The following is a 72089-nucleotide window of genomic DNA, read 5'->3' on the forward strand; positions in this document are numbered from 1 at the left end:
AAATTGTGGTAGAAAATGAAACAGTAAAAGTAGTACATTATTTTTGCTATTTGGCAGCAGAACAACTGAATTTCTGAAGTAGAGGGGTTTTAAATACAGACTGACAATAGCAAGAAAAGCATTTCTGAAAAAGAATTTGTAAACATCTAATATCAATTTAACCACTGCGAAGTATTTTTTGAAGATATCTGTCTAAAGTGTGGCTTTGTATGAAAGTGAAATGTGGATGTTCATCAGTTCAGGCAAGACGACAATAGAAGATTTTTAAATGTGGTTCTATAGACAAACACTAAATATTATATGGGTACATCAAATAACAAATGTGGTGGTTCTGAAATGAACTGGGGAAAAGAAATGCAGTATGTGGCATAATTTTACTAAAAGAAACTATCACTTGATATGACAGCAGCAAGGAATGGAGGGAAGTATGGGGAAGGGGGATAAAAATTGTAGAGGGAGACATGGCACGAGTATGGTAAGTAGATTCAAACAGCTGTAAGTTCCAGTAGTTATACTGAGCTGAAGAGGCATGAATGGGATAGACTAGAGAGGGGAGCTGCAGCAATTAATCCTTCAGCCTGAAGACAAGAACACATTTAGTCATTGCATATGGTACCATTCTGGGGACCATACAAAAGGAGGGGGAAACAAAGGTACTGAAATTACAAAGTAAGGCAAAGAGGATAATTTGCAGCCTGGCACCAACAGGCCATTGTAGACATTGATTCAGAAAACTAAATATTATGTTCTACCATCATATCTTCTTGTGTGTAATGCACACCGCATTCATCAATCCCAAGGTTGTTTTGAACACCACAGAGCTTCAATAGACCTGGTCCTGTTGGAGGAGGTATGCTGCTGCCTTCCTATGGCCTTCGAACTGGCTAATGCAGCCAGTTATAAGAGTACCTACAGTTTAACACTGATTCTGAACCAATGTGCAACTTGGCATTTTTTGCATCAACTAACATTGCCAGAGATGAAAAAAGTGATAAGTGACAAAATCCTAGTTGTAGTCTGCCACTTTACCACATACCATACAGAATTTAAAAAATATATCAAAGTCTTTAATGACTCACCTCTGTATCGGTGAGCTACCTGATTTACTTTCATGAAACTGATGAATTTTTAATTAAGGCCTCGAATATGGCATGGGTGATTTGTTTATTACTGTATTTGAAGAATTAGCAGGTAACATCAGTGAGCAGTACTATAACACAAACTTTCCTTTAACAGTATAATGAAAAGGATAGTTGCTACTCACTGTGCAGAGGAGATGCTGAGTCGCAGAAAGGAACAACGAAAAGACTGTCACACAATTAGCTTTTGGCCAACAAGGCCTTTGTCGAATTTTGACACCACACACACACACACACACACACACACACACACACACACACACACACACACACGACCTGGACCCAGTGCTCCAGCTGCCAGACGCTGTCCTCGCGCGCTCTCTCTCTCTCTCTCTCTCTCTCTCTCTCTCTCTCTGTGTGTGTGTGTGTGTGTGTGTGTGTGTGTGTGTGTGTGTGTGTGTTGGCTAATTTTGACAAAGGCCTTGTTGACCAAAAGCTAACTGTGTGGCAGTCTTTTGGTTGTGCCTTCCCCATTGTATGGCTGCTGTATGTTTAGTAGCAACTAACCTTTTCGTTATATTGTAACATTCCCTCCTGCATTTTCCAATGTTTAAACTTTCCTTTAATGATGTGAATGGGTTATAACTATTGGTATTATTAAAATACTGACATGTAATGTCACAGCAACTAACAATTTGTTTCATATGTAACACTTAAAAATTGTAATGCCTCAGATGACTACAAAAATAAAATTAAATTTGTTACAAGGGGCTTTCTTCTTTTGCCCTTGGGATGGAAGAAACTTATGGTGATTTCTGTCAGCTTTCTTTGTTAATTACAGCATACTTTGAAGGCCATTTCATCATCTGATGAGTAGTCTTCTGGGTCATCAGTTATCCCCCAGTCAGGTGTGACGATGTTTTCTGTGTAGACTTTTCAGGCTTTTGGCTTCCTTGTACTATGTATTTACTTTTTAAGGGGGGGATTTTGGGGCAGTCACAAGACTTGGCTGAGTTTTTGTGTTTGCCTGTGTCTCCAGTTGAGGAGGGTGCTTACATGAACATCAGATTACTTCATTGTGGTGCTTTCTGGTTTTACCTTGGCTGATGTATTGCTGTAGGGGTGACTCACCTTTGCAACGACAGATGCAACTGTTGGAGCTGGCAGCAGTGGTGGCTCATGCAAAATTTTATCAATGTGCTACAATACTACAAAAATAAGCAGACTGTTTCACAGTGTCGTCATGATAGGCAAAACTTAATATGGTTGCGATATTGGTTTTACTTAATGCACTAAGGTAATGTATACTGGTGGTAATGTATACTGGTTATGTGTTTGATTTTTACCCTTTTTACTTATTAATGCTTAATATCTTTAGCTCTTTGACTGTCCCTGTACCCCACCCATAACTGATCCTGAATGATGAACTCTGAAAGCAAAAAAGTGCACTGCAACCATCACACCCACCGAGCCAATTCTCTTAATACACTGTAGAAAAAGACAGATTGCTACTTACCGTAAAGGAGACATGTCATGTTGCAGACAGGAACGATTGAAAGACACTTACATCCAGCCTTTGGCCACAGTCTTAGTCAGTAAAAACACACACACACACACACACACACACACACACACACACACACACACACGGAAGCACTCTTAATGCTGGCTTCATAGCCACTGATCACTGCTTAGCTGTAGCCAAGTGAGATATGGAACTGTCTTTATAATATGCCCTATATCCTCAGCTAGGAGACAGCCATACTGCAGTGTCTCAATTACAGTGATCCTGCAAACAATCTGATATTCTTGCAGAGCTCAGGTGTAATATGTTAGTTGCAGTTACGGTACTTACAAACAGAAACACCTACGCAACTAAAATATTTTGTCTGATTAAATGATTACCCTCCAGTATTATTTCTAAATGTTGTCGTCAGCCCTTGTGCAATACAGAGTTACTGTACTGTGTTTCATGCAAGTTCAGCAACAGTCCATTTGTATGGAACTAGTTATTAATTTTCAAGAAAATATAATTTACATTTCCAAGTGCTGATGTTTTCCACTGGGCTTGATAATACTTGAATTTTCAGCAAAAATATATTTTTTTCCTTTTTGGTTCTATGGAAGCAAATCACTTACATACAACAACAACCAAAGTGGACCCAATCTCTCTCCCTGTGGTACACTTGGGATTACTCCACATTCTTAAGATACTTTCCCTACTGCGAGCAGGATAAAATAGCACAAGGACTAGTAAGATATTTAAATGGAAGTTGGCTGGAAATATTATGGAAGTACAATGCAGGATTAATGTAACACACATTGGTTTCGTAAAACTGAGAACTGAACATGTTAAATACAGCACCTTGGCATAATTCTGCTCATCTGCTGAAGCAGCTCACAAAACACTGGTCATGATCCTTTTGCTACAACCACAGGGTGCTGCAGCTTCCTACAGTAATTACTGATGTCTTGCAAGAAGTGCACAAACTATTTTGAGCGAGCATCCTTGATGCCTTGTAGGTTTTACTTTTAAACAAAAATTGATCTTTTTCTTTTTTTCCCGTATTCAGTCTTCAGTAATCGTTTGAATTCTCTCCTCTCATAAAATTCTCTTTCACCTTTACCACATTATATGCTCCCATTCTTTATGTTGATTTCTCTATGTGATGACCACCTTAATTCTGTGTATATGAAGCCTACCAGCCTAAATCTTTATGAAGCAAAGTGACTCAGGATTATGTTGAATGTAATGATAAGGGGCATACCAAGCATTTGAATCTTGAGTCAGAGCCCCTCATAAATGATGTTTGCATAGTTCATATAATTCTGATAATCTCTTGATTTGCCACAGGTTTAATTTTTACCAATACACTTAGTGAAAACCCATAGTCTGCAATAGACTGATTTAAAAAACCACACACAAAAAAAAATACAGTGAAAGAACTTTCAATCTTCTTCCACAAATCACAATACACTATCTGTCACAAATGCACAAAAGTTGTCTAAATGTATAACAGGTCTCCTAATCTGTCTTAATTCTGAATTACTCAAATTTTGCAACTGCTTTTCAAGAATGTTTTACTTTTTCAGTAATTTCTGCTTATTTGTAGAGCAGAGCTATTGTTCACAAAAGTTTCTTGCCATCAACCTTTGTCTTCATATAGGGGGCTCAAGATGAACACTGTTTTCCATTTGGCAGTGGTGATGGTGGTTAGTGTTTAACGTCCCGTCAACAACGAGGTCATTAGAGACGGAGCGCAAGCTCGGGTTAGGGAAGGATTGGGAAGGAAATCGGCCGTGCCCTTTCAAAGGAACCATCTCGGCATTCGCCTGAAACGATTTAGGGAAATCACAGAAAACCTAAATCAGGATGGCCGGAGACAGGATTGAACCGTCGTCCTCCCGAATGCGAGTCCAGTGTGCTAACCACTGCGCCACCTCGCTCGGTGTTTCCATTTGGCAACAAATAATTGGACAGAGAAATGTTTTACGTCTTAGTGAGCTGCTTTTCGCAAAACAAATGCAGTTAACTGACATGCAGCCTTCATAACTAGAGAGATGAAAATTTTGCATTAGCAATAATGTGAAACCAAGAGTTTTTCCATTGTAACAAAAAATCAGCAGTTTTTTTATGAAATAATGTGAAATTTCCCAAGCTATACATTCTAGTGTAAGGGCGCTGTAAATTTGAAGGCAGCAGTTTTAGTAACTGATAGGTATTGACAGTTGACTGGTTTTTTATCATTTTCTCAAGGATGTGAGCTTACAGGTGATATTGAAATGACAGTTTACCACATAAAGAACTATGGCTCTAGATGTAATCTGAAGCAAAAATACCCTACTTATAATGAACACCATTCCCATATCAGTTTTGATTGATGTCACGTTTCCCAGACACTTATGCACAACAAATAATTCAAAAAATGAAGTGTTTTTCAGACATCTGCAATACAATCCATCAACTCCATATTTTCATGGTTCATAAGTATACATATAAAAGCAATCACCAACTATGACAAATCAGGTTTGGAAATAAATAACTGAACATTGTGTCTACTCCATTTGCTTCTGTCAACTACTCATATCACAGGACACATTCTGTATTTGGTGGTTTTTCTATTTATGTTTACATACTTTAAAATATAACTGATGCACCACATTATAAATCTTTCAAAAATGCATCTTCTTTCGCACAATTTATTCCAGAAAAATATTGGGAAATGTGACATCACCATACAAAACTATTACTTCTGTTCCATGTTAGTTTGTTTCATTATTGTTGAAACAGGAGTTGTTATGAAACCAAGTTTGAGGCATAGAGGGATGAATATGTCAGGCTGAGGTAAAGAAAAAAAATTGAAACCCACTAGGTTGCACCTTAAAAACTAGGCTAACAACCCTAATGATCAAAGCGCTAGGTTCTTGTTTCCATCACAGCACAATAATGATGAAGTGTCTTATGCTGAGACTGATGACCATAGCTGTTAAGTCTCACAGTGCTCAGAGCCATTTCTTATGCTGATAATGCAAAGTCTTGTGTGAAACTGGAATGGGACGTCTCAGCCACATATTCTAAACAAGTCTAAAGTCTTTCACAATTTAGTGGAAAAGCATGTCCATGTGGGCACTGTCAAGAGTGTTATGGCTGTTTTTCAAACTGTAATTAAGTATTGACAGATCAACAGCATAAAGTGTCAGAAGATAACTTTGGTGCTATGGCAATGCTATCTTTTGAAAAACTTTCAAGTGCACAGTTGCAGATTACTTTCTTCTTTAATTGATTAGATTTAGTCATCTTAATGAATTTACTTTCTTTTCAGTAATGTAATCATATGTGATACAGTGCAAATAATTATGAAGTAACTGATAGGTTTTTTATCATTTTCAGCATAACACTGTAAAACAATGAAATAAAACTAAATAAAAAGTATATGGTTCTTCAAAAATAAACCAGGAACTAATACCAAAATTCTGTGAAAATAACACAAAAATTGGCCATAAAATAAAGAGATTTTTTCCTCTCCGTATTCATAACTTATTACAATTTGTGGGTTGTAATATGGTATTCATGTTTGTATTTTAAAGAGCTCAACTCATTTTTAATTTTAAAAAAAATATGCAAGCAATCCATATTAATTGCCCTTATATAATAGGTTTCAACATATTCAACTAATGTTTATAGTACTCAGTACAAATGCAGTTTCTGCTAATTTTAAGTTACTTGTAACAACTTACACATACAGGGAAAGGTGCAATTGAAGTGCCTCTAAAGATAGTTATTTCATTTATTTCTATAACATCAGTTTTATTTAATAACTTAAAATTTGACACAAACACAACACATACACTAAGATTCTCTTTTACGATTCTTTTTGAACATTTAAAGGTCATTGTATATGCTCCTATGAAGAACAATTTATGACAACAGTTAAGACTGCTCATGTAACTCACTTTATGACAGACATATCCAGTCAGTCACAGACATTAACATCCATCCATATAATACCTGGCAGTTTACAAAGTTACGCATCTGAAAGAGCAGCTACACCAGGAAGAACTTTACCTGTAACGAGAAATGAAAGCCTCATAAATGCATAATTGAGGCTTAGCATATCAACAACAATTATAAATTTTTGAAAATATAATAGGAAAGACAAAAACATCTATTCACCAAATGGCAGCAGGAGAAAACACAAACACAAGTTAATGATATGTGCAACCTTTCGAAGTCAGTGGCTCCTCTTCCTGGTGGAAGGGTTGAAAAATAAGGAACAGCGATGAGGGAAAAGGATGGCGAGATTCAGGAAAAGGGAAAATTATGGAAAAGTCGCCCTGAAGCCCGAGATTTGAATACCTGAGAGCTTAAAGATTGAAGATGGAGTAATAAGTAAGACAGATACTACTGACAAAACACTGTGCAAGAGTTAATAAGAGCTTGAGTTTCTGAGAAAAAATGCTGAGACTGAAGTAATGAAGGTAAATTAAGCCCAGGTGAATGGTGAGAAACAAGAACATGTTTTAACACCAATTCCCATGTGCAGAGCTTTCAAAAACTAGTACTGGAAAGCGAGGTAGTGGACAAACCAAACGGCACACGCTGTGCAACAGCACACGCTCTGCAACGGGATATGGTGCTGCCTGTGTACACACCCTCTGCTTATGCCCATTAATCCTAATTGTGGTAGTCATACCAAAGTAGAAGGCCAAACGTGTTTACGTAACACAGCTGGTCCACCACATGTGTCGTTTCACAGGTTACTCTCCTTGTGATAGTGTATGTTTTGCCAGTTACATGGCTGGTATAAATGCCAGTAAGATGGTGCATAGGACAAGTCTTACAGCAGGGAAAGTCACAGGGGCAGGAACCATAACAGTGGGGAAATGGGTGCAGAAGCAGCACAGAGTCTTACCATGATACTGCAGAGACTGGGGACCACAAAAAGCTATTCTAAGTGGTGCACAAAGTCTCTGACAGAATGGATGTCATTTCAGGGTATGATTTTAGAAAATTATAGCCCTGTTGAAGAAGCTGATTAACACATTCAAGACCAGGATAGTACTGAGTGACAAGAGGTGTGTTTCTGAGTTGTATTTTAGAGGAATCAGCAGCACCAGTATTGCACATGATGGCCCGGCAAATCTGCTTATGATCTAGGCTTGTGGGGTAATTAAGCCCAGTGAAGGCTGAGGTGAGAATGGTGGTGTATTATTGTAAAACATCTGAATCTGAACAAATAATATGTTTGCTTTAAATGCTAAAGTTGTATTGGGGAGAGGAGACATTTGACATGGAAAGGATGGCAGCTCTCAAAATGTAAGTATGTTGTTTTTTAGAAAGTTTAATTTGAACAAAAGTGTGAGCTGACCCTCAGTGAGGAAGTGATCAACATCAAGGAAAGTGGAATGGGACCTGGAATAGGACCACATGAAATTTCATCAAGAGAATGTATTTAGAGATTCTAAACAATTTAACAGGTCAGCCTCACCTTGAGTCCATATGGCAATGATGTCATCAATGTATCTAACACAAACCAGGGAAAGCCCCCTCCAAGTGACCCATGGAAAGGGTGGCAATGGAAGAAAACATCCTGGTACCCATGGCAGCACTCCTGATTTGTTTGTGTGCCAGTCAAAGGTAAACTGTTAAGTATAAAGTTGGTTAAGGTGAGCAGGAAGGGTGTCATGTTTGGAATCCGGCTGGTGCAGGTTGAAGTAATGTTCAGCAGCAGGCAGAAACACCATGTACATGGGGATGTTGGTATAGAGGGAGGTGGCATCAATGATGAACAGCAAGGTGTGCGATGGGAGCAGGATGGGCACACATTTTAGATGATCTGGGAAATGGTTGGCGTCTTTAATGCACGAAGGAAGTCTTTGTACTATAGGTTGCATGTGTTGCTCAACTAAGGCAGATATACGTTCAGTGGGTGCTTTGAAGCCAGCAACTATGGTATTGCCAGGGCTTTGTTTTAGGGTGCAGAAACAACTAGTGTCATGCACAGGGATTGCTGGGGTGATTGAGTTTTTGGAGCTTAGGAACAAGGTAGAATGTGGGAGGTGGGAGTGTGTGGTTTGGGTGGTGTAATAAGTTCATGGATTGAGGTGTTAGTGTTTGTGAAATGCCTGAGGTTTTACTTCAACAAGGCTATGACTTCCTAAAATATGTTCTGAAATGATGTCCATTCTATGACACTTCCTACCACAGGGTGTATACATGGACAAGGAAAAAAAATTCCCCAATTTCTCCCGGATTTCCCGGTTGAAAATACACTTTCTCCCAGTTTAAAATACACTTTTTCCATGTTAAGTGACAGTATACTTTTCCTCGGCACTGTAAAACTTATCAATCCTTAGAATGTTTATGGTTTTCTACACAGACGTAGAATTTGCCGGCACTTTAGAAAATGAAACCCAGGGGGGAAATAAGCACGTTTTGGAAATATCTTTGATGTGCAGCAACATGTGTGCTGCATTTTTTCGTGTTACGGAGGTATAAATTCCAATTCCACGAAACACTGCATGTTACTTTCTGAAGCAATGAAATCGAGATTGCGATGCACTTTTGTGAGCCAGTCATAGCTCATGTCACGTGATCTCACCAGCTAATGACAGCATAGGACACGTGATGTAGTCAACCAATAGCAAGATCACTCTTAAGTAGCGCGAACACACAAAAAAGAAAAGTTAATGGTGGAAATTAATAGACAGTGTTGCTACAAGAGAAACAAAGCTTTCACATATAACATTCGTCTCTAAGATTACGAAGCTGCAAGAGAAGCTAAGCTTCCACATATAATGCTGATCTTTTTGCGCACGTTACACTTTAAGAAATATCACACAACGTGCCAGTAAAATTTTTAATAACGACGTAAATGTCTGATCTTCTGGCTCAAAATTCTTCTAGATGGTCGTCCTCAAAGAGTTGATTTTTGAATGAGAGTCAAACGCTCTGTAATTTAAGAAATTCATCGTACGTTCTCGCACATAGTTCATCTTGCGTAAAAGGAAATTTACTTTGAAAGTAACGCTTTTCAAACCATCATTTGCAAATTTTCCCGTGAGAGCGCCAGATAACAGGCGTCACTGCGCCTGCGCAGCTACGATGACGCAGGAAGCCCGCATGTTCGTACATGTAAAACATTAAAAGATCTTGCATTATGTCATAAAAGAAACAAGACATCAAAGGAGACTTCAGGAGCATCGGAATTTCACGAACCATACTAAAATGCATAATTCGGCTTAAAGTACACAATCGAACGTCCAGATTCGGATGTACATTTTCTTGACTACCAGTACTCTACTATCTCATGTTTGGTTCATTATTATGGCATAACGCCATACGAGCTAGAAGATGGAAAATGGGCACTTGGAATGCAGCGAACAGTTGAAACTAGCCAATAGTGTGAAATTAAACACTTCGTTTCAAATACATTGACTGCCTCAGCGCAAAAGATTAATAAAAGCCAAATCTCTTTAGCAAACAGACGTCATTGTTCTGCAAGGCGATTAATGCTTGACTGTCAGAAAGGTGGAAATAAAACCTGAAACTAACAACATATTTTAGCCTTATGTAATTATGCGAACGTATTTTAATTCATTTGATAGCTACCGGCCACAGAAATCCTTTTTGTTTTCACTTAAAGTGAGAGCAATAACCGAAGAGGAAACAGCAAAATCACTAAACGTAAATATAGGTCACATGGAGACTACCTACCTCCCCACTTCTATTCAGACTGCTCTGTGCATCAGCCCCGGATCTACGATTTCTGAACAGTAGCAATTTAGACAGTGACGCCAAGCCACACATCTGTAGCCAGAAGCGGGAGAAGGTACTAGTCACACGCGACTCAACTGCGCACGCGCAAGAGCCCGCCCGCAACTGCTCAAATGAATCTAATGTAAACAGCTGTCACGTCAAGCTCATAGGAGGCAATTTGTTGTTAGGAAGCACTGCATATTTTTCGTGATTATGCCAGCTAAATTTGATCAAATAATTTAGCAAGGGAGCTGCTACTTTGAAAAAAGCTGTTAACTCATTTATACTAAATAACTGCACTTTATCTCCTACTAGAAGCTGAATATTTACTTTATTACATTAATATTTTTCAAAGAACATAGTTACCCACTTATGTAAGTTGAGTACAGTTCACAGTACATTACTATTTGTAAAGCAGATTTACAATGAACAATGCTACTTGCCTTGTAGCTAACATAACTTTTCAATTTTTGAATCTACTTATTCATATAATTTGTAGGAAGAACAGCTTTAATTTTCTTCTGAACTGATTGGAAGTCCTAATATCTTGCTTTATGTTAGACTAGCAACCCACCCCAGGTTTTTAAGGGTAGCACAACGTGTGTACTGCCAGACAACTTGTCTGGCATAGAGGTAAGTTTGTTTACACACCACTGTGTGGAGTTGTTATTAAAATTCAGAGAACAATGGTAGGTAACTGAATATCATCACTCTCATGACAAATAATTAAAGCAGTGCACTGCAGGAAAGTTCTCAGGAAGCACAACTTAATTGACAATCATCATAGTTCAGCCCTTTTGCTTGAAATGTTTATATTTATATTTGAAAACCTTCCTCATTAAGCAGTCTATGTATTTGTGAGAACCATATAAAAATTCCTACAGTAGTTTCTGAGATTAGCCAGAACATACAGGCAAATTGTGTGTGTGTGTGTGTGTGTGTGTGTGTGTGTGTGTGTGTGTGTGTGTGTGTAGAAGAAAGAAAAATATGGAAAAAGGGAGCTTGTTGAATACCTTTGCACCATAGTACATAACTCCACTGTGAACCACAGACAGGGAGGCAAAACATACATGAAAATCATTTTTGTGCCTTATTTTAACCGTGCAAAAACTACAGTTCAACTGAAACTGATTATCATCAGCAACAAAAAAAATCAATAAGCAGTTAATTATGATGGAAAGTGACTAAGAATTCCAAGATAAAGAGACCCACAAGATGTTTGGTTATCTACGTTACACAATGTTATAACTGTTTCTGCTTCTGATAAATACTTCATTTAATTTGGTTGCACCGCTCCAGAAGACAATTCCACAATGCAATAAGGAGCGACAGTATGCAAAATTAAGCAGGCCCCTTCTCTTTAGACAACACAATGAGTGGTAGTTCTAAGAACAAACCAAGCTGAACTAAGCTTGTTGATCAGTTTAGCTACATGTTGACTCCATTTTAATTTTTCATCCAGCTGGACTGCAAGAAATTTTAGACTGTGTTAACTTAAGTGTTTGACCATTAATGTTTACAAATCATTATTGTTTGTTTGAAATTGTATACCCCTCACAACCACCATCCTCCCACCATCCCAATAACCAGCCACAAAAGAGTATCTCCATCACTCAGTACCATGCTGGATTGGAACAAGTGAACCACATCCTTGCCAGAGCTTTGATTACCAATCATCATGCCTTGAAATGAGGGACATCCTACTAGAGATACTTCCATCCCTCCTAAAGTCATCTTCTGTCGACCACCCAACCTCCACAACATCCTAGACCATCCCTATGCCACTCCCAATCCCAGCCCCTTACCACAAAGAACATATGCCAGTGGAATGCCCAGGTGCAAAACCTGCCCAATCCACCCACCCAGCATTTACTATTCCAATCCTGTCACAGGCTTATCCTAGTCCATCAGGGGCCAGGCCACTGTGAAAGCAGCCATGTAACTAGCTCTGCTTTTGAACACTACCTTGCCCAACACCTGAAGGATTCTAAACCTACAACCTCCTTCCTGGTTACCATGATCAACTACATCCTCACCCACATTTACTTCTCCTTCGAAAGCATCACCTACAAACAAACCTGGGGTACTGCAGCATGGGGCACCATCGTGATACCACCCAATGGCAACCTGTTCATGGGTGGTATAGAGGAATCCTTCCTACTCAGCCAGAATCCGGAATCCTTCACCTGGCTCACATTAACTGATGATATCTTCATGATCTGGATCACGGGTGAGGACACACTATCCACATTCCTCCAGAACCTTAACACCACCTTCCCCATTCAATTCAGCTGGTCCTCCTCAACACAACAAGCCCCCTTCCTAGATGTTTAGCTCTTCCTCAAATACAGCTATATCAGTATCTCTGCCCATATGAAACCTACCAATCCATATCAAACCTACAAACCACCAGCAAATTCTCTGTGTCAACAGTTGCCACCCATTGCACACCCATTCCATACAGCCTACTAGCCACACGTGGCCATCAAAATACACCTAGTGTCTCACTGAGGCCTTCACATACTGTAATTACCCTCCTAACTTTGTACAAAAACAGATCTCCTGTGCCTTGTCTCTCCAATCACTCACCACCTCCCAAATTTCCACCATCCAGTCATAGAGGAGCATTCCCCTCGTGAGTCAGTACCACCCAGGGCTAGAGCAACTGAATCACATTCACTGCCAGTGTTTCAGCTACCTCTCACTGTGCCGTGATATGAGGGATGTCCTACCCACTATCCTTCCCATCCCTCCTATAGGGGTATTCCACCACCCACTGAGCCTACACAATATCCTCATTCTTTCCAGCATACCCCTGCTCCCAACCTTTTGCTTCATGGCACATATTTCTGTAATAAACCTAGCTGCAAGACCTGTCCCATACATCCTCCCACCACTTATTCCAATCCAGTCACAAGTGTTGCCTATCCTTTCAAAGCCAGGACTACTCATGAAACCAATCACATGATCTACAAGCTAAGCTGCAACCACAGTGTTGCATTGCACATGGGCACAACAACCAACAAGCTGTCTGTCCACATGAATTGCCACCGGCAAACTGTGGCCCAGAAACAGCAGGACCACCCAGTTGCTGAGCATGCTGTCCAACACAATGTCCCAAAACAACATTACTCATTTCAATGACTGCTTCACAGCCTGTGCCATCTGAATAGTACAAGTGGGAACTCTCCCTGCAATATATCCAACATTTCTGTAACTCTCCTGCCCTCAACCTTCAATAGTCCCTGTTCTTCATCTACTATCCCCTTCCCTGTTCCCACTCTTAGCACTACACAGCCTTCTATTCCATCAATGCACCTACTGTCTTTCTATCCTCCCTCTCCCCCCCCCCCCCCCCCACCCCATCTTACCTCCTGGCTGTGCTTAGCTTCCCTACTCTCTCCCCACCTCGACCCCGCATGCTCCCACAGCCAGCACTTTACCATCCTCCACCCCTACCCTGCTTTCCCTCCCTACCCCAACCTCCTCCTTACCCTCACCAACCACACTGCAGCTTCTCCCATCAAGTATTGTTGCTTGCAGTCTGGCCTCATCAGACAGAGGCAGTGGTTGTGTGTGTGGGCGCACGCGCGTATGCGTGTGTGCAAGAGTGCGTTTTGTCTGAGTCAGAATAAGGTCTTTTGGCTGAAAGCTCACTTGTTTAGTATTCTTTTTGTTGCGCCCACCTGCGACTCAACATCTCCACTATATGGTGAGCAGCAGTCTATCCTTTTCAAAATACTGTCCTAGTTTGTTTTCTTATGCTACACGAAATTCTGGTACTGGTATCCCCAGATGACAACCTACTATCTCCAATCAACTGCTAAAACCCACACAGAGAGAATATATTAGAATAGAGTTAACTGTTGAAACATTCACAGTCAAGTCCTAAAACTCATCTGAGAAAGTAGTTCTCATCCTACACTAATAACAGAGTTGCAAAGAAACACTCTTCTGTAATGAATCTCTGTGCGAGAGTTGTATTAAATGCACTGAAATGCAATAAAGATTTTTGTACAAATGGGATCTGAAGATGCAATCATGAAACACGATAACAGTGCAAACCATTCACAATGATGAACCTACAATGAAGAAATTAAGACATGACAATTGAAGATTTCTGCCAGACTGACTAACTTAGGTTTCCTGTCACAGTGTCTCTTGTTCTTTGTCATCCTCCTCCTTGTTGGTCCAAAGATTGGTTTGAAACAGCCCTCCATGCCAATCTATCTTGTGAAAGCATCTTTACCTCTGCAGAACTACTTCAACCTCTATTGCTCACTACAATTATGTCTTTGTTTCTCTCTACAATTTACTTCCTCCCTTTCCCATCATCCCAACACTTTTCTCCATGGACAAACTGACCATTCCTTGATACCTCAGAATGTAAACTATCAACCAAATCTTTGTTGTAACTAACAGCTTCTGTAAATTCTTTTCTACACAAATCAATACAGAACCTCTGTCAGTTATTGGATCTACATCTTCAGTATTATTAAGTATCACATTTCAGAAGCTTCTATTCTTCTCCCCCCTGGCTGTGGCTAAGCAAAGTATCTGCAATTTCTTCCAGAAGTGCTTGTCCTGCAAGGTTTGCAGAACTTGAAACAGAAGTTTGGAAGGTAGGAGACGTGGTGCTGGCAGAAGTACAGATGTGAGGACATGTTGCGAGTCATGCTTGGGTAGCTCAGTCAGTGGAGCACTTGCCCATGAAAGGTAATGGTCCCCCGACTTCAAGTTTTGGCCCAGTACATAGTTTTAATCTGCCAGGACTTTTTTACTTCTGTTCTTGTATGAATTGTATCATGCATGTTTCACTTATACACCAGACATATACCACCAGAAAAGACTTCCTAACACAAATTTATATTCAATGCTAAATTTCTCTCTTTCAGAAATGCTTCTCTTGCTATTGCATCTGCATTTTGGTGAAAGTATAGCTCAGTGCCAGTGGCACACTCACATGTGTTTCAAGTAGTATTATCATCAGTACTCACTGTGAGGCATCATAGAAATGAAAGGGAGTTTGTCAACTGCTGGTTCTACACTTCCAATGAAAGAGCAGTGACAGAAGACATGTTTTGAAGTAAGAGATGATGAAACATTGTCACATTTTCAGGCCATTACACTACAACCTTGTAAGTCTTAATACAGTCAAAGAAACAGTCAAATATTTGTGACAACCAAGACTATAAATTTATAATGATGCTCTTTTCACTCACAGCAATTTCAATTTTGCTATTAGGTCTCAATCTAACTTACTCTCTTAAATCATGACATATTAGAAAAAAAATGTGTCAAATATTTCTTACAATATCAAACAAGAGAAGGAAATAAATTGCCTCTTCTCTCACCTGTGATTGGTTACATGAAAATACCAGCCCACTGGCTACACAAAACCAACGGTCCCAACCTATGAGCAGTAAAGAAACACCACTGATTGCCATGGTCCTGAATCTAAACCTTAGCCCTGCATTTTACATCCTCTCAACTTTAACTGTCATCATGTTAAATTGCTACACAAGTAGCTACACTCTTCTACTACTTTTGTCTTATTTAGTTCCTTAACTAAGTTGCTCAGCATCACCTGATTTAGATCTTCTATATTTCATCACCAGTTTCTGCTTTTGTTGACATCCAGCTTATAACCTCTTTTTATACCCTATACAATCCACTCAACTGACCTTACAGGTCCTTCACCATCTGCCAGTAATAGAATTTCAGCTACAAACACCTAAGTTATCATTTCTTCTACCCCAACTTTAATTCTATTTCTAAGTTTCTCTTTGGTTTCCTTTACTGCTTGCTCAATGTGCAGAGTAAATAACATGAGAGATAGGCTTCAATCCTTTCTCACTCACTTCTCAACCACTGCTACACATGTCCATGTCCATCTCTAGTAACAGCAGTCTGATTTCTGTATAAGTTTTGAACAACTCTGTTTTATGCCCAATACCTTCAGAAATTCAAAGAATATTCTTGTCAACATTGTTGACAGCAGTCTCCAATGAACAAATGTTCCGGTTTTCTCAGTCTGCTTTCTGTAATGTGTTTAAAATTAGTTGTTACTCGACTTTTGGCTCACTGGAGGGGACATGATTTCATTGGTGAGCTGGCTTTCCCTATCGCACAGCCAGCGATTTGGCTGGTAAAGCACTCATGCTGCTACACCATGGATAAACAGTATCGCTTTGTGTCACATATTAAATATATCAATGTTTGTCATGATCAATGTTTGTATTTTATGGCATTTTGTGTTCTGCGGTCATTAGATGTTGTGAACAAGTGTATTGTGTTGGCACTGCATTAATAACAGAGTAGCATGTCTGAGCACAAGCTTCACAAATGTCCAAGAACACATTCATTCACTGGCTGCGAAGATATCTAGTGTTGGAAGGGGAATTACAATCCCCAGCAAAGCTTAAAATTCGTATGCTCTATGCACAATTATTTTGAACTCTAGTGCAATACTGGTGGTCCAATTGTAGATGCTACAAGAGTGGTGGACAGAACAGTTGCCGTGCTTAATGTTCACTGACCCACGGTACTGCAAATAATGGAGCAACACCAGGCCATTCTTTACTTGAAACTTTGGGCAAGAAAAGAAGTTACAAAATGCGGGTAACCAAGATGGAAGCATTGAAAAGATCATCAGTGAATGGAAAACCCCACTTTAAGTAAAATTATTTTCAGCCTCAAACAAACAGAGCTGTTCAATGGGAGTAGGCAGTCCTTTGAAATTGTCTTTGGAAGGTTTGTTCTGGCACGAAAAGTTTTTGTCTCTGACATCTATCATTGACAAAAGTGAAATAATGGCATGGAGAGGACAATATCTGCATGCCATGAGGAGCTTTTTATTTTAACATTGTGTAGGTGGATAAGATGTTGGTTAATGTATACCATATGCTGAGGAAAGGGTGGACTGACTGCACAGCACAAGGAACGACTAAAGCACAGTCAGACAAGTGTTACAGGATAATCATCCTTCACACTGGCTCTGCTAGTGGCTTCACCGGAAATGTTTATTGCTGTTCGGTTCGAGGAAGCAAGGCAACTATCATGAGGAAATAAACACCAAAGTTTTCATGGAGTGGTTTTCTAATGTTCTGCTGGAAAACATTCCCCAAATTCAACAACAGTGATGGACAATGTGCCATATCACTCTGTAGTGATGGATAAAGTTATGACAATGCAATGGACGAAAGGAGATATTTTGTTCTAGGTTCAAACATATGTTCCACTGGATCAAATTTAACCTGGAATTAATAAGGCAGAGTTAATGGAATGTGTAGCACTGCTACCAGGTCGACAAACTGGCTAACGCTAAAGGGCACAGAGTAATCAGGCTCCTTCCAGATCACGCTCATTTAAATCAGGCAGAGGCGAGAGGTAGTGTGGCAAGAAACAAAACAAAGTTTGCACTCAGTGAGGTTGAAATGCAACAAAGCCATTGCAAATGTTACCTCACAGGACTGATCTGAAGTTGTCAGCTATACCAAAAAGGTAGTTGAGGAGACGTGGATTTGTGAAGGATTACTGGAAGGACAGATTGAAGAGATGGTCATTTCAGTCAGCTCTGGTACCAATTGCAGGTCTGGGGAAAGAGGACAGGGACAATTCTTCCCTTGGGATTGCTCCACTTACACTATAACTGTACAAAAGATTGATTTCACAGCTCTGTTCAGTACTGTTTCTTTACTGGCAAAGAATGTTTGCCTGGCGGACAGCTAACGGTTGTGACCTAAAGTAGGTGTGAAATTATCTCCACCTACTGACATGCTCAGCACACGCTGGCAACTACGATTCCCTGCACTCACTCTGTACTGAATTGTCAAAAGTTGCAACTTATTTTAAGTGCACTATAAGGTAAATAACAGGCTCAGTACTACCTCATGTGTTCGTAAATTTCTCAGGAACCTAGACTGATCTTCCCCAAGCTTGGTTCCTACAAACTTTTCCATTCTCCTACAAATAATCCAAGTCAGTATTTTGCAGCCATGCCTTATTAAGCTAATATTTTAGTAATATTCACACCTGCCACCAGCTGTCTTCTTTGGAGCTGTAATTATTGCATTCTTCTAGCATTCTCAGGTTATTTCACTTGTCTCAGATACCTTGCACACCAGATGGTGTAACCGCTATGACTGGCGCTCCCAAGGATCTCAATAATTCCGAGTAATTTCCTGCTCCATGTGCCTTGTTTCGGTTAATCTTTCAGTGCACTGGCAAATTCTTCTTGCAGTGTGATATCTCCCCCCATCCAACTTTCATCTACTTCCTTCTTGCCTTTCTGCAATATTGCCTTCTCCCTCCCATCTTTCAAGCTATCTCTCAACTGCCTAGTACTGGCTTGCCATCTGACCTCTTGATATTCATATAGCCATTTTCCTTCTCTCCAAATATATCTTTAATTTTCCTATGGGCAATATATAACACGTGAATCCCCAAAGTTTCAAGGCTGGGTTAACAGAAAACAGAGGAAAAGATAAGATGGTGATTTTAATGCTTCAGAAGCTTTGCATAGCCTCTCTCCATTGGAAAACAACCATGTGAAACTTCAGTAAAGTCCTCCTTTGGTATGAGGTTCAACTGACAAGTCACATTCACACTACCATCATCTTAGTGACCCATCAGAGATGTATTCTGAGCTTCATCATTTTGTATTAGGTTCGTATGGATAAGACAGTCTCGACATCTGTGATTTCCTTTTTCCAAAGAACTGTCCATGTTCTGCATTTTAATCAAGTCGTGGCCTGGAACACTTAATTTAGAGATTTTCTGTCCATTACTCCACTGCGATTTGCAGCAACGAAAACACTGACATACTACAACCATACGTATCCACTACGTAACACTGACAGCTCTCAACCGATTGGTCAAATGTATACCCATTTTTACATTTGTTTGCTCAAGCTGCAGCTGTAGTTACTGTGCTGACATTTTTATGCCAGAAAGAAAACCAGTCTCTGAACTCTTCGGATGAATGTTACCTTTCCCATAGTCATTGCTGCTTTTACAGTTCTGCATTTCTTCTCTAGCCATTTCAGCTTTGCCATTTTGCAGTTCTAGTTGATCTCATTTTTTTTATTCTCTCTGGCCTGTTTCATTTGCTGGAATTTTAAGTTCTCTCCCTTTATCAATTAAATTGCAAAGTGCATTTCCCAAGGATGTCTAGTGATCTTTGTATTTTCGCCCATTTGATCATCTGTTGTCTGCACTATTTCATTCCTTAAATATTCCCCATTCACTTTACAATGTATTACTCTACCCCATTTCATTCCACAGTTGGCAAACATTCCCTTTGAAACTTCGCTGAAGGTATTTGTCAGGCGTGTAACCTTTGTACGGAAGTGAAACATGGCTGATAAAAAGTGCACCAAAAAGAGAAAAGAATAATATGAAATGTGGTGTTGCAGAAGACTGCTGCAGATTAAATGTGTAGATCAGATAAATAATGATGTACTGAATCATATTGGGAAAAAAAAATTATGACTACTTGATTAGGAGAAATGATAACTTGTTACAAGGCATCAAAGAATCATGGATTTAGTGATGGAGGAAAGTGTGGGGAAAAACCCGGTAAGCAGGTTCAAATTGCAGTAGTTAGGCAAAGATGTATAGAGTGTTGCACAGGACAGACTAGTGTGGAGAGCTGCAGCAAAACCAGTCTTCTCATTGAAGACAACTATATTACACAGAAGCTTGTAGATTTTTATGTCTTATCCATGTCTGTTCTCGGAAAGCAGCAGAGCAATTACAGCACTGTTACCGTTTTGGGGATTTCACAGAAATTCTGTAAACAGTTTTGTATGTTCCTTTAGTACTTGCCTCCAGCTTTAACGACTTCTAGTGACATAGTGACTGGCATCATTTCTAGAAATGTCATTTTCCTCGTTAACAGTGTATATTTCACATTTATCTTGGTACTGCACAAACATTTATTGAATGTTTTCATTTTGTTTTTTTCATATTATTATTGTTTTCAATCAGTTTGCTACATAAATTAATCACCTCTTTCTTTAAGTATGTAACTGATATTTTCCAAGATACTTAACTTGTTGCTCAATTTAATCTGGTACACTTCTCTAACTTAAGTGACGAAGGTTTTCAGTTCTATCAACAGACAGGCAATTTGACAATGATGGGGAAGAATGGGACATGGAAACATCCTTGTGTTTTTCAAAGGTATTCTCTCGTAATTTATGTAAAGTGACTTATGAAATACATGAAAAATCTAAATGTGGATGGTTGTACAGGTACACTGCCCTTCTAAATGAGAATCTAATGTATAAAATCACTACACTACCTAATTCCGTTACTCGTAGGTCAGCATACCATATATTTCCGATTTTCTGGCTGAAAACTAATGAAAACTAACTCTAGCTTCGTATCTACTATTACTCTGTGCCTTACTAGTCTGACCCTTGCAACTTAAACATTATTTAGGACACTGTTGATGTTCGTTTTATGGGCATTAGGCTGCGGTCCAAAGAATCTGCCTAACGTTTCGTCTTCCAATGCTGGCGACATCATCACAGGCTTTAGTGACTCAAAGCAGGTAAAGAGTAATTAACTTAGAAAGCTGAACTATTTACAGCTATCAACGCAACACAATGTTTGGGTCATGACATCGTCAGAACACTGCCTAAGATCGCAGTCACACTGACATATGCCATGGACCTTGTAGTGGGAAAGAGTTGGCACTGAGTTTTATTTAGCATTAAGATACACAACTCATCTAATTTCAATTCGCCTTTTCTTTTGAAATTCTTTCTATGATCCTGTATTTCTATGGGCGCTCTGCACATTCTAGTGTGGTAACTATTAGATCTTGCTAAAACTACAGTGTCAGAGAAACGAATTTGGTGGTTTCCTGGTCCTCGTTTATTATCTGCTTACTGCTGATTTATCTGTCCTGTCCAGGTGACAACTGATCTCATGTACCTTAAAGGGGGTATTAATGCTTATTTTTGTAGTTCCTATGTACACTTGGCCGTGAGTGTAAAGGATTTTACATACTCCTGATGTGGCAAGTGGTGGGCCTTTGCAGAGTCCAAATATTCGTGCACCTTTCTCGCTGATTTAAACGCTGTATCAGTACAGTGTTTCCTGAGTACTTCACTGATTTGATCTGTGACAAGTAGAAGAACTGAAATTATAGAAGTTGTGCGCCTTAGTGTGACATAAAGAGTGCCAACTCTTCCCGCAATGAGTTCCTTAGCATTCATTAGTATGACTCCTTGTCTTAGGCAGCAGTCTGGTGAAATCACGAATTGACCGATGTGATGTGTTGATTCCTTTAAACAGTTTGGCTTGCTGAGCTTTTAAAAGTCTTAACTGTTTTCAGAGTCATTAAACCCTTTGACGTCCACAGCATTGAAAGACAAAATAAACATTCGGCAGAGAAATGTGTACTGGATTGTGGTCTAATGCCCATGAAACAAATATCAGTAATGACACAAATACCAGCTGTGAAAACTGTGCATTCTGATTATTTAGGACAGTCTCATTCTGAACAATTTCTTTGTTTGGTAAAATATAGTCAATGTCACTTCTAGGTTCATGTTATATTTGCTTTCTTCTAGAAGAAAGTGTCACCATGTTGTTCTCTGCAAATTCTACTAACATACGACCTCTGCCACTTCTGCCAGCATATGACAAGTCTCCCACAAATATTTTTTAATATTTATCCTATTTTTTACATTTTATTGCCTGAAACAATAATTGTAACCTTAGATGACATTATACACTTCATTTCCTTTCTGTTTGGGTTAAGAACAGAATATAACTTTTTTTAGAAAGTTAATTGAACTTCTTATTTCTTGTCCAAACCAGTCAACTTTGGCTGCAAGAAAATATCTTAGTATTTTGTTTTTTGTCGGACTGAGCGTACTGATGCAATTATTCAGAAGCGATACTTATTTAAGTACACTTTCACACTGTGGTTTATAACCATTTAAGTGATGATTTAAAGAAGAGACAAAAAGATTTTAAATTTTTAAAAGAATGAAACAGGTTACGTATGTGGCCATCTAAAACGCACAGAGATTATAAAGATGACTGAAAGTAAGCATGGTAATGAAAGGGTCACAACTTTTATTGTTCTTTCACACTTACCTTCCAGCAACTCAAGGCTAGCACCACCACCTGTGCTTACGTGGCTGACTTTGTCTTCAGTGTCCCATTTGGCACAACACGTGGCAGTGTCACCACCGCCAATGATTGTGATGCAGCCTCTTCCTGTAGCTTCCACAACAGCATCCATCATTGCTTTTGTTCCCTTAGAAAAGTTGTCAAATTCGAACACACCTGCTGGGCTGAAAAAGCATCACTACATCACTGCAATATTCAGTTACTTTTCATTAGCAAGATTTGAGTGCTTGTATAATGTAAATCAATGTTCTTATTATATGTCTACTTTCAATCCATGCCAAGATATTGTGTGATTCAGTATTTGCTGTGAGAGCAAAATGCCTGTAGGTAAGAGCAGCAAGAGGTCAGATTTTGTTTATTATAGTGGTCTGAAAGAAGAATTATAACTAGAAGGAGAATGGAATGATGTACTAAGCGTCTCAACAAATATGGAGAGAACGCTGTAGAGAATACTGAACACAGTTTAAAATCTCTTGTTTTAAGGTCATAGTTCTAGTTTTGTGTATTAAAGTTATGGGAAAATGTTATATGGATTAGCTTTAATATTTTTATTCCTGTATACAGGATCTACAGAACCATTCCTTAACTGCTTTTTCACCCTCCAAATCTCCACTATATCATGTTCATCTGCCCCATAAATTACACCTGACCCTTCACCCCACATCAAAATCTCACCAATGTCAGTTTCACTACTGAACATGTACCTGCTGGTAGCACTGACTACTAGAAGTACCAGACGTGAAAATAGTATAGTACAGATGCATGTGTAAACAAAAAACTTTAGTGACAGTTTCATCAAGAAAATAGTTCTCACCCATTCCACACTATAACTTTAGCCCTTCCTATAGGCTGTTTGAAGAGAACAATACTTTTTGGACCAACATCTAGTCCCATCCAACCATCAGGAATGCCTTCTTCCAGTGTAGCAGCTCCAACTTGCGCATCTTCAGCAAACTTATCTGCAGTTACAAAGTCTACTGGCAGGTGTATTAATACTTTGTTCTTCTCAGCCTTGGCTACAAGATCTTTTACAATGTTTGCACCATCTTCATCATACAATGAGTTCCCAATCTGTGAAACAGAAAGTAACAGGTAAGTACTAGGTTTGGTAAGAGAAGAAATGGTGCAGAAAATGACAGAAAAGGAAAAGTGAGAGTAAGCATACAGGAGTGGGAGGCAACAAGCAGAGGTTCAGACCAGGGGAACTGCAGGGACACAGGATCTGCAGCAATGGAGATGGTTTCCACCCATGTAGTTCTTCTCGTGTACATCTTTCCTAAAGTTTCCAAATACTTTGCACACTGTATATAAATTATTATTATTATGAACACATTAAACATGTTCAGATTGGTGCAAGCTGTAGTAGTCGTTCAGAGGTGAAGAAGCTGCATTAAACCAATCTTCAGACTGAAGACAACAACAGAAAAAATTAAGCAGATTACCCTACAATGGCTTAAATCATACTTATCAAACATAAAGCAAAGAGTTAGCAACTCTTTAAACGGGGCAAATTATAATTCTGACTGGAAAAAAATAGCTCAGGATGTACCAAAAGGCCACAAATTAGGCCTAGTCCTATCTCTCTTATATGTTAATGACTTATTAAAAAGTCTCCCATCAGTTCTATTTGCAGATGCTACTTCTGTCTTAGATGAAAATCTGGATTCAGAAGAAATTCTCAGATCTGTCATCAGTACCCTCAGAACCTTAGAAACTTGGTTTCAGTTAAATGGTTGGATCTAAACATATCTAAGATTCACATGATGCAAATCATATGGACCTCAATACAAGAAAAGTATATGAGGCACTGACCTTGAAATGTTATTACTCAGTGGATGAACTCAAGCAAAAACTGCAAATTTAAGCTGGATACAATGTGTTACATACCCCAAGAAATATCATTATAGTGTCATTATTTATTAGTGCAAAAATCATTGTAACTGTATTATAATTTTTGACATGTTCCCGTATGCAAACCAAATGGATAGCAAATGTACATCACAATTCCACAACACCATCTCCGCTCCCAATCAGGTACCACTTAGAACATGTAGGACATTCAAAGAATGGACACACTGTGCTGCCAGGTAGGATGTATGGGAAGACCAAGATTTCTATCGAGTGTTAACCCAAGAATATTGTGTTTTGATGACTGGAAGAGCAGTAGGACTGAGATACAAGAGTGTGAAATAAACTACTTTCACTGTAAAAAATTCATATAAACTTTTTTGGGTGGAAATGTGGAAGCCTTATCTATTCTGCATGAATAGAGGTGGTCAAAACTGTGCTGAAGTTGCTGCCTGAGCAAACAAGTCCATCAAGAGCTGCAATAGATTGCATAACTGTCAAAGAGAGCATACAGTTGATAATGGTGTTGACTGCTACAGCAAGTAAGATTACACTCAGAGTGGAGCCCAGAGGTACACAGTTCTCCTAGTAAGTGTCCGAACGAAACAATTTGTCGCATACATTAAACACACGGTCTTTGAAAAACTTCAGTATAAAATCAAGCACACACTCTCAGATGGCCCATCTTCACATTGTACAGAGGATTCCCATCCAACAGTATGTCTCTCGGACTGTTTACAAATAAAAGAAATACAGTCACAAACTGGCAATTCTGCAAAAAGTCATCCATGCTGTAGGTTGACAAGGTGATAGGATGGTTAACTAGAGATATACCTATAAAAGTCACACTGGATGTTTGCTTGCAATTTCTGAGACTCAAGTCACCATACCAGCTGCCCTTTCATCACTTGGTCCATTATCTGGTAGAAATTACCAGTAAGGAAGGCAGGATGGTAACTCAAAATTTCTGAAGTACTGACTCAAGGTGTTTAGATATATCAACAGCATCGATATCATTTGCAGTGGCTGGGCAGGCTATTGGAAGATGGCCTCCTTGCCAGCAACACAACTATGTTTATCTCCAACAACAGCCAAGGGTGTAAAATGGTTAAAAGAATTTACAAAAGAGATACAAGATACTTTTTTGCTAACTACCTATGATTATTTGACATCCTTTGCATGCATTTGTTTATAACCGATACAGTTTTCTATCATGGTATGTCATTCAAAGACAAGGAGAACATGTCCCCATGTGCAAACAGCATCTTGATGCTCCTTGATCCATCAGGACATTGGGGATCATCGCTGGTGGAAGACATTCGGGATAAGGAATGTTCAGTGGCAGAGACGGTGACATTCACAAGGCACTTTACTTGATCCTCACTGGTGCTGAATTATTGTTCGCCAGCCCCTAGTCTGCTTTGGAAAGTGCCAAATGGTCTTACATGTAAATTAACTACAAGCTGCAGTATCTTCGCCATGGTTCCATGAATGGAAATCTGACACAAACAGCTTGTAACTGGGTGTTAAAAGGAATGATCTGAGTATGGACACTGTATTGAATGAGCATCACAGCCACATGAGCTGGAGCTTCCTCCTCAGTAAGGAGGGTATAATGTATCAGGTTGCACTGTAAAAGATCAACGTGGCCTCGAATGCATATTTTCGTTTCTTGCATGTGTAAATCTAGGGATTGTGATGTAATGGCAGCTGCCATTCCACCTTCCACAATTTGATGCATGCATTCCGACTGAGGACACATATATTTAAGGAGTAGAGATGCCTATTTTGTTAGTGATGGTAGCTTCAGAGAACCTGGTTTCACATGTGTTGGACTGCTGGATTCAGAGCAGGAGTATCCTGCACTATTATTTCTTCACAGATCAGTAGAAGTTTGCCAAGGCAATGTTTCATTGCAGTGTTGCGTCGAGAAGGATCTCAAGTTGGGGGAAGGGAAAGACAATCTCTGTCTCCTGATGTCCTCTGCATTTGCCAGACAAGAAAATGATCTTGTGCTGGTGAGAGACGAGCAAAAAAACTGTCTCTGGAGCACTTCTTATTAAGTTTCCATTATTTTGTATGGATCATGAGAGTGAAGGTTTCGTAGCACGTTTTGCAGGTACAGTAGTGGTAGACAAAGATGCCACTTTAAGTACTCCAAGACTTTACAACTGCAGCACTAAAATGGAGGCATTAGGTCCGTGTGGCCATCCCCTTTTTAGCCATAACATAGCAACAATAGAGCTTTAACTGTACGATGATGGTACAGAAGGCTTTCTGACAGCAAATATTTTCTGGGCGGCAGAATGGGAGACCTTTTTCCTCACCCAGCCCACTCATCAAGGTACACAGGCCATTCGCGGAACAAAGTGGCACGGTCTCCTGTAAAGTTATTGCAGAGATTGTACACCTCTCAGGTCACACTCCCTAGACACCAAGTAGAGTCATCAATTGGCAACTGAGAAGGTACAAACTCAGGCAGTCATCCCTCTCTGGTCCTGGCCTTTACCAGAAGGTCACAATGCCCATATAGTACTAGGGATAGAAAGTTGGCTGAAACCAGATGTAAACAGTAATGAAATCCTAAACTCAGATTGGAATGTATACTGCAGAGACAGGCTGAACAGTGAAGGGGGAGGCGTGTTTATAGCAATAAGAAGTGCTATAGTATCGAAGGAAATTGACGGAGATCAGAAATGTGAAACAATTTGGATGAAGGTCACGGTTAAGGCAGGCTTGGACATGGTAATTGGATGTCTCTATAGGTCCCCTGGCTCAGCAGCTGTTGTGGCTGAGCACCTGAAGGATAACTTGGAAAATATTTTGAGTAGATTTCCCCACCATGTTATAGTTCTGGGTGGAGATTTTAATTTGCCGGATATAGACTGGGAGAATCAAACGTTCATAATGGGTGGCAGGGACAAAGAATCCAGTGAAATTTTTTTAAGTGCTTTATCTGAAAACTATCTTGAGAAGTTAAACAGAGAACCAACTCGGAGCATAACATATTAGACCTCCTGGTGACAAACAGACCCGAACTATTTGAAACAGTTAATGCAGAACAGGGAATCAGCGATCATAAAGCGGTTACTGCATTGATGATTTCAGCTGTAAATACAGATACCAAGAAAGGTAGGAAGATTTTTCTATTTAGCAAAAGTGACAAAAAGCAGATTTCAGAGTACCTGATGGCTCAACACAAAAGTTTTGTCTCAAGTACAGATAGTGTTGAGGATCAGTGGACAAAGTTCAAAAGCATCGTACAATATGCGTTAGATGAGTATGTGCCAAGCAAGATCGTAAGAGATGGATAAGAGCCGTGTTGTACCGTGGCCGTGATGGTTGTTGTACCGTGGTACAACAACAGAGTTAGAAAACTGCTGCAGAAGCAAAGGGAACTTCACAGCAAACATAAACATAGCCAAAGCCTTGCAGAAAAACAAAAATTACGCGAAGCGAAATGTAGTGTGAGCAGGGCTATGCGAGAGGCGTTCAATGAATTCTAAAGTAAAGTTCTATGTACTGACTTGGCAGAAAATCCTACAAAATTTTGGTCTTATGTCAAAGCGGTAGGTGGATCAAAAAAAAATGTCCAGACACTCTGTGACCAAATTGGTACTGAAACAGAGGATGACAGACCAAAGGCCAAAATACTAAATGTCTTTTTCCAAAGCTGTTTCACAGAGGAAGACTGCACTTTAGTTCCTTCTCTAGATTGTCACACAGACGACAAAATGGTAGATATCAAAATAGACGACAGAGGGATAGAGAAACAATTAAAATCGCTCAAAAGAGGAAAGGCCGCTGGACCTGATGGGATACCAGTTCGATTTTACACAGAGTATGCGAAGGAACTTGCCCCCTTCTTGCAGCGGTGTACCGTAGGTCTCTAGAAGAGCGTAGCGTTCCAAAGGATTGGAAAAGGGCACAGGTCATCCCCGTTTTCAAGAAGGGACGTCGAACATATGTGCAGAACTATATCTCTAACGTCTATCAGTTGTAGAATTTTGGAACACGTATTATGTTCGAGTATAATGACTTTTCTGGACACTAGAAATCTACTCTGTAGGAATCAGCATGGGTTTCGAAAAAGACGATCGTGTGAAACCCAACTCGCGCTATTCGTCCGCGAGTCTCAGAGGGTCATAGACACGGGTTCCCAGGTAGATGCAGTGTTTCTTGACTTCCGCAAGGCGTTCGATACACTTCCCCACAGTCGTTTAATGAACAAAGTAACAGCATATGGACTATCAGACCAATTGTGTGATTGGATTGAAGAGTTCCTAGATAACAGAACGCAGCATGTCATTCTCAATGGAGAGAAGTTCTCCGAAGTAAGAGTGATTTCAGGTGTGCCGCAGGGGAGTGTTGTAGGACCGTTGCTATTCACAATATACATAAATGACCTTGTGGATAACATCGGAAGTTCACTGAGGCTTTTTGCGGATGATGCTGTGGTATATCGAGAGGTTTTAACAATGGAAAATTGTACTGAAATGCAGGAGGATCTGCAGCGAATTGACGCATGGTGCAGGGAATGGCAATTGAATCTCAATGTAGACAAATGTAATGTGCTGTGAATACATAGAAAGATAGATCCCTTATCATTTAGCTACAAAATAGCAGGTCAGCAACTGGAAGCAGTTAATTCCATAAATTATCTGGGAGTACGCATTAGGAGTGATTTAAAATGGAATGATCATATAAAGTTAATCGTTGGTAAAGCAGATGCTAGACAGATTCATTGGAAGAATCCTAAGGAAATGCAATCCGAAAACAAAGGAAGTAGGATACAGTACGCTTGTTCGCCCACTGCTTGAATACTGCTAAGCAGTGTGGGATCCGTACCAGATAGGGTTGATAGAAGAGATAGAGAAGATCCAACGGAGAACAGCGCGCTTCGTTACAGGATCATTTAGTAATTGCGAAAGCGTTACGGAGATGATAGATAAACTCCAGTGGAAGACTCTGCAGGAGAGATGCTCAGTAGCTCGGTACGGGCTTTTGTTGAAGTTTCGAGAACATACCTTCACCGAAGAGTCAAGCAGTATATTGCTCCCTCCTACATATATCTCGCGAAGAGACCATGAGGATAAAATCAGAGATATTAGAGCCCACACAGAAGCATGCCGACAATTCTCCTTTCCACGAACAATACGAGACTGGAATAGAAGGGAGAACCGATAGAGGTACTCAAGGTACCCTCCGCCACACACCGTCAGGTGGCTTGCCGAGTATGGATGTAATAGATGTAGTAGGTACATGCAGGTGTCAGAAGCAACCATAAAGGAGGAGATGAAGACTAAGGACAGAAGCTGGCATGTGGAAGGGGGAGCAATGCCAGTACTAGCTGGGAACCCAGTGGGTGCCAACAACCGCTTTTTCATTGGGCATGAGTTTCACAGAGATTGGTGGTGGAGCAGAGTGAAGAAGAGGAAGACATATTTGCAGCATGTAAAATGAATTAATATTGCAGGGGCCAGTGAAGTGTCAGTAAGTGCACAAAGTAATCACGTCGTTTATATTAGAGATCTGTAGACACCGAATATCTTATTATGGCTCCTTCAATGACCACACACAATTGGATTTCATTCGCTCTACTTTTGCGAGTGGCATGACAACAATGCAGTGTAACATCAAAACTAGTACCTTCAAAATTTACAGTGAAGGTGTACTGCTCTTTAATTCATTCTTGATAGTTTCACTGATCAAATTACGTTTTCTTGACAATTTTTTATTTTTGTTTTACTATGTAACTGTAATATACAAACCCAAATCACCCATCCCATGTATGTAAAGAACAAATTATAGCTCGAAATATAAATGAAGGCATAACTGTTAGATTAAGGAACAGATAATTTACAGTGTATGATGAAATATTTTTTATAAACACTATCACTTAACTTTTTGAGAGGCAGGTAAACACTACAAAAATTTATCCTAAAGGGGCATGAACAATGATTTACTGGATCCATTTGTAAAGTTTTAGTTTTATTATTGTGGTATGTTTTCCACAGTAGGTTTGTAAAAATCAACCTCAACAACAATAAAATATTAGCATTATATGTAGTCATTGCAGCTAACCATCACCCCATTACAGTATACAAGTTCAATAGTTGGTGGTTCAACTTTGGTATAACTTTCTTTTAATTCGTGTGGTGTCTCTTGAAGCAGTTCTCAGCTGCTCTCAGGCAGGAAGGTACTTTGCACACTGAACATATCCACACAGAATGAGATTTTCACTTTGCAGCGGAGTGTGCACTGATATGAAACTTCCTGGCAGATTAAAACTGTGTGCCCGACCGAGACTCGAACTCGGGACCTTTGCCTTTTGCGGGCAAGTGCTCTACCATCTGAGCTACCGAAGCACGACTCAGGCCCGGTGCCTCACAGCTTTACTTCTGCCAGTATCTCGTCTCCTACCTTCCAAACTTTACAGAAGCTCTCCTGCGAAACTTGCAGAACTTTCTTTCAGGAGTGCTAGTTCTGCAAGTTTCGCAGGAGAGCTTCTGTAAAGTTTGGAATGTAGGAGACGAGATACTGGCAGAAGTAAAGGTGTGAGGACCAGGCGTGAGTCGTGCTTCGGTAGCTCAGATGGTAGAGCACTTGCCCGCGAAACGCAAAGGTCCCGAGTTCGAGTCTCGGTCGGGCACACAGTTTTAATCTGCCAGGAAGTTTCATATCCACACAGTTTGGACCAGGTTTTTTCTTGAACTGCAAACTTTTTAGACAACTGAATAAGCTCATGTTTACTGCTTTCATGGCAAATACTTTCTTCTATGAATGGAAGGATGAAGCAGCAGCCACTGAAATTACTACTGGAGCCAACTGTTTTTACATCTCTCAACAAAAGTGAATGTTGGGTCATTATCATTTTCATCACTGTCAACACTGTTGTCCCCTCCCAGGGGACACTGTCTTGTAGTAGGCACCTTCAGTGCCGGGCGGGAGGGCTTGTGTGCTTCCGTAAAGTTGAGAGCCGTGCTAGCATTAGCATAGCTACTGGCAGGGTCACCCAAGCTGGATTGGTCTCTACTGAGGAGCCAGACGAAGTGTTTCTCGCAACATAGGGCAGGGAGGGCTCTTGAAGTGTAGTGAAGCCAGCTTCCCTAGGGAAGTAAATCTAATACAAATCCTGGTCCTCCAGGTTGTGAGTTGGGCGTGGGGCTAACAACCCTGCCTTGTAAAAATTTTATAACATTACTGAAACATTTAAGAGAGCAAACCAGATGGACACCTTGTTGATGACCTTTGGTTTGAAAACAAGAACAAGAATGGGGTTTTGGAATGTATGAATGATGTTTGAGTAAGGGAATCTTGAACAAGTATCTAGGGAGATGGAACGATACGAATTGGTGATACTTGGACTGAGCGAAATGTGATGGAATGGTTTTGGGGAATTCGGGTTGAGAGATGGGAAGACACCTCTGTATTCAGGGAAAGAGGTAAGAGAAGACCATGAAAATGAAGTGGGTATACTACTGAGAAGAGAAGCAGGGAGAAGATTATTAGAGTGAAAGCTAATCTCAGATCATATTATTACAGTACAATTCAAGACCTGAGTAAGACATATATATCTTGTGCAGTGTTATGCACCCACAGAACATGCAGACACCAAAGAAAAGGACAACTTCTATGGACAATTGGGAGAGGTTCTAGCCAGGATCAAAAAGAGACGTAAAAATTGAGATGGGAGACCTCAATGCCAACACTGATTGTGAAAATGAAGGGTTAGAGAAAGTTATGGGAAAACACGGTGCTGGAGTCCAAAATGACAACAGGGTGTTTTATTGATATGTGCCTAAACAACAGGCTGGTTATTGGAGGATCCGTGTTCCCACACAAATGCTGCCATAAAACAACATGGCTCTCACAAGATGGCACGACACAAAATCAGATCGATCATTTTGCAATCAGCCAGATGTGGAGGCATTCTTGATGTCCGAAACAGAAGAGGTGCTGACTGCAGAAGTGACCATCTTGTAATAACTGAAGTGGTTAAAGATTGCTGCTATTGGTCATCAAGATGCAAATTGCAGGCAGAAAAGACTCAATATTAGAAAACTTCAAAACATTAACATTAGAAAGAGAGTTTGTGCTCAAGTTGAAAAAAACGATATAGTCAGTTGGAGGTGGAGGATCAAAGTGAGCAAGAGGCTAGTACACAAGTGGAGAGGAAGTGGAATAAAATCACAAAAACCTTCCTAAATTCCAGTGAGAAGGTATTAGGATTCCAGAACACCAGAAGGAAGCCATGGATATTTGATCATCCCAGTGTAGGGACAATTAAGAAAAACAACACCTGAGGGCAAGGTACAATGAAGTTCATCAGCAAGTGAGGATAAGCACAAGAACTGATAGAAGAAATTGGGTAGAACAGCTTGCAGAAAGCTCCAGAGGCAGCAGAAACGGGCATTTCTTAAGAGCTAAATATCATCACCAAACAGCTGTCCCAGAAAAGCTTTAACAAAAGTAAGCCAGTGAAGTCTAAAGAGGATGAACTTTTGAACAACGGTGAGGAGGAGCTAAAGCAATGGAAGAAATGTTTCAGTGAAGTATTCAATATGACCCTGACCCATCAAGAAGAACAAGAGCAGGAGGAACTAGACCAACAGGAAACACCTGCACTGCAAATCAATACTCATCCTCTCAGCAAGAGCAAAATTATCAAGGCTCTTTAAAGCTGCAAGAATAACAAAGAACCTGGTGTAGACAGTGTTGTGGCAGAAATCCTGAAGGCAGACTATGAAGTAACAGCAGATATGTTACTGCCCCTCTTCCAAGAAATTCTAGAATACAGAAACCATCCCAAAAGATTGGAGGAAGGGAATCCTGATCAAGCTGCCCAAGAAAGAGATCTGATGAAGTGCAACAACTGGTGTGGCCTCACTCTTGGCAATACCCAGTAAAGTATTTTCAAGGATTTTGTTTTCAACTGTCTCAGAGCGCCCATGGATAGTAAGCTCAGGAAATAACAGGCTGGTTTCAGAGAAAGCAGATCATGCACAGACCAAATCAACACCTTGAGGATCATTATTGAGCACTCCATGGAATACTGGTCTCCTTTGTATCTGGCTTTTGTTGACTTTGAAAAAGCCTTTGACAGGGTACAGCATGAAGTCATCTGGAAAACAATGCACAGTTATGGAGTACCTCCAAAGATCATCTTCACGATAGTGATGATGTACAGAGAATATACTTGCCAGGTGAAACATGATGGAAATCTCTCAGCACCAGTCAGTTTAAATTCTGGAGTAGGGCAGGGTTTTTGCTTTCACCACTGCTGTTTTTTCTGACATTAGATGGTGTCATGAAGAAGGTAACCGGAGAGAAAAGGGTAAGTATACAGTGGACTCTATATGATCGCCTGGAGGACCTGGACTTTGCGGACGACATCTGCCTTCTGTCCCAAACTTTCACTTTCACTTTCAAGGATATGAGTGAGAAGTTTAAGGAACTGGAAACAGAAGCTCAGAGAGTTGGATTAAAAATAAACACGGCTAAGGCTAAAGAGCTTAGGACGAACAGTAAGAACAAGAATGCACTAGCTGTGAAAGAAAAGGAGATTGAGCAAGTGGAGAGCTTTTGTTAGCTGGGAAATATTGTTTCCAGAAATGGAGGTGCGACAAGACGACGTAAATAGGATCAAAAAGGTAAAAGCTGCGACCAGTTTGGACACCTTGTGAAATACTGTTGAAAGTAAAGCTTAAAATCTTTGACTCACATGTAAAATCTGTTCTCTTTCACTGGTGTGAGACGTGGAAGGTGACAGCACAAATTAAAACAGGAGTGCAAACCTTCATAAACAAATGTTTGAGGACTATACTGGAAGTACACTGGCCAAATATTATCTCAAACCAGGAATTATGGCAACACACCCAACTATGGAAAGCCGAGATACCCATAAAAGAAAGGAAATGGAGATGGACTGGACACACCCTGAGAAGAGGCCAGCAACGTATTCCAAAGTAGGCTTTAGAATGGAACCCACAAGGAGCAAGGAGGAGAGGCAGACCATGGTCGATCTGGCGTAGGACTGTTGAAGCTGGGGTGGCAGCCGTTGGCCACTCCTGGAGTAACATCAAGAAGATGGCAACAAACAGAGTCAGATGGAGAGCTCTAAAATGTGCATCATCAGAGTAGAAAGAACTAAGTCAAGTAAGTCAACACTGTTGTCACTAGAAAGAATTTCATCAAGAAATATTTGGTAACAGTCTTCCTCTGTTTTTCTTTTTTGGTGAAACATACTGAACGGAGAAAAAGAAGAGAGATTAGCACACTAACCACACAGGACTCTATGTGGAGAATAGAAAATTCTATTTGAACAAAAAGTAATATGAGGTGCTATCCAAAATTTTTGGACTGGTGCTGCAATCTGTTGAAAACCTTACCTTTGGACTAATGGTCACCATCAACCTCTAAGTATTTCCCATCAACACGTACACACCGGTCCCAGCACTTCTGCCACTGGTCAAAAGTTTTCTGGTGGTCCTGTTCTTTGAGAGTGTTTATACCACCGGTGATGCTTCTTGAATCCTCTCTAGAGTGTTGAACCAATGGCCTTTCAAATTGAGTTTCAGTTTTAAGAATAGCGCAAAGTCGCCAGGTGCCAAATTTGGCGAGTAGGGTGGGTGGGGTACAACCACCACGTTTTTTGCCAAAAAGGTCCTGGTGAGCAAGGATGTGTGACAGGGCATGTTGTGATGGAGCAGCCAGTTCCCTTGTCGCCAAAGTTCGGGCTGTCATCGCCGCACGTTTTCACGGAGCCATCACAAAACATCACAGTAGTACACAGAATTCACTGTTTGGTTGGGTGGGACGAATTCTTTGTGCACAATTCCCTTGGTATCAAAGACAACGATCATGCTCTTCACTTTGCTCTTCACCTGTCTCACTTTTTTGGGTCTTTGAGGGCCCGGGCTCTTCCACTGGGATGACTGTTGCTTTGTCTCTGGGTCGTAACCGTAAATCCAGCTCTTATCATATGCGGTCTGACGAAGGACCGTGCACACTTCAACCCGCTGTGTCTTCTGATCAGCAGTCAAGATCCTTGGCACAAGTTTTGCGGCAAGACGATGCATGCCCAATTCATCAGTGAACATTCATTGACATGTCCCATAACCAATACTCACTTCATCCGCAAGGCCTTGAATTGTTCGATGTTGATCCGTACGAACCAATTTTTAAAGTTTGGCAACAATGTCTGGCGTTGTGCGGCCAACGGGCCTTCCAGTGTGAGCATCATCTTCGACATCTATACGGCTGGCCCTGAACCAACCATGTCACTCAGACGTGTACGGTTCATGCTCTGTCCCCCAAACACTTGCTGAATCATTGCAAGGGTCTCAGTAGCACTTTTCCCAAGATGCACACAGAATTTGATACACAAGCGCTATTCTGTTCACGGATCCATTGTAAAATCGCCACACACCAAACACAGAGTATATCTACATCTACATGGATACGCTGCAAATCACATTTAAGTGACTGGCAGAGGGTTCATCGAAATAGCCTATGAAGGTCAAAACTGGTCGTGTACTTAATAAAGTACTATTTAAATAACTGGACTGGCTTTTCATTAATGGAACAACAGTTGCAGAATCGGCATCATCAAAACATGGACAAACTAATGAAACAAAGTGTGACATTGTGTGTACTGTAATAATCAGCATTTTAGAACTCATGGTAACACAGCTCTTTTAGACCAAACGTAATTTGGATAATATTCACTGAACTGTGTAGATGAAGTTTAATTTTCATACATAAAGGTTTGACTCCAGCAAAAAATGTGCCTCAAAGTTACTTTTTGGAATACTAACGATCAGAGGATCCATCTCAACACTGTATAAGAGAATCCAGAAATAAATTAGAATGGAATTTGAACAACATATCTGTCACGTGACAGAAAAACATAAGTAATTTTTCTATTGCACTCTCACTTTGCTCATTTGATTTCATTTACTTAATATGCTATATATTCATTACTGTCTTGGGTACATCACTGACTTTGAATACTGAGTTGCTGATGGCAAAATTAGGAATTTACTTTCTTCTAGAAACTTCAGGTTGAAGTAGTTTTTCTGCTCATAATATTTTAGGACATTTTAGTCTACCACACTATTGCAGATCGTTTACTATATTGTATTACAAAGAACAGACACTACAATATAATGAGCCAAAGTGCTCTGAGCAAAGATTCTGTTGTAACTAAGATAGAAAACTGCACAAACACAAAGTAAGAGTAGTATTTTACATTTTGGCCATACTGTGACAATCAAGATGATCAACATTATTACCTGCATTCCCTTCAAGACTTTCAGGAATGTGTAAGCCATACCTCCTCCAATTATCATCTCATTTACTTTATCAAGCAAATTTTCTATTAGTTGGATTTTGTCTGCTACCTTTGCACCTCCCAGAATTGCTAAGAAGGGGCTGAAATTGAAAAACTATGTAGAAGCACACTCGTCAATTTCAACTATGAGTAAATATTTAAAAACCATTTGTGAATCACAGATTTCAGTTACCGTTCTGGGTTATCGAGGGCTTTAGCAAAGTACGCCAGCTCTTTCTTCAACAGAAAGCCAGATGCTCTCTGGTCGAACCCCTCTCCCATCATAGAGCTGTGCGCTCTGTGTGCTGTTCCAAATGCATCATTTACATAAACATCACCCAGTTTCCTCAAAGATTCTCTGAACTTTGCAACATCTTCTGGGGAGGCTTTGATCTGCAAACAAACAGTTACATCATTATAACTCCAATCAAAAGATTTATTCATGAAACAAGTCTTAACCTACTAACACAATAATAAAATAAACCTCCAGTCAGGGCACTGTCACTAAAACGCAGTAGCATAGTTTTCTTATCTCAAGATATTGTTTCACAAAATACGCTGCAATTAGTAGCATTTCTAAATGTTGTAACAGAATGCAATGGCACCAATGACACACTATTTTCAATTACAAAGGGCAGGTAAACTACAATCATATGCTGTACTGCATAGAGTGGAGTTACAGAGGTCTTAGCTGCTCAGTTTATGTCACAGCAAATGCCATTTTCTGCAGGTATTTTCTAAGTTAAATTAGTGCATAATGGACATTACATCATGTTTATGTCACCAGGTAATGAAATGTGAGACCGGACAAAACAACATAGAATCAGACAACATTCTTATTACATTGTGATCAATATCTTATTCAGTGAAACAGTGGTCAGCTCAGCTCTGTTTTTCAAGATGAAAATATTCATTTCAAATGTGTGTCTACATTCACTAAATAGACTTCCATGTAAAATACATTAAGAGCAATGACAAAATAATTTCGGGTTGACAGCTGAGTCAATGGGTCATTCTCCAGCAATGTTTCAGCATGTTTCTTACTTACCTTCAGGTGAAGTGTGGGGTTCGTGGGGTTCACGTCTCATCCGGGTTTTTACAGCTGCCAGACAATGGGCTTCTCTGCGTCCTTGGCACCAGTCAGGTCAATCAGGAGCGAGTGGAATCTGTGCAGTGGCACGTGGGAGCTACGATCGCTGGGTCCTGGCATCTCGTCTTGGGGCAGCCTGTTTGTTCCATCAGCCACCACCATCCTGCCTCCATCAGCAGGCTCTTGTCGTATTGTTGGTAATGTTGTGTCTCACTTGGTGCTGAGTTGGAAGCCACTATCCCAGTTGACCAGGTTATTAACACACATCTCCACTGCCTCTTTAATAACAGAGTCCCAGAAATCTTTCACTCTACACAGCATCTTTGTTTAAATTGTAACTTATGTTATTCAGTGTGGTTGTGCTTCACTACCATGGATTTTTCTTTTTGTCTGAGGATAATGCTGCTCACATATGCAGAAATGCGTTGTATAATGCAATGCTGCATGTGTCCAATATATTGTTTTCCACATTTACAGGAGATGCAGTAGACACACACTGTTCTTAGATTCACGCTGCCCTTCATTGAGCCCAGCATATTCCTGGTTTTTGCTGGAGGATGGAAGATGGTTTTGATCTTGTTCTTCAGTATCCTGGTAATCTGTGGCATTGTGGCCCTGCATGCTGGAGGAATGCCAGGCCCTTGTAGTCCTTTTCTTCCTGAAGGTCCTTCTTGCACATCTTGAGAGTGCATCTAATCTGAGTTTCAGTGTAGCCATTCCTCTGGAAGGTTGCTTCAGGTACTGCATCTCAGTAGGTAGACTGTCCTTGTAACATATGTCATGAGCTCTGTGGACAAGTGTATTGAGCACAGATTTCCACTGTGCTGGGTGATAGCAGTTGGTGTTGAGGTACAAGTCCATGTGTGTAGATTAAGTGTCCCTGAGTGCCGTCCGTTTTCTTCTTTATTAGGACATCGAGGAAAGGTAAGCACAAATTTTCTTCTAATTCCATTGCGAACTTAACGCTCTAATGTATGCTATTCAGATGGTTGAGAAGCTCTTTTAGGTGTCCTAGCCAAGCAGCCAAACTTTGAAAGTATCATCCATGTACCAATAAAAGATCTCGGGTTTAAGATGTGCTGTTTCCAAGGCGATATCCTCGAAGTATTCCATATACAGATTGGCGATACATGGTGCCAGAGGGGATTCCACAGCAACTCCATCCACATGTTGGTAAAACTTGCCCCCACATTGGAAATATGTGGTTGTGAGCACGTGGCGAAATAATTCCACTGTGTCTTCATCAAAATAATTCTCAAGTAGTTTCAACAAGTCCTCTAGCGGTACCCCTGTGGAGAGAGATGTGACGTCAAAACTGCATTTTTGTCAAGAAGCCACTCCTTGAGTGCCTTAACAAACTCCGTGGAATTCTGGAGGGCTGGAGGGCTTGAGTAGTTGTGTCAATTGTTTGGCTGTACCATAGGTAAGAGAATTTATAGTGTGTACTATCAGGGGTAGTGGTACCTCCCTCTTGTGTATCTGGGAAGCTCTGGGGTCAAGCCTTTTTACCAGGTCCTGGTTCAGACCTGAGTTGTTGAGAAGACCGATGGTCTTTCTAGTCACAGCTGTTGTAGGGTCCTTCTCCACTTGTCTGTAGGCCTGGCCCTGCAACAGCGACTTCATCTTTTCCCAGTTGTCAGCCGCTCTTAGGAGCAGCATCACTTTATCTTTCTCTGCTGGTAGAATCCCAGTATCCTCATCATCTCTGAGGCGGCGTACCATCCTACTTTCCGCCGCCAAGAATGCCCAAAACCAACATCTCGGCAGCAGAATGCAGGGTGAAACAAAACCTCACAGGAGATAAGGATATTGGTATTCTACCAGCACACAAAGGGAACACAACACTGCTGCTAAGATTGGCTGACTACAGGGACAAGATTAATTCCCTGTTGCAGGACCAGGCCTACAAACAAGTGAAGAAGGACCCTACAACAGCTGTGATTGGAAAGACCATCGGTCTTCTCAAGATCTCAGGTCTGGATCAGGGCCTGGTAAAAAGGCTTCACCCCAGAGTTCCGATTCCAAAACAGTTATATGGGCTTCCCAAGATACACGAGAGGAAGGTACCACTACACCTATGGTATAGCCAAACACCTGGCACGACTATTCAAGCCTCTCGTGGGTAAATGTCCCCACCACATCCAGAACTCCACGGGGCTAGTTAAGACACTCAAGGAGTCGTGTTTTTACAAAAATGATATTACGGTCACCTTTCACGTCACATCCTTCTTCACGAGGGTGCTGTTAGAGGACTCCTTGAAACTGCTTGAGAATCATTTTGATGAAGACAGAGTGGAATTATTCAGCCACATGCTCACAACCAAGTATTTCCAATCTGAGGGCAAGTTTTACCAATAGGTGGATAGAGTCACTATGGGATCCCCACTGGCACAAGGGCTCAATACGGGCAAGGAGGAGGACCTCCAGGAAGAAGATGACAAGGGCCTGGAGTTCCTCCAGTGTGCAGGGCCGCCCACGGCAAAGATTACCAGGATACTGGAAAAGAACAAGATAAAAAGTCAGGAATATGCTGGACTCAATGAAGGACAACTTGGGTCTAGGACAACTTGGGTCTAAGAACACTGGATGTTTACACCATCTCCTGTGAATGTGGAAAACAATATATCGGACAGATACAATGTTGCATCACACAACGCATCTCCGAACATGTGAGAAGCGCTATCCTCAGACAAAAGGAAAAATCTGCGATAGCGGAGCACAGCCTCCGAGAAGAAGGCACATTTCAATTTCAAAAAACAAAGATGCTATGTAGAGAGAAAGGTTTCTGGGACTATAAAGAGGTGGTGGAGATATGAGTCAACGATAACCTGGTCAACCGGGATAGTGGCTTCCAACTCGGTACCGCATGGGACACAACATTAGCAAGAATACGAGGAGTGTGCACTGATGGAGGCAGGACAGTGGCAACTGATGGAATAAACAGGCCAAACCAAGACTAGCCACTGGGACCCACCACCCGCAGTCTCCCCACCCCAACCATATGCTGCAGTGCCGATTCCGCATCCATTTGATTGCCCAATCAGCACTGAGGATGCAGAGAAGCCCGTGGTCCAGCGACTATGAAGATGCAGATGAGACATGAACCCAATACCTTGCCTGAAGATGAGAAGTAAGAAACTTGCTGAAATGTTGCCGGAGAGTGACATATTGACTCGGCTGTCAAATCGATATTTTAGCACCAAGATTCACTGAGAAAGCCTGCAGTCTCATAATATTAAGAGCAGTTTACAACTCTCAAAAGAGAGAAAAGGCAGACAGAAACGAACAGAAAACATAATAAACATGATGTTTTGGAATTTTCAGGACAGTTATTCCAGTAGAAGGAAAGACAAATAAGAAATAACTGCCAAAGAAAAGAATACGCCATAGGCCAAGTGGCTGTGGAATCATTCTGTACCCCATCCAGCATAGCTAAAGTGTTTTTGTGATGGCTCAGAACTATTAATAATATGTAACAGCAGAAACACTAATTTCAATGCACGAACTGAAAATTTGTAGATCAAACATCATGGCAGGTACTGGAAAAAAATTAGACTGCAAACATTAACTCAATGCCATAGAAAGGAAAGATTTGAAACCAAGCCAAAACTAAAAAGATAAAAATATATACTGTATCAAACCGGTGACAAAGTCTGAAAACTGAAGCATGAAACGGAAGAGCACCATGGCAGGAAAAGCAAGAACCTAGTTTGTAAAAAAACTTTTACACTGGGAATAGGTGGATGCCAAAAGCCAAGCAAGTGCTTTTGGTTCAATCTCTCCTCTCCAAAATTCAGATGCATTACTGACAACCAACTCATCTAAATGACATCACAATGAAGCATCTGCTACTATGCTCCAGAATCTTTTCAACGACATAATTAAGCACTTTCATTATACAAATTTCTCTGTGGCCTTTCATTTACATAGTGCCAACAGTATTTGTCAATTAGTTGATAAATAACTTGCCTACTCCCTCAGATGTCACTCTTCATTTCACTGATTGTACTTAATCACTGATGGGTCAGCAGTACATGGTACTGAGCAGATTTTACAATAGGATGACTATTGAGCAGTATCATAGTGGGCACATTTGATATCCAACATTAAGGTCTGTTGCACCCTGGCTATTAAATCAAAGGTGCATTTAGATGAACTATATTTTATGGCAGTATTTCGCAGTAATAGTGATCCTGTCAACAATGCTGCAATGTGGCTCCAATAGACAGCACTTCTGCAGGATTGCTGGACAATATTGCTGATGTTCAAAGCAGTTGCCAACATATTGCCCATGGGTTGTCAGTGTTTTCCAGTGAGGGTGGAGATTATTTCATGTTGCAGGGCAATATCTATATGTACTTGCCTGTAAATGCTTCCCTCTCACATTCACCTGTGTAGCCTATTTCTCTCACTGAAAACAATGAAGTCACATGCCTGAGCAAAAACGGAATCATTTTGCTTTTGTTCGAATGTTTTCACTTGTACAAATAGGCATGTGTTGTTTATTGTTCACAATAATATGGTAGCAGACAAACATGCTTAAGTGTGATTCTTTTCCGACCAGCTACTGGACATCACAATGTAGCCTTTACACAGATTGCAATCTGAAAAACCACAGTTCGCAAGCTGTTGCCGAAGCTCTCTTGAATCATCTTTATGAAGCGCACAAAAATTTCTGAAGCCTTTGAACCTATGCCACATGCGAAGCAAAAAAGTTGCATAAGAAGAATGGATGTGCAGGTGGCAGTGTGATGGTTTGCATTTGGCATCAGGAGTTTGTAGTGCTCTCCAATGGATACATGGGAGAAGGCCAGGACTTTAAACCGAGAGATCAACGGCCGAACATGTGCCATGTGCCATGCTGTAATGTTTGGGGGCATCTGTATTTAAGAGGCAGATGTCGAGTTGTGACAGTAAATTTTCGACATCTCTGCTTTGGCCATTAAGCACAGTGCCACCCCACAAGGAGTTATGGGCATTCAAATCTCCCAAAAGTAGGAAAGGTTTAGAGAGTTGATCAATCAGTGCAGCCAATGTGTTCCCCCAGATTCAAGAGAGGTTTGAAAGGGCACAGGGTCACTGCATATTGAGTTCAGGACATAGATGCAAACTCCACCTTACACTCGATTGTAGTCACTACGGTTCCTGTAGTATCCCTTAGAGCCATGAAGGGCAGGGGTCCACATTGCCGTGAAATAGGTTTCCTGGAGGGCAATGCAGAAAGCAGGTGTAAAGCTTAAGAGTTGCCGTAGCTCAGCCAGGTGGTGGATAAAAACGCCGCAATTCCACTAGAGGATGGCGTTATCGTGAGGCTGGGAAGGCAAGAAGCACCCAAGGAGGCATGTTATGCCTTAGGGTCACCTGCTGCCACCGATTGAGTATTTGTAGCCATTTCTAAGGTGGATGAGGCATCAGTGAGATCCAGGTCCACAGGGGACACTAAGATCTCCACTGCATCCTCAGATGCAGAATTGATAGAGAGTGGTGGCGTTGGGGCCACCAGAGGGTCCTGTTTCTTAGCAGACTACTACTTAGTTTGCTTGTTTGCTTACTTGCTCGCTTCTCTTTAGAGGCTTGCTGGGAAGATTTGTCTGAAGCAGTTTCAGGCATGGAGGAAGACCGTGAAGCTCTTCATCCAGCAGCTTTTGGCTCCTTGAGCGACTGACGATTGTCCACTGAGGCATTAGTGGAGACCTTGGGAGAGATGGCTCCAAAGGACCCCTCCCGCATGAAAGGATACTGTGTCTTCTCCTCCCCTGCTTTGAGGGGGGGGGGGGGGGGGCCTTGCTCCCAAAGTAGTTGCTTTGGGAGCAACAGAGGAAGCTTTGTCTTCTACCAACAAGGGGGTGGATATATTCCGGTGACCTGGAGGGCTCACTGTTCGTGGCACCGAGTGAGGAACCACTGGCACTTGGGACAGCAATGGTGACATAGCTACAACATACGTCGACATCAACCGAATGGGGTGTAATCTTTCAAATTTACGTTTAGCCTCTGTATAAGTCAACCGGTCCAGGGTCTTGTACTCCATGATTTTCCACTCCTTTGGAGTACTGGGCAGTCTGGCAAGCAGGGTGAGTGGTGCTCTCCACAGTTGATTCAAGTGGGAGGTGGCGCACATGGAGTACCTAGGTGCAGTGGATGTCCGCTGTCTTGACATGTGGTGCTGGAAGTGTAGCGGGAAGACATGTGTCCAAACTTCCAGCACTTAAAGCACTGCACAGGGGGAGGGACGAAGTGTTTAACATTACAGAGGTAAACCATCACCTTGACCTTTTCAGGCAATGAATCACCTTCAAAGGCATAGATGAAGGCACCGGGTCCCCTGTAAATGCACCGTATGAAATGAAGACCCGCCATTCTATATTGGCGTGGAGCTCGTCATCAGACTGAAAGAGGAGATTGCGATGGAAAATGTCGTAACTGCCATCTGCTTCACATCTGCTGTGCAGCAAGCTACGTAAATTTAAGTATTAACTGTGTTTTTCTTACTTGTCACTTCTTTTTCCGTGTGTTTTTGCTTTTAGGAAGCTTTAATTTTTGAGTACTAGTAATATTATTCCATAGATTTCGTGTGTTTTGAATACAGTCCAGAGACAGTTAGTGCTTATTTTCATTGTTTCCAACAAGAAATGTCTAGTAACCACAGTTTAGTCAGCTATCAGTTGCCTTTAGTGAATTAGCAGTCTAGTTAAAAGTTGATTACTTAACTCTCTACAGTAATTTGTTGATTTCTTAGGATGGATACGATGTGTGACTGCTGTGTACAGACACAGGAGGAGCTGGACACTGTTCGCGAACAGTGGAACGTCCTGATGGCCACGGTCAGCCGTCTTCAGGCTGCTGCCTCTGAGTGTAGCGGCAGTGGGGAGTCTGGTGCGTCGTATGGTACACCCCCGGTGTTACATGCTTCACCCACGGTCCCTGCCGTCAAGACATCTTCGTGGGTACCGGGTGCGGTTGGGCCACCCTCTCCCCAAGGGAAGTGGCGGGTTCAATGGCGTTCACGCCGCATGAGGCGGAGGGTCAATGTGTAGGCTGGTCGTGTGGCATCGCCCACTCTGCCTGTGAGTGGACATGTCGCCACTCTTTCAGCAATATCCGAGCAGGCACATGGGGGAGGGGTTTATTAGTGATTGGGACCTCCAATGTTAGCGGGTGATGGAGCCCATTAGGGAAATAGCGGAAAGGTTGGGGAAAAAGGCCAGTGTTCACTCTGTCTGCTTGCCGGAGGTCTCATCCAAGATGTGGAGGAGGCCCTGCCGGCAGCGATAGAGATCACTGGGTGCACCCGACTGCAAATTCTTGCTCATGTCAGCACTAATGACTCCTGCCGTTTGGGTTCAGAGATCACCCTCAGTTCATACAGGCGGTTGGTGGAATTGGTGAAGGCGGAAAGCCTCGCTCGCGGGATGAAATCTGAGCTAATTATTTGTAGTGTCGTTCCCAGAACGAATCACGGTCCTCTGGTTTGGAGCCAAGTGGAAGGATTAAACCAGAGGCTCAGACAATTCTGCGGAGATCTGGGGTGCAAATTTCTCAACCACTGCTACCGGATGGAGAAATGTATGGTCCCCCTCAATAGGTCAGGTATGCACCACATGCAGGAAGCAGCTACAAGGGTAGCAGAGTACGTGTGGAGTGCACATGTGGGTTTTTTAGATTACAGAATTCCCTCCCTAGGCCCGACACGATGCCTCCTGAGATGCGACAAGGTAGCAGTAGGCAAAACGCAACAGGGAATGACAATATCAATGTGGTAATAGTAAACTGCAGGAGCATTTATAGAAAGGTCCCAGAACTGCTCTCATTAATAAACGGTCACAATGCCCACATAGTACTAGGGATGGAAAGTTGGCTGAAACCAGATGTAAACAGTAATGAAATCCTAAACTCAGATTGGAATGTATACCGCAGAGACAGGCTGGACTGTGAAGGGAGAGGCATTTTTATAGTGATAAAAAGAGTATCGAAGTAAATAGACGGAGATCCGAAATGTGAAATAATTTGGGTGAAGGTCACGGTTAAAGCTGGCTCAAACATAGTAATTGGATGTCTCTATAGTCCCCCTGGCTCAGCAGCTGTTGTGCCAGAACACCTCAAGGAAAATTTGGAAAATATTTCGAGTAGATTTCTCGACCATGTTACAGTTCTGGGTGGAGATTTTAATTTACCAGATATAGACTGGGAGACTCAAACACTTATAACAGGTGGCAGAGACAAAGAATCCAGTGAAATTTTTTTAAGTGCATTATCTGAAAACTACCTTGAGCAGTTAAACAGAAAACCGAGGCGATAACATTAGACTTCCTGGGGACAAACAGACCCAAATTATTTGAAACAGTTAATGTAGAACAGGGAATCAGCGATCATAAAGCAGTTACAGCATTGATGATTTCAGCCGTAAATAGAAATATTAAAAAAGGTAGGACGATTTTTCTGTTTAGCAAAAGCGACAAAAAGCAGATTTCAGAGCACTTGACAGCTCAACACAAAAGTTTTATCTCAAGTACAGATAGTGTTGAGGATCAGTGGACAAAGTTCAAAACCATCGTACAACATGCGTTAGGTGAGTATGTGCCAAGCAAGATCATAAGAGATGGAGAAGAGCCACTGTGGTACAACAACAGAGTTAGAAAACTGCTACAGAAGCAAAGGGAACTTCACAGCAAACATAAACATAGCCAAAACCTTGCAGACAAACAAAAATTACACGAAGCGAAATGTAGTGTGAGGAGAGCGGCTATGCGAGAGGCGTTCAATGAATTAAAAAGTACTGTTCTATGTTCTGATTTGGCAGAAAATCCTAAGAAATTTTGGTCTTATGTCAAAGCAGTAAGTGGATCAAAACAAAATATCCAGACACTCTGTGACCAAAATGTTACTGAAACAGAGGATGACAGATTAAAGGCCAAAATACTAAATGTCTTTTTCCAAAGCTGTTTCACAGAGGAAGACTGCGCTGTAGTTCCTTCTCTAGATTGTCACACAGATGACAAAATGGTAGATATCGAAATAGACGACAGAGGGATAGAGAAACAATTAAAATCATTCAAAAGAGGAAAGGCCGCTGGACCTGATAGGATACCAGTTCGATTTTACACAGAGTATGCGAAGGAACTTGCCCCCTTCTTGCAGCGGTGTACCGTAGGTCTCTAGAAGAGCGTAGCGTTCCAAAGGATTGGAAAAGGGCACAGGTCATCCCCGTTTTCAAGAAGGGACGTCGAACAGATGTGCAGAACTATAGACCTATATCTCTAACGTCGATCAGTTGTAGAATTTTGGAACACGTATTATGTTCGAGTATAATGACTTTTCTGGAGACTAGAAATCTACTCCGTAGGTATCAGCATTGAATTCGAGAAACACGATCGTGTGAAACCCAGCCCGCACTATTCGTCCCAGAGACTCAGAGGGCCATAGACACGGGTTCCCAGGTAGATACCGTGTTTCTTGACTTCCGCAAGGCATTTGATACAGTTCCCCACAGTCATTTAAGGAACAAAGTAAGAGCATATGGACTATCAGACCAATTGTGTGATTGGATTGAAGAGTTCCTAGATAACAGAACGCAGCTTGTCATTCTCTATGGAGAGAAGTCTTTCTGAAGTAAGAGTGATTTCAGGTGTGCCGCAGCGGAGTGTCGTAGGACCGTTGCTATTCACAATATACATAAATGACCTTGTGGATAACATCGGAAATTCACTGAGGCTTTTTGCGGATGATGCTGTAGTATATCTAGAGGTTGCAACAATGGAAAATTGTACTGAAATGCAGGAGGATCTGCAGCGAATTGACGCAAGGTGCAGGGAATGGCAATTGAATCTTAATATAGACAAGTGCAATGTGCTGCAAATACACAGAAAGAAAGATCCTTTATCATTTAGCTACAATATAGCAGGTTAGCAACTGGAAGCAGTTAATTCCATAAATTATCTGGGAGTAGGCATTAGGAGTGATCTAAATGGAACGACCAATTAAAGCAGATTCCAGACAGATTCATTGGAAGAATCCTAAGGAAACGCAGTCCGAAAACAAAGGTAGTAGGTTACAGTACACTTATTCGCCCACTGCTTGAATATTGTTCACCGGCGTGGGATCTGTACCAGTTAGGGTTGATAGAGGAGATAGAAGAGAGAGAGAAGATCCAACGGGGAGCAGCGCACTTCATTACAGGATCATTTAGTAATCATGAAAGCGTTACGGAGGTGATACATAAACTCCAGTGGAAGATTCGCCAAGAGAGACGCTCAGTAGTTCGGTACGGGCTTTTGTTGAAGTTTCGAGAACATACCTTCACCGACGAGTCAAGCAGTATATTCCTCCCTCCTACGTGTATATCACGAAGAGACCACGAGGATAAAATTAGAGAGATTAGAGCCCACACAAAGGCATACCAACAATCTTTCTTTGCACGAACAATATGAGACTGGAATAGAAGGGAGAACCGATAGAGGTACTCAAGGTACCCTCTGACACACACAGTCAGGTGGCTTGCGGAGTGCAGATGTAGACGTAGGTGATAATGATCCCCTGGACCATGTTCAGGCTTTTATGGAATATCACCCAGCTTTCACAGGCGAGTAACGCTCAGGATTGGGCTGGCGTGCTGTCTGAATCAAGACTGCACCATTTCGCATCATGGACAGCGCTGTCAGTTCTCGAAACTTATCCTCAAGGTGCTCAACGAAAAATTGAGGCTTTGTAGGTAGAAAGGAGTCCCCATCAGTTCTGCTACAGACTAAAAACCAAGGCGAATATGGCTCTCTCCGTGCTGTAGCCCTACGTTCCTCCCATGGTGTAGCGAGGGAGGGAAACAATTTAGGGCCATACCTGTTGGCATTGTATCCAATTTTGCCCTTCTTCGAGACTGCTGGTGCCATACGGTCACAAGCAAGAAATGACTTCGTCCACTTCATTGCGGGTCATCCGCCCTGGTGACACCCACTCTGATCAGGGGTTCTCCCCATGGGTGCCACCCAGCCACAGCAAAGGGCAACTGGCATTATGACCGTTGCTGGGAGTCCTGATGCCCCAGGAAGACCAGCATCTTCTCCTTGGCATATGTGAGGAGTTTACAGCTCAGGCATCAACAGTGCGATCCCTGTGTTGTCAGGGGGCTACCACCAAATGGGTACATGATGGCCCCACCACAACGGACTGGCTACCGTGCTGGATATTGGGTGCAGAGAAAGGCAATATTGTCACAGGGGCAAAAGGACGGGAGACAACAGAAGAAGATGACATACCCCGGAAAGTGTCCTAACCCAAATAGTTGAATCGCAGGTGGAGATGCAAAGCCATGACAAGAGGTTCAGGAGATCGTATCTAAGGGCACTATGGATAACTCGTGCACCACATAAGGCATCCTTCCCCATATGGGCCGCACTTCTGTAGAATTTGGGAAGTCAAACCATAGAATGGGACCAGAACTCATAGGGCCAAAAAGTGAGAGACCCCTTTTAGTAGCCTCTTACAACAGGCAGGAATACCTCGGGCCTATCTAACCCCAGGACCTGCAGAGGGTTCTCCCACTAGGGTCATCACTACTAAACATTAACTGGGTTACACGGAACACAATCCACACTTCTCTCACAGGAAGTAATGAGCCTCTTTGTTAATAAGGCTTTCTTTGGTATTGTGTAAGTGTTCTCTGTTCCAACGAACTGTTGCCCCTGGACTCTAAGACTGTCATCTGGTTTCTGTACAAACTGTAAATTGCCTTGCACTGTTTTTAGTGATGCTACCTTCAGAATTTCAAAGAGTGTTTCCCAATCAACATTGTCAAAAACTTTCCGTAAGTGTACAAAAGCTATAAATGTACACTTTAACCCATCTTCTAAGGTAAGTCATAGGGTAGTATTGCCTTGCGTGTTCCGACATTTCTAAGGAATTCAAACTGATACCACCTGTGGTCAGCTCCTACCAGTATTTCTGCTCTTCTGTAAAGAATTTGTATTACTACTTTGTAATCACGACTTATTAAAGTGACATTCTTCTTGAAGTCCAAAGGTATTTTGCCCATCTCTAACATCTTGCACACCAGATGGAACAGTTTGGTCATGGCTGGCTTTGCCAAGGCAATCAGCAGCACTGACAGAATGTTGTCTACTTCCACAGCCTTGACGTGAATGAGGTATTTCAGTACTCTGTCAAATTATTCTCACAGTATCATATCTCCCATGTCATCTTCCTCTTCCCTTTCCACAATATTGCCTTCAAGTCAATTTCCCTTGTATAGCACCTCCCTATACAACTTCCACAATTCCCTTCTCTGTTTAGTACAGGTTTTCCATCTGAGCTCTTGATATTCATACAGCTGCCTCTTTTTTCTCCAATGTGTCTAATTCTCCTGTAGGTGGCATCTACTACCTTTTGCCTAGTGATAAATGCTTCCAAATCCTTACATTCTGCCTCTAGCCATTCCTTTTTAGCCATTTTGTACTTGCTACACATTTATATTCTTTCACTTGCTTCATTTGCTGATTTTTGCATTCTCACCTTTCATCCATTACACTGAATATCTCTTGTGATATCAAAGGATTCCTACTAGGCCTTGTATTTTAGCCTGTTTCATACTCTGCTACTTTCACTATTTCATCTTTCAAATCAATTAATTCATCTTCTACTGTATCTCTCCTCCCCCCCCCCCCCCCCCCCCGTTTCAGTCAACTGTTGCATAAGGATAATGATCCCTCTGAAATATCAACAACATTTGGTTCTTTCAACTGATCCAGGACCTGTTTCCTCAATTTCCTACCTTTTAGCAGTTTCTTCAGTTTTAATCTACCGTTTATAACCAATAAATTTGATCCAAGTCCAAATCTGCCCCAGTAATGTCTTGCAATTAAAAATCTGGTTCTGAAACCTGTTATCATTATATAATCACCATGGGACCTTCCGGTGTCTCCTCCAGGCATACAATCTTCACTCATGATCCTTAAATCAGGTCACACTCCTGAAGAACACATTAGCAATCTTCGCACTGTTTCAAGTGTTATCTGCAGCTGGTCTCAAATGGAACAGAGACAAATGCTAGCTTTTTTCAGACTGAACTTGGGAACTTATGACATATCTTTAACGGCCAGGGTGTTCACCCATTTCAATCACAGCTGCTTGCTATCTGACCTCCTAGCCCCACACAATGTGCAGTAATTGCAGTTTGTGTTATGTAAACTTGTTTATTATATCCGATTTATACCTAACGCCACTCATATCGCAATTTCCTTGCACTGCTTGTGCAGGAACAATGTTCCTTTTGTTTGGATGCAAGACTGTCAGTCTGCTTTCTAGAAGTTGAAAGATGCTTTGCTTAGTGATCGATGCCTTGTTTTTCTGATCCAGCCAAACCTGTGGTCTTGGCTGTGGATGCTTCCTCTTGCACTATTGCTGTAGTCTTGTCGTATAAATTTGGTGCTATTGACAGGCTGACTGCCTCTGCTTCAAAATTGTTGAAAAGAGCTCAATGTAATTATTCACAAATTCAAAAGGATGTGTCCACCATTGTCTACAGCGTCACTAAGTTTCACCTGAGTCTTTTTGGCAGGAACTTTTGATTTATGACAAGAGTATAACCCCCTACCCTTTTGTTTTAGCCCTTCTCAGTCAGTCCCAACTCTAATAGCACAGAAGCTGCAGTGATGGACTCCTCTTTGGCCAAATTAGCAATACGAGATTGGGTGACGGTCCACTTTGAAGCATGGATGAAGATGCTCTCTCTTGCCTCCTTGTTGGTCCAGACTCAACACTCAACAAGTCCTCTGCTTATTGTTTCTACACTGGTGCAGAAGACAGACACTTTAAATAGTTTTTCACTGATCTCTGGAAAGTTGCCCATGCCACAACAGATTCTGCTGCACTACATCCACACAGGTTGGCCATGTTCAGCCAGACAGATTTGTAGCTCTGATTTGTCAATATTTTGCCTTTCAGCACGTATAATAAGGTGTCTTTTTGCTTCACACCGATAAGGACCCATCATGTGTTGTGGTCCCCCGTGTCTCCAGCCTGAAGTGCTTTGATTGCTACAACATGTTCTGGATGCACAAACTAAACAGTTGACTGAACATCAGTCAGCCCCACCTCAGCAGTTCTCTGAACAGCCCAAACCGCAAGCAGATTTGCAACAATTGCATCTGAGTTTCACGGGTCCTTACTGGAATACACATTGGCTTGTTGTCATTGATACTTTCAGCAATTTTCCCTCAGTGGTTCCTATGCACTCTACTATAGCCCATTCCATAATCCAGGTCTTCTCATTGGTCTTTTGGTTCAAGGCACTGCCTGAAATGATTGTGACTGAACTGACCTCAATCTGTTGCTGCCAAGTTTGAACGGTTTTGCACTGCCTCCAGCCTGAAGCACATCAAGAGTGGACCATTCCATCTGCAATCCAATGGTGAAGCTGAATCCTTTGAACAAACATTTAAGCAACAGATGGACAATCTTTGTGCCACACACACATATGAGCTCAAGCTCTGTTGATGATCTTATCTTACATGCCTCTCTGCCACAAAGGACCATTACCAGTGGAGTTGTTAGATGGATGGCACCACTGCACCTTGCTTCAGTTGCTGCACCCGCCACAGTGGGTGGCACCCACTCTGCCCAGAAAGGCAAAGCATCAGACTAATGACAGTCTTTTACAGATTGTATGGCAGATGGAGGAGAAGGGAGTGAGACACCATTGTACGTTTGTTTGGATAGTCTCTTTTTACTGTGAGGACCGAGAGGATTGCTGAGACACCACCAGAATCAAATTCATCTACGTAATTGTATGAACTTGCTACAGACTTTGTGCTTCCACATTCCATGCCTGCCTGGACCCAGCAACCCCCCCCCCCTCCTCCCCCTGTATTGTCAGTGCTGGTTCCGGAGCCAGTGGAAGTCCGACATCCTTTCACTTTTGTTGCTACCTCGACAGCCGCCATCATCTGGGGATGGGGCTCTCTTCTCAGCAGTTGCCCCTCATGCTGCCTCGAGTCCCTTTGCAGTCATGGTGATGCATCTGTCTTTGTTTGCTGCTCCAGTTCTGGATGTGGGTGTGCACCCTGTGCCTGTGTTTTCAACTAATGTTCCAAGGTGGGCCCAGGGTGTAAGCTGGAGTGCCAGCAGGGGCTGGAGTGCCAGTGGAGTGGGTGAAGGATATGGCACCATATACTAATACCCCACCACAGGCGTCACAGCAACGGAGCTACAAGTTTCCCTTCTGATGCCAACAGAGGTCGGGCGGAATCTGGCACACCTTTTGTAAGTACCCACTGAGTCACGTCTCCTGTACTCTGTACAAGTGGCCTCTGCCGCTGCGATACACGACAGCCAGTAGCAGCCACTCAGTCACCTGCGATTGGGGTCTCTCTGCTACAGCACCCCCATATGGGGTAATTTTAATGAGTCTTCCTCATTGACACTGTTATAGCTGGACTAATTCTTGCTGCATTATTTGCAATGAGTCTTCGCACACTTGGAGAAATACTAGTTAAGTAAATACTCTGTCTTCTGTGATTCTTGTTCGCTAATCTACACCTATCCAGCATTCCAACAATGAATGTTGCCACATCACTCTGTAGCCAACCCCTCCTTGTCATTGTGTACAAAGTCTCACGCAGTATATACCAGTGAATTAGAGTTTTTCTGACCACAAAAGCTATCTTAACATACTGATTACATCCAGAAAAAAGGCTACACTACACAGTATGGTCAATGAGGAAATTTGAAGGATTAATATAATGACATGTAGTCAGTTATTGGGATTTCATTAGAAAACCAACAAACAATACATACAATATTTCCAAGTAGAATTTTGGTGTTCTGCAATACAGTAATTATGATGTTAAGAAGTTGGCAATACTGTAACTGCTTTGACCAGGGACATTATTGTTGGCAATTTTCTTGAAATGAAGGGTATGATGACAGACTAAACTATAACATGGCCTGACATCTAAATTAGTTTTGAAAGCAATAGTTTGGTTGAAAGTCAGAGAAGCTAACGAATGGATTACGAGAATCTATCCACTGCACATCCCACCAATATCAAGGTTGCCACAAGTTTGGCCAAGTGAAACACTCTGAAATTTCCCTGAATTCCAGACAAGTTTTAGCATTTTTCCGTGATAAATTTTGAGATATCAAGGGTAAGCAATGACATAAGTTGACAAAAAATGTAGCACTTCTGTATTTCTCTCCAATGTCAGCAAAAATCTTAAGTACTAACATCAACATATTTTGTAACTAACTGTTTTTAGATGGTGAAAGCAACCCAATTGGTATGAGTGTTTCATTAAGACCACCTGTTATTTCAATAAAACAAAACACGTTTGGTGACAAAAATATATGTTTCCTTGGAGTTGCAAGACGGGTTTAAAATACCTTCACTGATTTCAGAAAAAAGTAGGCCTCTTGAAAGAAGTGTATAACGCAGTGAAGAGTTGCGTAAACCAAAACTAAATTTGATCACCAATAAAATGTTGGTTCTATGTTCATTATTGTTGGCTGTTACCCACTGTGTTGTATTTATTATTTTACAAGTATTGTGTGAATTTTCTTTCGAGAAGTATGTGAGTACATAGCACACAAATCGCCAATGATGGCCACAATTTTCTTCTTGTTATCATCCACACTTAATATACAAATATATTGAAGTGCCAAAATGTACTAGAATAAACAAAATGATTGTAAAACACTGCACTGTACAATGTATTTGCGATGACTGTGTCACAATTCCTAAAAACAATCGCCTGTGGCCTCTGGCCTGCTGAGGAGCAGAGCGGTCATGAGTCCTTAGATAAACCATGAAAATCCACCGCATTATGCCACACACAAACAGACCCGACCTGTAGGCAGATCGGTGACACTAAATCTGACAGGCAGGGCCTGCACATTAGGGGGAACTGATAGGCTTCAGACTGGCAGGCCTGATCCGTTAGAGATATCTGCAGAAATCGCATGCAGTTTTGGCCTGTTGTGGAAGTCCAGTCATGTGCCCAGCTATTCACATGTCACAGACACCATGTTCATGAAGTGAGACCGCAGTGATCAATCCATGCAGCAGATAACTCATGCAAATACTCTGAGAATCAATACTAATGAGGATAGGTAGCAACTCACCATAAAAACAATCACTGAGCCACAGACAGGTATGTAGAAAAGACGACCTGAGCCACAGACAGGTATGTAGAAAAAGACGACCTCACTCTCTTAACTAAATTTTTGATTGCCAGAAAATATGAGTACGTACGCACGTATAAACACACACACACACACACACACACACACACACACACACACACAAATCACTGAGACAACTCATGCACATATGACTACTGCCCCAGCTATTCCTTCAACAATCTCTGAGAATCAGATACAAACAAACGATTCCTCACACCTCCCCGTCTCTTGTCGGCAGCTGCTAGGCTAGTGGCCAGAAGTGGTGGCAGCACTGCCTGCAAGCTGAGGAGGTAGTAGGAAGGGGAGAAGTAGTAAGAAAGAGTGTAGGAAGTGGTGCACATACTCAGCTATGCCCAGTCAGCAATCATGCATGACATCTCAGTAAACAAACCATTTCATCTACTGAGACAAAAACAAGATTTTTCAGTATTTTTTCAAATTTTCCTTATATTTCCCTGACATGTTGGAAATTCCCTGATTTCCAGAGCTTGTGGCAACCCTGGTTATATTGTCCTAGTGAAAACCCCGTCTTCCTACTGTGGTCTGATATCAAGTTTTTGATATGTTTGAAGATATTAATAAATTCCATATATTCCCGTGGTGGCAGAGGGGGGAGGGGGAGTCCCTGAGACTTTCATCATTACAACATACCTACCAGATTATGCAACATCATTGTCCTAATAATAACAACACTGTGGATGAATAGTTGAATTGTTGGTCACTAGTCACAGCTGGTGCATCATATTGTATTCTTTGCCATATACACTAAGTATATGACCTGTTACATATATGAGTAAATTTATTCATGCATAGTGTCTATACTGTGTTAAAATTTGTCAAAAAGCAAATAACTGTAAACATTATACTACGATACTATTATATCTTACCACTACTTGTACTTTGCTTCAACAGCCGACCACTACCTTTCAACATAACTTACAACTTTCAGCTACATTAAAGATTGGTGTTACCTCAACATAGATACAGAGGGAGTGCACCTCTTGTATCACACACTTGCTCAACGTCTAGTGCAGAACTCTTCTTAAACCACACAAATTCTTTTGTTGTCAGAATACCTGCTGGCAGTTTATTCTTGCCAACTGCAAATGGAACTTGGATCTGTAGTGTAGGTAATTTACAAGAAGTCTTGGGTATCGAAGTCACGCCCTCAATACGAATGATATATATCTAACGTCTGACTGTTGAAGCACACTTAATATGTGGAGCGATGTTTTATAATTATATCATGGGAGAAGGTCCAAGATTCGATCTTTATTAATAACAGCTGCACATTCAATTCATTCATAAACATTGATCCGCCTACCTTATCCCCATGATTTAATTAAAAATTAAGGATGTTATACCACATTCATTTGTCAATACACACAACATCCCAAAATCCTGCCTCTACAGTATAGTATCTGATGTACATCGCTCACAGTGAGGGCATGATTTCCAATACCCACAGCTTGTTGGAAGTTATAGTCTATAATAACTTTGCACAATGATGCACAACAATAATACTGTAAGTGTAACATTACTACTGTTTTTCAGCTTGCTAGTTTGGACATCCTGTTTACGCATAGAATGATAGGTTATAGCTCTAAGACTCAGCAACTGTCAGAGAAATAGTCTTTGGGACTAATGTGCTATTAATGTTAGTTTCAAAACTGATAAAACCACATTAATAGATAACCGAGTTAAAATTAACCCTTTGACATATCTCACACAAACAGAGCCCTTCCATTTTGATCAGGTCTACTTTATGATCTATAACCAATACACTTTTTCTAACTATGAATGTTCTTTCAATCACACAGAAGTATGATGGTCAATCTGCATTAACTAATAATGAATGGGAAAGATTTCTTTACAATTTCATTTTGAACAGCCACATTAAAATTCGTATCTGCAACACAGGTTACATGTATACAGCAGTGTTAAGGTTCTTGTTTATCACTGACTGTCGTTTTCCTACTTCTCACAGTTTCATCCCACTATAGAGCAACTGTTGATAATGGCTACTTTGAACAACCTATTCATCACCGACAACTGTTTCCCACTATTTGCTTCACCTTACTGTACTATACTACAATTTAAGGGCTCATTAACTGTAGCCACTAAATACTACTTTGTGGAATATCTAAAACAAAACAAGCTAAATAAATTCGAAACCTAATTACAGAAAATTAGGTTCTTAATACCTTGTTTCCTGCTTCGTCTACGCCTTTTCCCTCCTCCTCAACATAAAATCGCAAATTTTCTAAAAGAATAACAGATCCATCAGGAGGCGACGCACAGGCCGCTTCAACCTCGGGCCCCACACAGTCATTAAGGAACTGTACATCCCTGCAGAAAACATCGTCAGGAATGAAGTCTAACGAACAACATCTAACACTACAAATGTGACAAGGCTGATATACCTATCTAGAAGTTTCTTCAACTCTTCTGCTACCGGCTGTAATGTGTACTTCAAATCTTTGTGTCCATCTGGCCGTCCAAGATGTGACATGAGAACAACTGACTTTGCCTTGTTATCAAGGGCATACTTTATTGTGTCCAATGCAGCCACTATACGCTGATTGTTGGTAATCTTCCCTTCTTTTAAAGGGACATTGAAATCCACCCTGAAATAATGCCGTAAATTGTCATTTCCTGAAGACACTACTTACATTTAACACAGTTTATATATTATAAGAATTTACCTCATTAAAACTCGTTTACCCGTCAGGTCTACCTTATCAATGCTCAATTTATTCAAAGACATGTTATTGTGTTCCAGATAATAAATACTCTGACGAAAAGTTGTACACACGCGGAACGCCGGTTTCAAGCAAAATCCTACGACAACCTTCAGAAGGTCAACAACTGCGAACAGCATTTCCTATTTCAGCGCTGCCAACTTCTCTTCTGGTAAAGATGACCTTTGATTTGTTTTCTCATTTCCCTTTACAGTTGAAAAAATTTTAATATTCTGAAGTGAACAACAAACAGAAGTAAGTTTCTCTGCAAGGTTAAAGTGACTTAGGGTCTACCCATTAACGCTATAAATGATAATCCAGAAATGTGTTTCAAACCAAATGTAAAGGCCCGTCCAAACACACATCGCATCGGCACAGACAGATCATCAAGTGTGAACAGGAGATTTGCGCATGTATGAGATGTGCGGAAACGGGGAAGTTGGAGGTTTGAGCGAAATTACTCAATCTGAGGGTTCAAATCATATCTGTGTAGACAAGGTGCAGCACGTGGACAGGAAACTTACGCAAATCTGGCGCGCGAAACATGTTTGAGTCAGAAGTTTCTAGAGTTTCCCGCCTGTGTGTGCACAGTGAATTTTAAAATAGCAGAACACGTCAGTCCTTTAGAGAGTTCATTGCCGAATTTACCGAAATATATACGAGTTATACATGTTCGTCGAAAATTAAGAGCAAAGAATACTGCGATAGAGACAAGAAAGCAGATGTTTGTAATTTTTTAATAGAGAAATTAGGAGCGGTTGACCTTATGGCAAACAAGAGATACGGCAATGAAAAAAATTAATTCGTTGCCGAGTATGTACGCAATGCTTGTTTCGAAACTGCAGTAGAAACTTTTAGATCATTGTAGCTCCTTCCTGTTGCCAGGAACCTTAACACCACCATCAGGTACTCATGTGAACGAATTTCTATCCGCATATAAGTATTTTTCCGCATTATAGGAGGAGTTGTGAGGTTCAAAAGATAATTATACTTTTCCCAATGCATCCGCAAATAATTACAACAGTCGTCCCACAACTTGTGAAGAAATTTCCACCACAGACAGTTACAGAATTTCCTCCAATTCTGAATAAATAGTAATTTGCGCAGAGGAACAGCTGCGTGACAACGGCCTTCAACTTATAGAACTTGCGAAAGCACATATAACTAAAATAAATCCGATGGCGGGTCTGAGCAATACATTAGTTACCATTTCTTAATTAAACTATAGATTAATATAACATAACTAAAGGTAATAATAACCATAAAACGCTAAAAACGGAAAGCTGGCTGAAGCCAAGGCAGAACAGCAGCGAATCTTTACTCGTGATTAGATTATACATCACAAGGAAAGGCTATATGACACGCTGGACGGCATGCCATGCATAACTTCACAATATCTAGTGAAGTAGTAAATTCATCACTGTTCTTGAAAGAGTGCTACCCAAATTAAGTAATGCACATGGAGCTGTTGTAAATCAACCACACAGATACGATCTACCTCCTGGGTCATGCGTAAATAAATTAATAGGAAGAGTAAACAAAGAGATAGATGAAGTACATAAAAAATTTGTGTGTGTGAACTTAATAACTGTAAGCATGTTGGACACATCTATGTGTACCAGCCATAGCCTTCATTTAAATCACAATGGGAAACAATTTTTGGTTGAAGAAATCTGTCATTTAGCAAATTTGAGTCAGAATAGGCATAGTATAGAAGCAGCCCAAAGTACTTTGGACAAATGGGTCATAAAGAAAGATACACTGTTTTATAAAAGGGCAAAGGCATTTTTAGGGAAGTAGACTGCACCACAAAATATGTGATGCAGAACTAAACTGTTAAATACACACTGTAGATTATACACCAGAATGTACAGTCATTAACAAACAAAGTTGATGAAATAAATATACTCCTCAATATTGAATGGAAAGATGTTTCTGTTTTATGTTTTTGTGAGCACTGCTTACAAAAAGAGTATTTTCAGTACTTAAAAATATTTCATTTTAACCTTGGAAACTGATTTTGTAGAATGGAATCAAAAGATGTGGGAACTCATATATATGCAAAAGAAAATGTAGATTATAAGAGTATAGGCTCTGTTTGCAATCTAGGCTGTGAAAGAGACTTTGAAATCTCAACTGTTGAGTTAACGTCTGAAAAAACTGTTATTTCATGTGTGTATAGATCTCCTGTTAGCAATATTAGTGGTTTTTTCAAAACAACTGGACCTTGCTTAAGCAAAATCAAGGCAACTGGGAAAACAATGACACTGTGTGGAGATTTTAATATTGACTTTCTGAGCCATAGCCCTCTCAGGGAAAAGTTCTTAAATATTATAAAAGCCTACAATCTGCCTGACTATTAGCTCTCCAACTCATGTAACAAAAACTAGTGTCACTCTCTTTGATCCTAACAGGGACAAGTGTACATCAGAAAACTTTGATACTGGCTGTAGTATCACCTTTCACAATTACTAACCATTACTGTAAATCACATTTTGGCCAGTGTACAAAATATTATTCATAAAAGGAGTTATAGTCAGAAAGCTATTGAATACCTTGAGTATCTAATCAGCAAATAATCTTGGAGAGGAGTACATGATATCTCTGTTACCAGAATTTCTTAGTTATTTAAAACAATACAAGTTAGTTTTGAAACTTGCCACAAAAGAGACAAAAAGTGTGGAAAATGACAAATATATTATGAAGTCATCCAATAAAACTAAGTCCGTGTGGAAAGCTGTGCAGGATCTTACAGAGAAGAAGATAACTCACAAAAATATTGTGATACTGCATGATGGCAAGAATGTCACTGTCATTAGGGCAGTTGCAAAGAACTTCAATTCTTTTTATGCAACTGTCGCTGGAAAATTAGTGAAGGAAAAATTTGGTAATCCATCTAATACAAAATTGAAAGAATTGTCATTTATTGAAATGAGTAATATATCCATGATCGTCAGTCTAATACGCCCAACAGAGCTCCTAAATGCCATTAATCCACTGAAGAGTAATTATTCAATTGGTATTGATGATATTCCAGATTATATTATAAAAATAGCAGCAAGACACATACTCTCTCCTGTATTAAGCATATGAAATTCATCCTAGTCATGTGGTGTCTTCCCACAGCTACTGAAAATGGCAGAAGTAATACTCCAATATAAAAAAGGTGATCAGCAATGTCGGAGTAATTATGGGCCTGTGTCACTACTGTTAGGGTTTTCCAAAATTATTGAAAAAGTGCTCCTTTCACAACTAACTACATTTTTCGACAAGAATAACATTATTTCTGGATGTCAACAAGGCTTCAGACCACAGCAATCAACTGAAACAGCTACTTTCAACCTTATAAACCATGTCTTAAATACAGTGGACAACCACAGAAAAATCCCAAGTTTATTCTTGGACCTAACGAAAGCTTTTGATGGAAATTGATTATTCTGTGCTCCCAAGAAAACTTGAACAGTATGGTGTAAGAGGTGTGCCAAATCAGTGGATTAAATCATATTTGTAAAATCGCTCTCATGTAACTGAAATTGAATACATGGAAGAAATTAACTCCAGGTACACATTTAAGAATCATGTGGACTAAGTTATGATGTTCCATAGGGCTTTATTTTAGGTCCCTTTCTTTTTTGTGTACATTAATGATTTCCCATCACATTAGGGATACTGAATCAGTACTCTTTGCAGATGACACAAGTCTATTGACTGAAGGAAATAAAGAAGAAAATGTTACTGCATCTGCAAAATATATTACAAAAGAAGTGTCTGAATGGTTTACCAGAAACGAACTCATAGCTGTCCCCCCCCCCCCCAAAAAAAAACAGTTCTCATTAATTTACACACAGATCAAAATAAAAATGCGGTACAACCCATAATATGTATAGATAAGTAAAACATTACTGCTGTCACTGAAATTAAATTTTTTGGGTTTAATATCCAGAAAAATCTTATGTGGAGCACTCATACCACATCCCTAAATTCAAAACTAGCAAAAATGAGGTATGCAGTAAGAATTCTTTGCAAAAATACTAGTCAAGAAACAGTTAGGGCTGCATGCTTTGCTCGTGTACATTTAATACTGAAGTACGGTATCATTTTCTGGGGAAATAACAGTGTTCACGAAACAAAAGGCAATTATAAGAATAATGAAACAAGTGAGCAGCATAAAACCACGCAAAACTTTGATTAAAGATCTGAAGATATTACCCCTTCCCTGCATTTATATAATGGAAGTAGTCATGTATGTCAAAAAAAGTATACTGAGAATTCTTTTCTCAGTATACTTTTTTTGACGTGCATGACTACTTCCATTATATTGTTTTTCTCAAAACAAAAATGTCCATTATTACAGTACCAGGTCAGACTGTGACATGCATGTTAGTCATTGTAACACCACATTATGCCAAAAAGGTTTACATCGTTCAAGAACAAAACTATACAACAGATTAGCAAGACCCATAAAATCTCTTCCTGCAGTACAGACCTTCACAAAGTTTGTGACAGCCTACTTTCTGAAAAACTGCTACTATTCAATCTCACAGTATCTTATGCAAGAAAAATGTAATTTGTATCTTTAGTTGTAGAAATAAGTTATAAATGTACAGTATTTAAAAAAAAATGTAATTATTAACTGTATAGATCTGTTATGCCAGAGCCAAGGTAGCCCCTGAGGTACGACAACCCATATTACACCACAGAGGACGAGGTTGTCTATGTCCAAGGCGTACCAAAAGTACTATGGTAAACACCAGCTATTTACGTGCAAGATAATGGAAACAGTCTGAGCACTTCTTCCTGCAGGGGGAGCTCGAGCCACGGCCTGCAGAAAGTGTCACTACACCAAAACCTGATTGGCTGGAGACAGCTATTTAGGGGCTAGAACCAGCCCCAAAGTTCAGTTCACTTCGGATGCCAACCTTGTGTACTTCGACCGCTGACGATTACGTCTTCGTCTCTGAATTGGACTCTGTGTGTGTTACCATGAACCTTTTTGGAAAATTAGAAGCGAACTTTTGTTTGCCTCAATTAGGAGACTTTTACTGGCATCGTTATTATTACCTTTCGTTCATTCAACCTTGTGAACTTACATCAATAAAAGTTGTGTTTGTGAAAATTACCGAATTGTCAGTCACAACACAAGTGGCGACGAGTTGGTGCTTGCATGTGTCTTCCCCATGGCGGAAGTTGTACTTCAGCAGCTGATCCAAAGTGTGCACGACTTACTACAAGGTTTCCAACAGTTTTGCAAGAAATCTCAGGATACACAGGAACATTTACTTACGGAACTCTAGCAAAACCGCCCAGTTCCGCCGCCCCCGCCGTTTCCCGCTTTCTACGAGGATGCTGAAGACTGGGAAACATACGAGAAGCGGCTCCAGCAGCATTTTCAGATCCACCAGGTTGTCCAAGAGGCTGTTCGTCGTTCCTACTTTTTGTCCTGGAACCAGTCCAAAGTTTATGTTCTCTTGATGAAACTCCAACCTCGACCTCCTGATTCTTTGACTTTCTCCCAGATTTGTGAGGTTCTCGGGGCTTGCTACTGACGATGGTTCCACGTGTTGGCTGCCCGTGTCGAATGTTACCAGTGTTGCAAGAAATGTGGCCAATCCTATCGCCAGTGGGCAGCGGAACTGCAAGGTCTCAGCCGGAAATGTCACTTCAACACGCGAGTCTCCAAACAAACCTACGTAGACGAGATGGTCCACGATGACCTCATCCAGGACAGCCCTAATGAGGCTTTCCAGCGCGACGCCCTCTGATTCAATGATCCTACTCTGGACCAGATCATTGATCTAGCATTCAAGTACGAAGTCTCTATGGTGGCTGACATGCGTTTGGAATCCTGGGCGGAAGTGGTGGCCCTCCGCGTCCACGACGCCTCAGAGTCCATCGCATTGCTGGCAGAGGTCGAAGATGTTGCCGCCGTCCATTCCGATGACCGGCGCCGACCTTCCTGTTCTGCACAGCGTCGACAGGGCAGTCTCCCTGTCCAGGAATTCGCGCCCTAGAACAGCTCCGCGAGTCTGGCGCAGATCATCGATGCACGGACGCCCCCGCGCCCTCGCCAGCACTGCCAGCCCCTCCGGCTGCGTCCTGCCGGGATGCCTTAAGAACTATGCACGGGCAGACTGCCCTGACAGGTAGGCATATTGGGCAGTGTGTACCCGTAGCGGACATGTCAGTTCAGTCTGCCGATCTCGGCAGCCCCCTCCTCATCCGGCCAATGACCGTTGGGGCCCTATACCCATGGATATCAACCAGGTACATGCTTTGGGATCTTCCAAGTTGATGATCGACGTTCAGGTCAACTGTCGGCCGCTGCAGATGCAGGTGGATACCGGAGAAGCAGTCTTACTGATCAACTATTCCTCTTATGCGAACATTGGGGCGCCCCAACCCCACCTGGCACCCACACCTCAGCGCCTCCTTGCTTACAATAAGCAAGCGATCACCCTCTCGGGTCAGTTCACAGCTTCTGTCATGTATAAATCGGTTCCCCGTGAAGGTACCTTCCTTGTGGTCACCAATGCAGCAGCGGCGGATCTCTTCAGGTTGGATGCCTTTCGGGCCTTTAGCTTCGCTATTAACGACAATGTTCATCTGGTGTCTTTCCAGGTTCTGTTCCTAGCAGTTGATACCTTGTGCACGCAATTTCAGGACCTCTTCTTGCTGGGCGTCGGCTGTGCTCAAGATTTTCATGCATCACTCCAGCTGAAACCGTCTGCCCTCTCAAAGTACTTCCAGGCCCGGCAGGTTCCCCACAGGCAGCCTCTTGAACAAGAAATGGACCATCTCACCATGGAGGGAGTTGTCACTCCGGTCCGTTACAGTTCGTGGGCGACACCCTTGGTCGTCCTCAAACCTTAAAGCGGAGGTTGCACTCTGCAGTGTGTCTCATGCCATATAACCCCTCTCTTCCTCTCCTCTTGGCTATGGACGCCGCAGACTGTGGTGTTGGGGCTGTCCTTTTGCACTGTCTACAGGATGGATCAGAGCTCCTAGTGGCATACAAATCTAAATCCCTTACAGATACCCAATGCAAATATTCCCAAATTGAGAAGGAAGCCCTAGCCTTTGCCTTTACCAAATTCCTCCTGTACCTTTATGGTATGTCTTTTCGCTTAATCACAGACCATAAGCCCCTCATGGCCTTATTTTCCCCGTATCCACAAAGACTTCCCACCGCTTGCAGCGATGGGCCCTATTCCTTTCAAGTTTTTGGTACACCATCCATTTCTGGCGCACCTCCCAGCATGCCAATGTCGATGCCTTGTCTCGGCTCCCCTCTGGCCAGGATTCAGCATTGAATTCGTTGGACCTCCTAATTCTTAAGGTCGATGACGACATACAGGATTCGTTAGCTGCATTCCCAGTCACAGCTGACAGGGTGGCTGCAGCGATGACCACAGATCTGCTCCTCCAACTGTTGCGCCGCTATGTTCTCTGTAGCTGGCCAACACTTCCTCCTCCTCATGCCCAGTCTGACCTCCGATTCTTCTTCTCCATCTACCATCAACTGGTGGCTGTTAAGGGGGTGCTCCTCCATGCAGAAAATGACGTCTATCCACGAGTCATTATACCAACTTCCCTGTAGTCCTGGATTCTCCACGTCTTACATCAAGGTCACTAGGGTATTGCCTGGACGAAAACCCTCGCACGTCGCCATGTCTTCTGGGTAGGCATGACTGGACATGGAGTGCATGGTCCAGGGTTGTCAGCAGTGTACCCAGGCCCTTCCCACACTACCCCAGACCTTCCAACGTGGCGAGCCACTTCCCTCCCATGGGATGCATCCATGTGGATTTTCTGGGACCATTCCGCGGCACATACTGGTTACTCATCATGGATGCCTACTCCCACTTCCCTTTTATTATCCGATGCTCCTCTGTCACCACAGAGAATACCATCATGACCCTGTCAAAAAATATTTTCCATTGAAGACCTTCCTGTCACCTTCGTATCAGACAACGGCCCGCAATTTCGCAATCAAGAGTTCGCCAAATTCTGCCATGATAATGGCATCCACCACATCTTTACCCCTCCTCTCCATCCCCAATTCAATGAAGAGGTGGAGCACCTTGTTCACACTTTTGAAACTCAGATGAAGAAGTACATGGATGACCATTCTCCAGAAGAAGCTGTTACATTATTCCTCAGTACCTACAGGGCCACACCAGTGGGTGTCAAGAGTCCAGCTGAACTGCTCCATGGTTGCCAGCCTCGCACACTCTCCATCTCCTCCTGCCACATGTTGGACCTCGTACTCTGCCAGGCACTTCCCGATATTCATCCAGCCCCAAGGTGTGTGCTCACGGTTTTGGGCCCCAGCCCAGCTGGCTTCCAGGCGTCGTTATCTGGCCCTGTGGTTGACAACTGTTCGATGTATGCCTGGACGACAGGGTGGTTTTGCGTCACCACAACCAATTGCGTCCTTGTTTCCTTGAGCAGCCGCAGCCCCAAACGCCAGCTCCTCTCTCTCTACCATCGCCGGTCCCTTCTCTGGGGCCTATGTTGATGCCGTCTCCTCAGTTGGTGGATTATCATCCCGGAGGTAGCCAACAGATGCCAGCTGCTAGCCCTGCACCGCCACATTCTCTGGACCCAGGACAGCTCCAGGACCTTCCCCTGAACCCACTTCCCAGCCCCTCTTTGGCGCCACCACGGTTGGATGACGCAGACGTCCCCATGCCACATGCTCAGCCCAATGGCACCTCGCAACTGCCACTGCTGCAGCGTTCCAGCCTCCTCACACGGAAGGTGGCGCCCTGCTCTCTGGGGGCCGGGTTCCACCGTCTCCTTCAGGAGGACTTAGCTGCAGATCAGCCTATGGCACCAGGCTGTATTGGTACTTTCTCCCCATGGTCGCCCATACCACACCAACTTTTCCAATGGGGGAGGCGTGTTATGCTGGAGCCACGGTAGCCCCTGAGGTTCGGCAACCCGAATTACACCACAGAGGATGAGGTTGTCTATGTCCAAGGCGTACCAAAAGCACCATGGTAAACAATGGCTATTTACATACAAAATAATGGAAACAGACATTCTGAGCACTACTTCCTGCAGGGGGAGCTCGAGCCACGGCCTGCAGGAAGTATCATTACACCAAAACCTGATTGGCTGGAGACAGCTATTTAGGGGCTAGAACCAGCCGTGAAGTTCAGTTCACTCCAGATGCTGACCTTGTGTACTTCGACCGCTCACGATTACGTCTTCGTCTCTGAATTGGACTCTTACTAGTGTGTGTGTGTGTTACCATGAACCTTTGTGGAAAATTAGAAGTGAAGTTTTGTTTGCCTCAATTGGGAGAGTTTTACTGGCATCGTTATTATTACCTTTCGTTTGCTGTTCAGTCATCAACCTTGTGAACTTACATCAATAAAAGTTGTGTTTGTGAAAAATTGCAAATTGTCAGTCACAACAAGATCCAATGTGTTATAAAAATTTAAACAATGTTTGTTCGATGTTTGCAAAACCGTTACATAAAAAGGTTTCCTGTCCAATATCCTGTGTACGATATATGTTACGGTATATGTACTGAAAAAGAGATTTATATGGACAAATAAATAAATAAATAAAGGTTATTACAATTTCGAATGCGGAATAATGTGGGTGAAGGCAAGTATTACTGGTCCCTCAAATATGATACCAGCCACCGAGTGCTTTCGTAGATCATCTACCTCAGGAGCAATAGTGACTGAACATTTCAGAAAAAACTTGGAGAATGCCATGAATGTATGCTATTTCCTGATGACATTGATGTAATAGGGAGAGGTTTCAACGTCTCAACTACAGAATCATAAAACCATGATATCAAAAGAGAGACAGTGATGCATGTGGGAGTCTTCTGAACATCATTTCTGAAAAACTGCTTCAAGCAGTTTGTTAACAAACCAGTTCGTGAGTACAACATCATACATCTATTAGTAACTATCAGACGAGAACTTTTAGAATTGCTGAAGTTAGAGGAAGGAAACAGAGTCCACTAGGCTATTATAACATCAGCGATGGCAGGTATTATGAGGGGTCTCACTCACTCACTCACATGTGACTTCCATGGGCTTCCTGCCTCGTTTTATTGCAGGTTAAATGTTGCTGCTGTTCCTGCTTCTAACTTGGGTTGAATTTTGATGCCTCTCAGTGATGGTTGCTTTCTGTTGTTGTCACATTATCTTTCTTCTCCCTTTTTGCTGTGTGGCAGGACTAGTCAGACAACAGGTCCAGCCATCTCATATCTTGTCGCCAGTACATTTGGTTGCCCGTTGCACTGATGAGTCAGTTCCCGCTCTCCTGCATAGAATCTTCTTGCAAATTGCTGGAATCTATCTTCGTGTGTCGGCATTCTGGCGGGAAGGTGCAGCGTCAGCCTAAGCCCTTTTTCTGCATCGGCTTCAGGACCATTATTATGTGTCACCATTGTTTCTCCTACACCATGGCAGCGTACTCGAGCACTGCTCTGGTAACAACATGATGACACAATCTGAGGGTAGCGTCGCCGTGGGGTCCAGTAGGGGGGTACAGTAAGCCCATACTGCCCAGCACTTCACCTCTCACCCTCCATATGTGCATCTTCCACAAGTGCCAGCAGTAGAAAGGCAAAGGGATTATGAGCCCACTTTTGATACCAAATTGATATCAAATTAATTATGCAAATTAATTAATGGATCAATTCATTACTCTCACCTCTTGATAACATCATTTGTTTTCTCAGCCAGCACGTGTCCCCTTCCCCCTCCCCTCCCCACGCCTCCCCTCCCCTCCCCTCCCCTCTTTCACCACCCACCCCTTACACCTAGAAAAATGGAATGAAATTCAAATTTTTGGTGGGAAATTCAAACAATGGCAGGAGATTCAAAATTTCATGGTAAATTCGAATTTTGGCCGTAAATTCAAATTTATTGGAGGGAAAATCAAATTTTGTGTGTTCACCTTGAGGTTCAGAGACCAGCTGACATAGTTCACAACATCACCACCAGAGGGCTCTGTTGACCCTCCCCACTCCACTCCACTCCACTCCCCTCCCCCTACACCCCCTCCTCTCCACACTTGAGAGTGGGCTTCAGTCTGTGCAAAGCTGCCAGATAGGATGGAAATAAAGCTTTTTTTTGTACACATGGCGGAAAAGTGTAAATATCAGTTTTATACCGTGTATCACTTAATAAATTCGGTAATATAACTGATTTTATTGCTATGATCATCTGTCCCTGAGTAGATGGAAGATTGCAATTTCATCAAAAGATCTCGCTGCAACGAAAAAACGGCTGATTGCAGCTCCAACTTTTGAATCATATCCATGGTACCCTGCCCCTCACTTCCATCTGCTTGCCACTACGTCAGGCCAGCCGGGGTGGCCGAACGGTTCTAGGCACTTCAGTCTGGAACCGCGCGAGCAGCAAGAGAGGGGAAGAAAACCAATGTGCACTCCGTGTGCATACCGGGGGGAGTCATTCCAGATGTGGAAAGGGTCCTTCCGGATGCCATGAAGGGTACAGGGTGCACCCATCTGCAGGTGGTCGCTCATGTCGGCACCAATGATGTGTGTCGCTATGGATCGGAGGAAATCCTCTCTGGCTTCCGGCGGCTATCTGATTTGGTGAAGACTGCCAGTCTCGCTAGCGGGATGAAAGCAGAGCTCACCATCTGCAACATCGTCGACAGGACTGACTGCGGACCTTTGGTACAGAGCCGAGTGGAGGGTCTGAATCAGAGGCTGAGACGGTTCTGCGACCGTGTGGGCTGCAGATTCCTCGACTTGCGCCATAGGGTGCTGGGGTTTCGGGTTCTGCTGGATAGGTCAGGAGTCCACTACACGCAACAAGCGGCTACACGGGTAGCAGGGGTTGTGTGGCGTGGGCTGGGCGGTTTTTTAGGTTAGATGGCCTTGGGCAAGTACAGAAAGGGCAACAGCCTCAACGGGTGCGGGGCGAAGTCAGGACATGCGGGGACCAAGCAGCAATCGGTATTGTAATTGTCAACTGTCGAAGCTGCGTTGGTAAAGTACCAGAACTTCAAGCGCTGATAGAAAGCACCGAAGCTGAAATCGTTATAGGTACAGAAAGCTGGCTTAAGCCAGAGATAAATTCTGCCGAAATTTTTACAAAGGTACAGACGGTGTTTAGAAAGGATAGATTGCATGCAACCGATGGTGGAGTGTTCGTCGCTGTTAGTAGTAGTTTATCCTGTAGTGAAGTAGAAGTGGATAGTTCCTGTGAATTATTATGGGTGGAGGTTACACTCAACAACCGAGCTAGGTTAATAATTGGCTCCTTTTACCGACCTCCCGACTCAGCAGCGTTAGTGGCAGAACAACTGAGAGAAAATTTGGAATACATTTCACATAAATTTTCTCAGCGTGTTATAGTCTTAGGTGGAGATTTCAATTTACCAGATATAGACTGGGACACTCAGATGTTTAGGACGGGTGGTAGGGACGGAGCATCGAGTGACATTATACTGAGTGCACTATCCGAAAATTACCTCGAGCAATTAAACAGAGAACCGACTCGTGGAGATAACATCTTGGACCTACTGATAACAAACAGACCCGAACTTTTCGACTCTGTATGTACAGAACAGGGAATCAGTGATCATAAGGCCGTTGCAGCATCCCTGAATATGGAAGTTAATAGGAATATAAAAAAAGGGAGGAAGGTTTATCTGTTTAGCAAGAGTAATAGAAGGCAGATTTCAGACTACCTAACAGATCAAAACGAAAATTTCTGTTCCGACACTGACAATGTTGAGTGTTTATGGAAAAAGTTCAAGGCAATCGTAAAACGCGTTTTAGACAGGTACATGCCGAGTAAAACTGTGAGGGACCGGAAAAACCCACCGTGGTACAACAACAAAGTTAGGAAACTACTGCGAAAGCAAAGAGAGCTTCACTCCAAGTTTAAACGCAGCCAAAACCTCTCAGACAAACAGAAGCTGAACGATGTCAAAGTTAGCGTAAGGAGGGCTAAGCGTGAAGCGTTCAGTGAATTCGAAAGTAAAATTCTATGTACCGACTTGACAGAAAATCCTAGGAAGTCCTGGTCTTACGTTAAATCAGTAAGTGGCTCGAAACAGCATATCCAGACACTCCGGGATGATGATGGCATTGAAACAGAGGATGACACGCGTAAAGCTGAAATACTAAACACCTTTTTCCAAAGCTGTTTCACAGAGGAAGACCGCACTGCAGTTCCTTCTCTAAATCCTCGCACAAACGAAAAAATGGCTGACATCGAAGTAAGTGTCCAAGGAATAGAAAAGCAACTGAAATCACTCAACAGAGGAAAGTCCACTGGACCTGACGGGATACCAATTCGATTCTACACAGAGTACGCGAAAGAACTTGCCCCCCTTCTAACAGCCGTGTACCGCAAGTCTCTAGAGGAACGGAAGGTTCCAAATGATTGGAAAAGAGCACAGGTAGTCCCAGTCTTCAAGAAGGGTCGTCGAGCAGATGCGCAAAACTATAGACCTATATCTCTGACGTCAATCTGTTGTAGAATTTTAGAACATGTTTTTTGCTCGAGTATCATGTCGTTTTTGGAAACCCAGAATCTACTATGTAGGAATCAACATGGATTCCGGAAACAGCGATCGTGTGAGACCCAACTCGCTTTATTTGTTCATGAGACCCAGAAAATATTAGATACAGGCTCCCAGGTAGATGCTATTTTTCTTGACTTCCGGAAGGCGTTCGATACAGTTCTGCACTGTAGCCTGATAAACAAAGTAAGAGCCTACGGAATATCAGACCAGCTGTGTGGCTGGATTGAAGAGTTTTTAGCAAACAGAACACAGCATGTTGTTATCAATGGAGAGACGTCTACAGACGTTAAAGCAACCTCTGGCGTGCCACAGGGGAGTGTTATGGGACCATTGCTTTTCACAATATATATAAATGACCTAGTAGATAGTGTCGGAAGTTCCATGCGGCTTTTCGCGGATGATGCTGTAGTATACAGAGAAGTTGCAGCATTAGAAAATTGTAGCGAAATGCAGGAAGATCTGCAGCGGATAGGCACTTGGTTCAGCGAGTGGCAACTGTCCCTTAACATAGACAAATGTAATGTATTGCGAATACATAGAAAGAAGGATCCTTTATTGTATGATTATATGATAGCGGAACAAACACTGGTAGCAGTTACTTCTGTAAAATATCTGGGAGTATGCGTGCGGAACGATTTGAAGTGGAATGATTATATAAAATTAATTGTTGGTAAGGCGGGTACCAGGTTGAGATTCATTGGGAGAGTGCTTAGAAAATGTAGTCCATCAACAAAGGAGGTGGCTTACAAAACACTCGTTCGACCTATACTTGAGTATTGCTCATCAGTGTGGGATCCGTACCAGATCGGTTTGACCGAGGAGATAGAGAAGATCCAAAGAAGAGCGGCGCGTTTCGTCACAGGGTTATTTGGTAACCGTG

At 41.8% G+C, this 72089-nt stretch overlaps 1 protein-coding gene across 1 annotated transcript; it reads right to left on the bottom strand.

The window, feature by feature from the left end:
- Positions 1-6353: 6353 nt before the first annotated feature.
- LOC124545342 (phosphoglycerate kinase) lies at positions 6354-57811 on the bottom strand. Its single transcript, XM_047124241.1, has 8 exons — positions 57635-57811; positions 57353-57556; positions 57134-57278; positions 36867-37066; positions 36636-36774; positions 23306-23562; positions 22456-22655; positions 6354-6645 (listed from the first exon to the last, which is right to left on the bottom strand). Exons 1-8 carry the CDS (start codon positions 57808-57810, stop codon positions 6605-6607), a joined length of 1362 nt encoding a protein of 453 aa, XP_046980197.1. The 5' UTR covers position 57811; the 3' UTR covers positions 6354-6604.
- Between the last annotated feature and the right edge of the window lie 14278 nt (positions 57812-72089).

Source organism: Schistocerca americana, chromosome 8 (assembly GCF_021461395.2).
Source record: "Schistocerca americana isolate TAMUIC-IGC-003095 chromosome 8, iqSchAmer2.1, whole genome shotgun sequence".
Classification (NCBI taxonomy): Eukaryota; Metazoa; Arthropoda; class Insecta; order Orthoptera; family Acrididae; genus Schistocerca; species Schistocerca americana.

What these genes read in the sequence shown, in the direction of transcription:
- LOC124545342 (XM_047124241.1), bottom strand. Translation starts at nt 57,810, where the DNA reads ATGCTGTTCGCAGTTGTTGACCTTCTGAAGGTTGTCGTAGGATTTTGC. An exon ending in TTGAAGAAACTTCTAGATAG is followed by an intron (nt 57,279 to 57,352) that starts GTATATCAGCCT and finishes TGTTTTCTGCAG; the next exon opens with GGATGTACAGTTCCTTAATG. An exon ending in GCCCTCGATAACCCAGAACG is followed by an intron (nt 36,775 to 36,866) that starts GTAACTGAAATC and finishes TTTCAATTTCAG; the next exon opens with CCCCTTCTTAGCAATTCTGG.